We start from the raw sequence: 72,089 nt of genomic DNA on the forward strand, positions 1-72,089 counted from the left end.
AATGGGTGCATCTATTTTGTCATACCCTAGATGTCATACCAATCAATTGGTACTTGGAAACATAGGTTCGCCATGGCATTGAAGAATGGGACATCTTGCGCCAAGAGTGTATAATGACGTTCAGCTTTGAGGATGGCTTTGACTGTATTGATGCAGCACTACAGGAGGTTAAAGCAGTGATCTTTAGGATACCATAGGATCCTTTGGACCTAGTCCAACCTGATTGGACTACCCAACTGAGTCACACACTGGAATGTTATAACATGACCACTAAAGAATAATACGAGGATCCCATAAAGATTAATATTCTGGAAACTGAGGGTCACCGCGAGGTTGAAGGTCCGTAGATAGAGGAAATAACTGCACCACTAAACACTAGGCAGGTCAGCATTGGCATAGAGGCGAAACCGAAATATAAAAGGATTGGGGACTATTTGGATGATGCGACATTAGACAAGGTTGATGAGCTCCTCCGCAAATATCAGGATTTGTTCCCCACGAAGTTTTCTAATTTAAAATGGATAATAGGAGACTTGGGTGTCATGAAGATCACCCTGAAATGAGATACGAAACATGTAAAACAAAGACCTTACCACCTTAATTCGAAGTATAAGGAAAGCATCTATGCTGAGTTATATAAGATGCTCATGGCAGGAATTATTGAATGAGAGGAAGAATTTGCTTGGGTAAGCCTAATAGTGGTTCAAGAAAAGAAATAGAAAGAAGAAACAAGGATATGTGTTGATCTCTAGAAGCTGAATGACGCTTTCATGGATGATCCTTTCCCGACCCCATTCGCTGACGACGTCCTAGATAATGTAGGCAACCAAGAAGCATACTCTTTCACTGATGGGTTCTCTACGTACCATCAGATTAAAATCATGACTGAGGATAGAAGCAAGACAACCTTCATGACTAAATGGGGATGTTTTCAGTACACTGTAATGCCTTTTGGGCTGAATAATGTGCCAACAATATTTTCACGTGTAGTCATTGCGACATTCAAAGACTTCATTCATAAGTTTCTGGAGGTATACTTTGGCGATTGGACAATGTTTGGATTGGTCAAGTGCCATGTGCAAAGTCTGTGCTTAATGTTAGATACATGTCATAGATACCAGATCATGCTCAATCTAAAGAAGTGTCTATTTTGTGTCCCTTTTAGGATCCTGTTGGGTCATGTGGTATGTAGACAAGGATTGATGGTAGACCCCGCAAAGATCGCGGTGATTATTAACTTGGAGGTGCCAAGGAATGTGAAATAGTTGCGTGCAAATCTAGGGCATACCAGATACTATAGGAAGTTCATCAAGAGCTATGCCCAAATCACCGCGCCCATGGAGAAGTTATTGAGAAAGGATGCTACATTCCGTTGGAATGATGAATTCCAGAAGATCTTGGAAATGATGAAAGAGAAAATGGTCACCACGCCAATCCTAGTCTTTCCGCAATGGAAGAAGGAATTTCATGTGAACATGGACGCCTCATGTATTTCACTGGGGGTCGTGTTGACACAGGTGGGCAAGGGGGAATTGGACCATCCTATAGCATTTGCGACCAGGAAGTTGTCCAAGGCTGACAAGAACTATTCCACTACAGAGCGTGAAGGACTAGCCATGGTGTACGTGCTCCAAAAGTTCAGGCACTATTTTTTGGGTGGACATTTTAAGATGGACACAGATCATTTTGCATTGAAATACTTGGTCAATAAGCCTGTGTTGGGGGGGGGGGGGGGGGAGATCTGCAGATGGTTTTTTTTGTTCCGAGAGTATGACTTTGAAGTTATTGTGAAGCCAGGATGACTGAATGTGGGACCTTTGTTGAAAATAACAACAAGAAATGATAAAAATAGAATCCAAAAATTTCAATTTTAATTTGTCCTTGAATTAAAATTGTGAATTAAAATCGAATTTAGTCTCACCAGCTGCTTGGAAATAATTAACTAATTCATTATGGATTAATTAGTTGGATAAATTCAAGTTAGAAGTCTTTCTGAAGTCACGCAATAGTTATCCCTTAAATTAAGGATATTATCCCTTAATTAAGGAGATAAGATTGAGTTATATTTGAGTTGTAATTAGTTAACTCAATTTACTGAGTTAAGTCCAGTGAAATTAGTTCCAAACTATTTGGGAAACTAATTGTGAGTTATCATTCAGTTGATGCATGCATGCACTCAACCAGTGTACTCTATATAACTGAAGATTCCCTCATTAGAAACTCATGCATGTCTACTCTGAGAAAGAACCAGTTGAGATTAAAGACAAGGACAATGTACTATTAGTTGCATGTGTTTTCCTATAAAGAAAACTCATGCATGCAGAAGGATTAAGGTTCCTTGAGGATTGCGCAGTTCTGACAGGGTTTAGGATCACTGTGAGAGATTAGTTTTCCACTTGGTAAGAGGAAATCATCCTATAGGAACATCGCAATGAAATTGGAGCTTGGAGGGTAGAGAGGAAGGCTTGTGAGAAGCTTTGATTTCCTGTGAGCATCCAGGAGGATTGTATTGAGAGTTGGCTAGCTGTGAGAGCTAAGGCTTTGTATAATTCTAATGTATTTCCACCTTGTATGATAATAATGATAGTGGGGTTTTTAGCTGAGGCTTTACCCAAAGTATTTTTATGTGTATTGTGCATTGATTCTTCTTCTTCTAGTTATATGTGTTCATCTTGATCTAGCTCGATCTTTAAGCTTCCACAAATTGATAGTAGAAGTAGGTTATAGCATTCTGCTTTGGTTATATTGCATTATCAGGTTAATCTACAATCAGATTTTCTACACGGTCTTAGAGCGAGATTTGTAGAGAATTTGCAAGTCTTAGAGCGAGATTTGTAGAGAATTTGAAAAATTTATACATGGTATCAGAGCCTAGTTTATCTGAGCTGTGAAAAATATACTGAGAAGAGAATTCAAAGTTTGAAGTTTAGGGTTGCAGGTGCAAATCAAATTCATATCATACTTCAATTGAGATGGGACATTATGTGACTAATTTCCCATCGAAGAAGTCCATGAAGGGATCCTCGGATGGATCGGAAGGTGAGGCATTAGCCTCTCAGTTCAAAATGGACTTTAGCCTCATTACATGCATGGTGTCATTGATGATGGGCTGTGTTTGATATCTTGACAGTGGAGCCTCATTCCACATGACCGGTGATAAAATTTTATTCAGTGCCTCAGAGGACAAACACCTCAAGATGCGCATAGAGATGGGTGATGATGGAAGGTATAGTGTTTCAGGAGTGGACATGGTTTCTTTTCAGAGGGAGCATGGACCTCCTATCACCTTAACAGATGTGAAGTATGTTCCTGGACTAAAGAATAACTTGGTATCAGTCATGATGTTGGAGGACAAAGGCTACGATGTGTCTTCAGTAAGGGAAAGGTTTTCCTTAGACACATCACCACGAGACATGTGAAACAAATTGGTTCACGAGATAAGAACCTATATGCTCTTGAATTTTAAGATACATGCAAAGCCTTGAGGAGCAAGGAAAATGTTAGAGACTTGGTGGTTGAGAGGGAGAGTAAATTACCTCTCAACATGCAGCCCCAGAAGAAGTCTCAGACAATTGTGGAGGAGCCAAAATTGGAGAAGCAAAGAGGAGACCGAGTGAAGAGATCCACTCATGCAAATACCTCCATTAGGGGGGTGGGAATTTCGATCCAAGTGGGAAGAGGGATCACATGCAACCATACCTCCAGGTGTGAGGTGGACGTGAAGTGATAGTCGCAAGAAGGCTAAAATTGGGCAGGGTCCATTAAGAGGTTTTATTTCATGATCATACCTTGCTACGAGAGCCCAAAGTACATAGTAGCGGGAGGAATCAGTGGGATTGATGTAGTTAGAGATCAAAGTGATAGAGGCTAGAGTATTCAGATACTGAAGAGCACAAAGAAGGATTGGCAACAGTGCAGTAAGGCATAGTCAGCAGAAGCGCAAAGTTTTCAATTGACAAAGGCAATAGAAGTCAGTGACTTCGATGACAGATGCATCATACTGATTCAAGTTGGATATTTTTTTTTGTTTCTAGAGTTTTTGGAGCAACAACACTAGAGAGAAGTGTTGCATGCATAACATTCCAAAGGTTCATGATTTGGATCGAGTTGAATTCCTTTCTTGTTGAAAGGGAGTGTTGAAAATAGCAACAAGAAATGATAAAAATAGGATCGAGAAATTCCAATTTCAATTTGTCCTTGAATTAACGTTGTGAATTAAAATCGAATTGAGTCTCACCAACTACTTGGAAATAATTAATTAATTCATTATGGATTAATTAGTTGGAGAAATTCAAGTTAGAAGTCTTTCTGAAGTCATGCAAAATTTATCCATTAAATTAAGGAGATTATCCCTTAATTAAGGAGAAAAGATTGAGTTATATTTGAGTTGTAATTAGTTAACTCAATTTACTGAGTTAAGTCCAATTAAATTAGTTCCAAATTGTTTTAGGAACTAACTGTGAGTTATCAGTCAGTTGATGCATGCATGCACTCAACTAGTGGACTCCAGATAACTGAAGATTCCTTCATCAGAAACTCATGCATGTCTACTCTGAGAAAGACCCAGTTGAGATTAAAGACAAGGACATTATACTATCAGTTGCATGTGTTTTCCTATAAAGAAAACTCATGCATGCAAAAGGATTAAGGTTCCTTTAGGATTGCGCAGTTCTAACAAGGTGTAGGATCAGTGTGAGAGATTCATTTTCCACTTGGTAAGAGGAAATCATCCCAGAGGAACAGCGCAAGGAAATAAGAGCTTGGAGGGTAGAGAGGAAGGCTTGTGAGAAGCTTTGATTTCCTATGAGCATCTAGGAGGATTGTACTGAGCGCTGGCTAGTTGTGAGAGCTAAGGCTTTGTATAATCCTAGTGTATTTCTACCTTGTATGATAATAAAGATAGTGGGGTTTTTAGCTGAGGCTTTCCCAAAAGTATTTTCATGTGTATTGAGCATTGATTCTTCTTCTTCTGGTTATATGTGTTCAGCTTGATCTAGCTCTTACACAAATTGATAGTAGAAGTAGGTTATAGTATTCTACTTTGGTTATATTGAATTATCAGGTTAATCTACAGTCAGATTTTCTACATGGTCTTAGAGTGAGATTTGTAGAGAATTTCCAGAATTTCTACAACCTGATCATCTATCATGCATTGAAACGGGAGAGGAACCTACTAATTTGGAGGAGGGGATGCCTAACGCGCAGCTCTTTGCAGTGTGCATCGCGAAGAGTCACTTTTAGTATATCATACACTTCCTGATGATGGGAACTACTCTAGAAGGGTATACATGCTAGCAGAAGAAGGAGTTAGTGGTGTGCGTGGCAGACTTCTCCGTCATTGCAGGACACTTTTACAAAATGGGGTCAGACGAAATATTGCGATGTTATGCACCTGACTTTGAACGAAGCAGCATTCTCGTGGAGGCTCATGGAGGAGCTGGAGGAGGACATTATGTAGGGAAAGCAACATCGTAGAAGGTTCTACGTGCTGGGTTGTGGTGGCCAACCCTGCATAAGGATGTGAAAGAATATTGTAGGGCATGTGATGCATGTCAAAGGACTGGCAGGCGATCGCGCAGGGATGAACTGCCTTTGATGTCGCAGGTGATCTTACAACCATTCGAGAAATGGGTGATTGACTTTGTGGGTCCAATTCAGCCTCAAGGAAAGAAGATAGGTGCACAATATATCATCACTACAACTGAGTACTTGACTAGGTGGCTAGAGGCGCAGCCTAGGAATGACTATACAAGCGTGACATCAACAAAGTTTATTTTTGAATATGTGTTGACAAGATTTGGATGTCCAAACATCTTGATGAGCGATCGCGGTACGCACTTTCTTAACGAAACAATCAGCGTGTTGACAAAAGAATTTCAAGTGTATCATCATAAGAGTACACCTTATCACCCACAGGCCAATGGGATGGTGGAAGAATTCAATAAGATACTGGAGAGCACACTCATGAAGATCAGAAATTCTTAGAGAAATGACTGGGATATGCGCGTACCTACGGTGTTATGGGCCTATAGAACAAATTGCAAGAAGCTGACTGGGAAAACACCTTTGAGACTTGTGTATGGCATAGAAGATGTGATTCCAATGGAATATATTGTACATAGTCTATGCATATCAAAACTAACAGGGATGGTGGATTGCAGAGCCCTGGAAGAGAGGCTAGCGCAGCTAGCAGAGCTTGAGGAGGACCAATTTCTAGCCGAATTTAATCAACAAGTTCAAAAGGAGCACAAAAATACATGGCATGATCGGCACATCAAACTGCACACCTTCAAGGTAAATGATCTGGTCTTGTTATATGACAGTAAATTTGATAACTTTCTAGTGAAATTTCGAATGCACTAGCTAGGGCCATATTTCATTAAGGAGATTACCTATGGTGGAGTAGTTTAGCTAGTTAAATTGAATGGGGAACCCTTCTTAGGGAAGGTGAATGGCAGTCGATTAAAGCCATACACCAGTGATCCAGATAGGTGACTATATGAGGGAATCACAGTATTAGCTCTCCAAGTAGGAGAAAGGAGGTGCGGTACTATAAACTAAACTACCTGGGTTGGAGAGTTGCATGAAGAGAGAACTGCACGGAATGAGGGAATGTCACATAGTCCACAACAACGACAGAGGGTTGCACTGCCAGGGGAGAAACCACACAGAGCAGTGGGTAAGTGACTGTCAAAGTCATTGTTCGTGATTTAATGACGAAAGAATGGCTAAATGGAGTGGAGGGGCAGAATTTAAGTTGGAATTTATGGGCAAGATATTTGAAAATCTGTCACCAATCTCGCATTAATGAACTGATTTTGGGGGGAATGGTCAGATTTGAATTCAAAATGGCCTATAAATCACATATGGTCGCCAAGCACAAAATACTTTGCATATTGAGAAATTGTGAGTTGTGTTGTGTGCTGTGCATAAATTGCACATTTTTCGAAGAGCTACTTGATTTCCCAATGTTTTATCGATTTCCGGAAACTGTCTGCAAAATCACCTGTGATATTATTCTGAGAACAACAACCATGAACATTGAAGCAATGACAGTCAAGGGAGTTGTTCCAGAGGTCTCTACGATAGCAGAAGGAGTTGTCTCGAAGGTTACACCTACAGAGATCTCAACTGAAGTACCAAATTCGCCACAGTCGCTTAGACCAAGGCCTACCCCAACCAAGGAGGTTACCAAGAGAAAGAAGGGCAAGTAGGCCATGCCACCACAGCTCGTGTGCGCATCTCCCAGAAAATAGCCACAGAAGGATAATCCCACTGCATAGGAAAAGGGCAAGATGATTAACCTAAAGCCGAAAGAAGAAGAGATTAAGGATATCCCAATGGATGATGAGGATGTTGGGGTGGAAATGGAGGATGTTGAAATTGAGGGGTTTGAATGCATCACTATGTTTCCTGAGTATGTTCTTCCGCATAGGGGCAAGACCAAGGCACGCAAAGACATTGATGAAAGTAAGGTCACCCTACACACACCTCTCTTTCCAGGCCAAATTGTGTTTGAAGGATAGCGCTTAGGGTGTGTCCCCCTTTTGAAGTTAGAAGACTAGGATTTAGCGGACACGGAGTGGTTTCCTCATCTAGCAATGGAGCAACTCATGCACCGCTTGTTCCACAAAACCACTGGAGTAACCACGTTGGAGCCGCGGAAGTGGCTGAAAGGCATGGATAAGGCAGTACTGCTCAACCTGCTATGGGTGCCGCATTACAACCGTGCACCCATCACAATGGTGGTAATCAAGCAGCTATTGTGCTTGGTACAAAATGGTTGTTTGTCATTGGAGGAGCCAATAACCATCACTGATATGCTGATCCATAGGATCATGTGGCCCCCGTACACAGGGGAAAATTTGAAAATGGCATTTGGAGGGAAGGTTGGTGAGCATGCCCTCACAAAGACCATGATGGAAAAATTTAAGTTGGTAAAGAAGCTATGTGGTTACACCATTTCGAGCATCTGTGACCCTGCAGTCAAAGTGGAAATGCAACTCTTAGCAGGGAAGGTCATGTGGAAGTGTCGTGCAAATAAAGTGTTGGCACCAATCATAGCTTTCATAGCCCAATGCGTGGAGGGAGTTCAATTTAATTAGGTGTGCTACCTCTATGATGAGTTCCTCACGAACTGTTGCGAGGCACAAGATCTCAGCAAGACATTTCACTACGCATGGCTCTTGTTGTCCATAGTGTTGGTAGCATGGGAGCTACCTAAAGACAGTTAGTTTCCTTCGGTCATGCCAGACCTACCAGAGGCCATGAATTACGCTTCACTTTGGTCGACTAAGGATCTTTAGAGGATAAAAGACAGCAAGATACTTTGAGCCTTAATTGAGATGAACGTGCATATGTCCATCAACCACAAGCCATGGTTATCACCTACTAATTTTGACAGATTGCAGGAGTATGTGGAATTCAAGGCTGACTTCCACCACATCTCAATACAGGTACGAAAGGACCCTGAGTAGAAGTGGCATGAATTTCCCTATTTGGAAACATATGTCATGATCGGTGCAGTCCTTGACCATTGGCTAGTAGAGTGGTGCATTACCTCTGACTTGGCTGCGGGATCGATCAAGTCTGCCGCATAATGCAAGAAGGAAGAGGCCAAGCTGAAGATGGAATAGTTGGCTGCGAAGAGAAAAAAGGAGGCCGACAACAAGGCTAAGGTAGAGTGAGCTGTTGTGCAGAAGTTGGGTGGGTAGGCAGGAGAAGAGGAGTGCAGCTTTGACGAAAGTTAGAAGTCACCTTCACCAGAGATAGAGGAAGAAGAGGATGAACAGATAGAATATGGAGGAGTCGACCCAGACATGACTCTGTTCCATATCAAGCACACCAGAGGACCAGAAAAGATAGGGTCGTGGAAGAAGTCCAAGGCTAGCAAGACGTCTCTAGATCCGATCACCCTGACAGAGGGGGATCTGAATGATATAGGGGATGCAATGTGAGATGGCACCGCAGAGCTGCTGCAACAGTTTGAGTAGCAGTAGCAGCAGGCATTGGGGGTGTGGCGACCACCAGTTTGGCCTTTGGCACCTCAGAAGCCATAGGGATGTTGTGCGCACGGGACCCCCGAGCCATAGTGCTACCAGATGGAGCATTAATGATGGTGGCCAAAGCTGACAAACCCGCTGTTAGTGCCCTCAAGGGAGTGGGAATTAACTTGGATGTGCTTCCTACTGAGGCACTTCATCTTCTACAGGATTGAGTAACTGTGGAACTTCGAGCCCGCAAACAATGCGCTTTAGAAGTGATAAGCGAGAAAAAGGTCAACAACGATCAGCTGGATATGAAAAGAGACTCCATTGTTCAGATTGTGACAGACCTAGCAGATAAGAATCAATGACTAATCAAGGTTGTGGATGAGGCATGTCGAACTATCCTAGAGCTATCCATTTCGGAGGTTGAGCCAGTAGATGTGCGGGTTCGAAAATTCGCTACGGGAGTGTGTGACGCACGTGCAGAGTTAGCAAAGGTTCAGCTAGAGTTTAACCTCAAGTTGCAAAGTTACAGTTTAAGGCGCAGCCTTCTAATCCTCTAGAAGTCAGGGAGCAGTGCACGACTATCGTGATAGATGCGATTGCAGCAGTAGCAAGAGCAGTGATAGACTGTACGACCTTTTTTGAGCAGTCGCTCAAGCTACTCACCAGCCTGCAAGAAGACCCCAATGTGCAGAGGCTGGAGACAGAAGAACAGGAACTAAAACAACACTACGATGAGGTTAAAGCGACAGTGTGCATTGTCGCTATCACGCAGAGACTAGCAAAGCTACAGGAGGCCAAGGCATTGAAAGAACACTTAGACGTAGCTCAGCACAAGGAAGTTGTGTTGAAGGCTCACTTGAAGCCTTGATTGGACGAGGCCTACACAATCACGGCCACCATCGAAGGAAAGTTGGCTAGTCTGCAAGAGACTCAGCCAAAGGAATAGGTTGATAGTGCAGGGCTAGCATCATAGCAACTGGTCGAAGAGATGAAGCAAGTAGTAACACAGTGCATCGTCGAGATAGCAGTTGTCCAAGTTGAGCTGGGAGGTCTTTGCGACAAGATCTCCACACCAGCTGAGTGACTCGAGGGTGAGTCACCATGTTTGTGTTGGGGTCCTGTTGGGAACAGGTCCCCTGGGGGTCAATTTTGGGGTTACAAACCCAAGTTTTAGGGTAAAAGGCCTGAATTTTGTATAAAGAATGTAAAGTCTCTGCAATTTGTGGTCATGAAGTGTGAATATATCTAAATTCAAAATGGTTTTCCACCCTTAATCTAGATAGGTTGTGTCAGTTTTGGAGATCTGCCCTTTGTCCGGGAACCATGGGATTGTATAAAAAGGAGAGCCTTACACAGTCTAAGGCAGTTCAATAGTCATGATTCATTGATGTCATAGGTTTTTGAGAGCTAAGAGCGAGAGTCTCAGTGGAGGAATAAGCTCTGCAACTGAGTGCACAAAGGCCTAGGGTAGAAGTTCGCAGCAGAGTGAATGAACCCTTGCATTTGTGTGCGTAGGGTGGTTAGAGTCTATATTAAAAATTTGAATCATCAATAAAGAGAAGTGTTCTGAAATTACTGTGTACTTTCTATCTGTTTAGCGTTATTTTACTGTTGTTATAAATGTTGCGATTATGCTATGTTGAATGCTAAGTTTCAGATATAATGTTAAGTTAATGCGTGAAAATATATGTTTCCATATATTGCATGAATGCAAGTAGTAATGTGTTTACATGAGGATAATCTTACTTATATGGTAAAGTTGGCTAATACCTAAGACAATTTGGGAATGCAGTTAGTAACCTAGTTAGAGAGGCACATAAGTTCTTGAATCATCGTCTAGGGTTTGCGAAGGGTAATCAGGTACATTCGTGGAGGTTCGAATAGATGGAAGAGGAAGTACATCGATAATCCCTAAAGGCTTATCGATCTGCATGAATATAGAAGTGATGGTATAAAATCGACATCACGACTATTTTAGGGTGCCGAAACTTGGTTCCTACATCCCCGATATTGCTACGGGTGATACTTCAGTCCGCACTTTGTGGATTGATGCTGAAAGGGTCAGTAGTGTAGGGAGTTGCTTGGTTGCTTGACACTGAACTTGGGTCAGGGCCCATCAAGCCAACATCTCCCCAATATGAATTCCTAATTGGACCTCACGCCATTTGGAATACGACCCCCATTCGGAGTATCAGCTCGATTGCCATATTTTTTTATAGATTTGCCTGGGCTTTAAATATCGGCAAGAGAGAGAAGCATACACGTGCCTTTGCGAAAAGCAACTGCACCTAGTGAATGTTCAGTTGAAGGTTTACATAGGTTCTTATATTGCAGAGGGAGGAAAGGTGAGCTTCTATCTCACCTTATGATCATCTTATATCATTAGCCCCATTTGTGTCTTCTAGCATGATCCCTTTCTCCTTTCCCTCCCTCATCATCCTATAATGATAAGATATATTACCTGCAAATGACAACCATTCATGACAATACGACATAAGTCAAAAAAACCCTAACCTAACTGTAGGTTTTAACTTGTACATAAATTACCTACATATGAACTGTAAAACAAAGAAAATAAACAATGTGAGAGCATAACACATAAAACACATATACACAAAGATTTTCCCCTGGATCCCAAAACTAGGACTACCAACTTGATTTTTCATTATATTCCTTTCAATGTTATAATACATATTTATACATCCCGAAGCATCCAATACCATGGAACGACAACCATCGTTTCCAAAACCATGGACTGAAAACTGTCGTGTCCAAAACCATGTGCGAAAACCATGCACAAAACCATAGGTAGGTCCACCCAAAAAAATATAGGGTCCAAAAAAAAAATTTCCCGTGGTGCTACCCCGAACCCCGTAAAGGGGGGCCTAACCGTCCCCCGCAAACCCCCTGTGACCCCCCCGTTGCACAGTTGCGCAATGAAGGGGGGGACTCCACCCCCCCATAAACTATGTCGGCTAGTAGTGGAAAGAATATAACACAACCCAACATTCTCCCACTTTTTCTTTTCTTTCCACAGGGGGCCACAACAGAGCTTAGTCATTTATTTAGCCCTGAAATTCCATTGTTTCTCTAACCTAAGAGAACTTCTCAGAGCTCAGATTTTTTCAATGCATCTGTTGTATTCTTCAAAGTGTCCACCTTTACCAGCAACACCTTTTTGTCTTCTATCATATCCCTCACAAAGTGATATTAAACATCAATGTTCTTTGTCTTTGAATGATAAGTAGGGTTCTTTGCCAACAAAATTTCACTTTGGTTATCTCAGTCTATCCTTATAGCTCCCTCTACTAACCCCATACTTGAACACAATCTTTGCAACCAAATTACTTCCTTACTTGCATGAGTGGCTGCCATGTATTCTACCTCTGTAGTTTATAATTCTACTACAGATTGTTTCTTCCTCATCTAGCTCACTGAAACTCCAAATAGGTTAAACACATACCAACTTGTAGATCTTCTATGATCTAGATCTCTAGCCAAACTGCATAACCAAAACCATAGATATCAAAAACTCTGTCTAATCCTGGTCTTCCTTGGTAGCAAAAACCATAATCGCTAGTGCCACGCAAATACCTGAAAACTCTCTTCAATGATGTCCAATGCTCTTTTCCCGGTTTTGACATAAATCTACTTAATACTCCCACTGCATGTGCAATTTCTAGTCTAATACAAACCATCGCATACATCAGGCTACTGAATTCACTTGCATATGGAACATGGGACATGTCCTCTTCCTCTTCTTGTGTCTTGGGACACTGTTCAACATATAACTTTACACCAATAGGAAAAGGAACCTTCACCGGTTTACTATCCTGCATATTAAACCTCTGTAGTATTGTCTCGACATACTTCCTCTAGTCTAACCAGAGCTTCCTCTTTCCCTGATCTCTTTTAATTTCCATGTCCAAAATATAGTTTGCAGCACCAAGATCTTTCATGTCGAATTTGGAGGACAATTGAGTCTTCAAATCCTAGATAATTTCTTTGTCATTTCCAACCAGCAACATATCACCCACATACAAGACAAGATAAATAGCATAGTCACCAATTAATTTAAAATACACACAGTGATCTGCTTTGCTTCTAGTGAAGCCAAGTCCCTGTATAAATGTATCAAATTTCTGATACCACATCCTTGGTGACTGTTTTAACCCATAGAGAAACTTTTTTAACTTTCACACTAGTTCTTTCTTACCCTTCACTACAAAGCCTTCAGGTTTCTTCATGTAGATCTCTTCTTCAAGATCCCCATGAAGAAATTGTGTCTTCACATCCATCTATTCTACCTCAAAATCAAAAGCAGTAGCAATAGATAAAAGTAATCTAATAGAAGCTACCTTGGCAACAAGAGAAAACATATCACCAAAATAAATTCCTGGCACCTGGGAATAACCTTTTGCTACCAATCGAGCTTTTTATTTCTCCACCATTCCTTCTAAATTTGTCATCTTCTTGGACACCCATTTACTGCCAATGGGTTTCCTTCTAGCTGGCAACTCCACCAAATCCCAAGCCTTAGTTTTGTGCAGAGATGCCATTTCATCAACCATGGCCTCTTTCCTGAGTTTTCTATCCTCTAAATCTACTACTTCCTTCACAGTTCTAGGATCGTCATCAGTAATAGATAAATAAAAACTTGAACATAAATCAAATAGACTATACCTTTCTGGTTGCCTTCTTTCTCAAACTGATCTTCTTAAAACTGGAGTTTGTGGCTCTTAAACTTTTGATTCCTTCTCTATTGTAGAATCTGATTCTTCCTCCTTTATCTCAAACTCTATGTTCTTAGGTTCCTTTGAGGGGACTTCATGTTTAATAACATATTTCACCTCTATGAACACCACATCTTGGTTGTACACAACCCTCCTTGTTACTGGGTTCCAAAGCTTATAACCCTTTAAATTATCCTTATACCCAATAAAGATGCACTTTTCAGATTTACTATCCAACTTGGTTCTTTTCTCCTTTGGAACATGTACATATGCATCACATCCAAATACCCTCAGATGTGAAAGAGAGGGTTTCTTACCAGTCCATACCTGTTGTGGAGTCTTATCCTCCAACACTGATGAAGGTGATTTGTTGACCAGGTAACATGTTGTCTCCACTGCCTCTACCCAGAATTCATATCCTAACCCAGCACCACTGAGCATGCTTCTTGCCCTTTCCATCAAATTCTTGTTCATTCTTTCTGAAACTCCATTTTTCTCAGGTGTGTATGGAGTATTCTTCTGCCATGCTATACCACACTTCTTACAGAATTCTTCAAATTCCTTATTGCAAAAATCTCTACCGTTATCTTTCCTTACTCATACCTTCTACCATACCTTTACCATGAAGTATTCGAAGGCCCTTCTCTCCAATATGTCCAAGCCTTTGATGCCATAGCATGGTCTTCTCTCTAGAGACCACTAGATTTTCTGCTCCACTTTCAGGAACCATAGAACTGTTACACCCATCAACAACAGTGCTGCCTTGCAGCCTGTTCATAGTTCCAATCCGAACTCCCCGCATCAATACCAATGCTCCCTGAACCATCTTGCAGGTATCCTTCTCAAACATTGTTTTTACACCTGCATCATCCAGCTTGCTTACGGAAATCAGATTTCTAGCCAATGCAGGAATATGCAGAACACCCAAAAGTGTTCTAACCCTTCCACCTTGCAACTTCAACTTTACTTTTATGCGACCAACAATTCCAACCTTCCTATCATCCCCCAAGAAGACATCACCACCATCATATTTTTCATACTCGTAGAACCACTCTTTATGCGGAGTGAAGTGAAAGGATGCACCTGAGTCAATCAACAATGCCTCATGATCTACATGTGTAGTTGAAGAATCCAAGTACACATCCCCACCTTCATATGAGGTGTTTTTCGCCTCTGTAGAAGGAGCATCATCAGATCCCTTTCCTTTGTCATGAGCTTTATATTTACAGTCCCTTTTGTAGTTCCCTTACTTTCCGCATTTCCAAAAAACCAACTTTATAGGTTTTCCTGGATATTTATATCTCCCTCTAGATTTAGTTCTCCCACTCGATGACTTATTATTGTTTTTGTTCTAGGACCATCCTCGTACAGACAAGGCATCACCATTCTGGCTCTCCATATTTTTCCATCTCATCTCCTCCATCAGCAAGGATAAGACTATTTCATCAAATTGCAAGGCAGTTACATTGATACCTATTGTAATAACCAGACTATCCCATGAATTTGGTAGAGAACACAACAAACTAATGCACTTATCTTCATCTGAAATTTTGATATCAACAGATAATAACTCACTTACCACAGTATTAATTGCGTTCAAATTCTCTGTCACCGAGTCTCCATCTTTCATCCTCACGTTATATAGTTATTTTCGTAGGAACTGTTTATTCACTAGAGTCTTAGATTGGTACAAAGTCCCTAACTTGTCCCACAAAGCCTTAGCTGTAGCTTCCCTTAATACATTCAAAAATATTGAATCTCAAACACACAATCGTATTGTTCTCTTTTCCTTCTGATCCAACTTCTTCAATTCTTCATCAGACACTCCCGCTGGCTTAGTACTTGGATCTACCACGATCCAATGGTCTTTATCCACTAATAGATCCTCCATCTTGAGTTTCCACAACTCAAAACCTTGACCATTAAATTTATCAATCTCTATCTTTCCACTACTCACCATCTTCTTTCACCACTAGAATCGATCCCACAGATCTCCCATTGAGCAGGGTCTACCCCATGCCCAAGCAAAACCCCTCAGTGACAAAGGCATCCCCTTGAAGCCAAAACACCTCTGATAATAAATGTAGGTTTTAAGCCCGTACAGAAATTATTTTCATACGAATTCTAAAACACAGAAAATAAACAATGTGAGAGCATAACACATAAAACACATATACACAGAGATTTTCCCCTAGATCCCAAAACCAGGACTACTAGCTTGATTTTTCATTATATTCCTTCCAATGTTACAATACATATTTATACATGATGAAGCATCCAATCCCATGGACCGAAAACCATCGCGTCCAAAACCATTCACAAAACCATAGGTAGGTCCACCCAACCTAATATAGGGTCCAAAAAAAAAATTCCCATGGCGCTACCCTGGACCACGTAGAGGGGGGCAAACCTCCCCCCTCAAACCCCCTGTGACCCCCCCGCTACACAGTCAGTGCAATGAAACAGGGGCTCCGCCCCCCTCTAACTCCCCCGTAAACTACGTAGGCTAGTCGTGGAAATAATATAACACAACCCAACATTCTCCCACTTGTTGTTTTCTTTCCACAGGGGGCCACAATAGAGCTTACTCATTTATACAGCCCTGAAACATCCATTTTTTCTCTACACCAAGAGAAATTCTCAGAGCTCATAGATTTTGTCATTGCATCTGCAATATTCTTCAAAGTGTCCACCTTTACTAGCAACACCTTTTTGTCTTCTATCATATCCCTCACAAAGTGATACTGAACATCAATGTGCTTTGTATTTGAATGATAAGCAGGGTTCTTTGCCAACAAAATTGCACTTTGGCTGACACAGTCTATCCTTATAGATCCCTCTACTAACCCCATACTTGAACACAATCTCTGCAACCAAACTACTTCCTTGCTTGCATGAGTGGCTGTCATGTATTCTGCCTTTGTAGTTGATAAGTCCGCTTCAGATCGTTTCTTACTCATCCAACTCACTACACTTCCAAATAGGTTAAACACATACCCACTTGTAGATCTTCTTTGATCCAGATCTCTAACCCAGTCTACATCAACAAATCCACGAATATCCAAAACTTTATCCAATCCTAGTCTTCCTTGGTAGAACAAATGTTGGCTTAGTGGGGCCTGACTAGGTTCGGAAGTGATTTAGCTAAGAAAATCCTGGTACTACTGGCCCTTTCCGCAACAATCCATGGAGCACGGACTAAGGTCTCACCTGAAGTAGTATGGGAGGGTGCTAGAACCAGGTTTCTGTACCCTGGGGATGTCTAAGATGAGGTGCTTGATACGTGGTCCAACCTTCGCACTTGTTGCACTACGCGCACCTGCGGGCACCCTGAGCCCTGTGCTATTGTCTTTGCGCGGTTCCAGCCGCAGCACGACCCATGTTATTTACTCAATTCTTCCTTAATTAGTCTTTCATTAGCTAATTACTTAGATTAGATTGACATATAAGCATTCATACATGTATTCATTAATTACGCGTAGTAAATAACAGAGTAAAATTAATGTATAACATCAACATAAAGATTCCAGAATAGATGCCAAAAATAAACTTCTCTTTATTATCTTTCAATCCCAAGTACAGACCCAATTCCGCCCTATGCACTCAGCTACAGGAGTCCACGCACTAAGCTGCAGACTCTACTAGGCCTCTGCACACTCAGCTGTAGAGCCTCTTCCTACTACTATGACCCAATACACTTCAACTTTCCCCCTATGCTCTAACCATGCCTTCGCATCTATCTATCACTTGCTTGCCAAAACTACTAAGTTATGTTACCTTTACACTTAGAGCATTGCTCTATTTATATAATCCCATGGTCTGCGGACCATGGGTAGGCTGACACAACTTTACATTAAATTACATTTCTTAGGGCGGACATCCGTATAACTCGATTATACAATTCGCACTACGCGCCCGTACCTCATGGAGTTCTACACCATCTTTGACCAAAACTTGCCAAAACCTTCTGCGAGGGATCCCATGCCCAACAAGCCCCCAACACAATCATCGTGACTCATCCCAAGTCACTTTTTTGGTGCGGCGATCTTGGCACAAAGCCCCTCCAACTATGCTAGTGCTGTGCGAAGGTCCAGAGTACACTCTTCTGTCGTCTACTGAATCTGCTCCATTCCTACTTTTGAACCATCTGCATCTGACCGGTTTTGGTTTTTGTGTCTACAGTCCCGTGCCCTTGTCCAGCTCCTTGGGTCACGAACACTGTGCTTTGGTCAGTTAGTCAGATAGTTGGCCCACCTGTGTAGGGCTTCAGGCAACTACCGTTTACTTTTCCTAGGAAGGGTTCTCCATTAACTTTGACTAGTTGGACTGCACCTTTGTCTGTGACCTCTTTTACCACATATGGTCCCAACCAGTGCATTCTGAATTTTCTAGGAAATTTTTCAAACTTGTCATATAGTAGCACAAAATTGTTTACCTTGAAGGTGCGCAACTTGATATGGCGGTTGTGCCAGGCTTTTTCACGCTACTTTTGTACTTGCTGGTGAAATCTAACTAGAAATCCTTCTTCCTCGAGTTCTTCTAATTGCGTGAGCCTTTCTTCCAGAGTTTCACAGTCTATCGTGCCTGTGAGCACTGCTATTCATAGACTAGGTATGATTTACTCCATTGGCATCACTGATTTTGTACCATAGACCAACCGAAATGGTGTCTGTCCCATCAATTTCTTGCACGTTGTCCTGTATGCCCATAACACAACGGGTACACGTAGGTCCCAGTCATCCCACTGTACGTTACATATTTTGGTCAATGCAGTCTCTAGTATCTTATTGAATGCTTCTACTGTTCCATTAGCCTGTGGGTGGTATGTTGTACTTTTATGGTGACAAATCTGGAACTCTTCTATGAGCACGTTGATGGTTTCAATCAAGAAATGTGTTTCGTGATTGCTCATTAAGATTTTCAAGTAGCCAACTCATGTCAACATTTTTTCAAACAAAAACTTTGCAGTTGTGGTATTCGTGCAGTCCTCGACCGGTTATGCCTCCACCCATCGTGTCAAGTACTCCATCACGGTGATGTAGTGCGCACCCGTCTTTCCCTGAGCTTTGATTGGGCCCACAAAGTTGATTGCCCATTTCTCAAATGGTTGCAGTGTCATTTGGGAATTTAGTGGCATCTCATCCCTTCGTGATGGTTTTACCATCCTTTGACATACATCGCACGCCTTACAATGTGCTTTTGAATCCTGGTGCAGGGTCAACCACCATAACCCTATGCGAAGAATCTCTTGTCAGATTGCGCATCCTGCATAGTGTCCTCCTACAGTAACCCCATGTGCTTCTGTGATGATCTGACCTCTTTCAAATTCAAGTACATATCTATACAATATCTCATCATTGCCCATCTTGTAAAGGTGCCCCGCGATGACAAAAAAGTTCACCGCATGCACCACCAATTCTTTCTTCTGTTGGATTGAGTACTCCTTCGGCGTAGTCCCTGTTGTTAGAAAATGGATTATATCTTAGAAGTGTTCGTCCACGACACGTACTACAAAGAGTTGTGCATCAGGTAGTCCCTCCTCCAAATTTGTTGGTTCTCGCCCATCTCAATTCATGACAAGTGGTCTGGTCCTGCGTTTAAGCATCCTGGCTTGACTATGACCTAAAAAATATTATTCTTGGAACAGTAAGAGCCATCTACATATGCGGCCCCCCAATACAGGCTTTTTCACCAAGTATTTCAACGCGGTATGATCGGTATCCATCTTGAAACGTCATTGAAGTAAATAGTGTTAGTATTTTTGGAGCGTGTACAGCACTGCCAACCCATCACGTTCAGTGGTAGAGTAGTTCTTTTCTACTTTGGACAATCTTTGACTCGCAAATTTGATCGGGTGACCCACACCCTCCACACCCTCTTGTGTGAGTACGGATCCCAATGCGATACACGACGCATCAACATGTACATGAAATTCTACGTCCCATTTTGGGAAGACCAAGATTGGCACAGAGGCCAGTTTCCCCTTTAGGACATCCAAAATCTTCATGAAATCATCATTCGAGTAGTATGTCACATCTTTTTTCAATAGTTTTTCCATTGGCGCAGTTATTTGGGCATAAATCTTGATAAATTTCCTATAGTAGCCAGTGTGTCCCAAAGTAGCGCGTCACTGTTTGACACTGCGTGGTGCTTCCAATTTTAGAATAACAGCAATCTTCGTAGGGTCCACCATCAGGCCTTGTTTGCAGACCACATGGCCTTGTAGTTTGCCAAAGGGAATGAGGAAGGTGCACTTTTTAAGGTTCAACTCAATCTGGTTTCAGCGGCAAGTATCTAGCATCAATCGTAAGCTTGCTACATGGTGCTTAACTAATCCAAAGATAGTCCAATCGTCCAGATAGACCTCTAAGAACTTGTGGATGTATTCTTTGAACAATGCCACCAATATGTGTGAGAATATCGTTGGCGCGTTCTTCAGTCCAAAGGGCATAACGATGTACTAAAAGCAGTCCCATTCTATTGTGAAGGTTATGTTGCTCCTATCTTCCGATGCGATCTTGATCTGATGGTACCCTGAGAAGACATCGGCGAATGAGTAAGCTTCCTGACCGCCAACATTCTCCAATACTTCATTTGTGAATGGTGTCAGGAATGGATCGTGAACACAGGTGTCGTTGATCTTCCTGAGGTCCACGCATATTCTTATTTCGCCTTTCTATTTTTTCTCCTGCACTACCATAGGACTCACCCAATCGGATTCTTCCACTAGTTTGATAATTTTGGTTGCGAGCATTTTATCTAATTCATCGCGAACCTTTTCTTTATACTTTGGGTTCAAGCGGTAAGGCCACTGCTTAACTAGCTTCGCATCTGGTTTCAGGGTGATCTTCATCATCCCTAAGTTACCAATGATCCCTTTTAAGTCCGTGATTTTGGTCGGGAACAAGTCTTGGTATTCGCGGAGTAACTCAGTGACCTTATCTACCATAGCATCATCCCAATAGTCTCCCAGTGTCGCATACTTCAGCTCCACTTCTATGCCAATGTTTACCTGCTTTGTTTTTAGTGGTGTGACGATGTTGGGATCCTCAATTGATAGTCGTTGAACCTCGCGACAGCCTTAGGTTTTTGGAATATCAATATTTCCAGCGTCATCATCAACCTCCTCCACCTGCACATTATAACATTCTAGGGCACTGCTTAAGTAGGTTTCCCATACTCGTTGCAACATTTCCAATGGCTCATGTGGTATCTTGAAGATGGTGGCTTTACCGCTTGCAGTGCATCGTCAACAGTATCCAAAAACCGATCTTCAAATATGAATTTTAACAAAAATCCCTTGCGCAAGACATCCCATTTGCCCATACCATGTCAGAGTTCTGTCTCAGTATACCAATTCATGGATATTACATCCAAGGTATGGTAGAATAAGTGTACCCATTCAGGTTGTGGTTCTTCCCCATAGACCTTGGTCCATTTCGCAAGGTACGTCGGTGGGTCATCTCATCCATTGTATTTATCTTCTAACCGTAGTTGCGGCTTCCCAAATCATAGGTGCATCATCCTTCTACATCCATGTCAGTCCTCAAACTTTCCTTGATTTGTACCCCCCCATCGTGCAGGTGTTGCACGCAGTGCCCACTTCAACTCATCGAACCATCGTTGTTCCACTACTGCACTCTCAAATTTACTCAGGAATTCATCCACCTCTTTCAACCCATCATATGTTGGCAGCTCTCTTGCCTCTATTGTCACGCAACACTGTGATCTAACCATCATGTTGCAATTCAGCGTCGTTACTTCGTGCAACTGATTCTGCCATCGCTCTACTTCCCCGTTTGAATCCGAAGTGCAGGAGCTTTTGCGCTCCCACGAGATCCTCCCATCTATAGTTGGATTCACCCAATCCTAGTCTCACACAATTATCTTGTAAATACAATTGAGATCATCATCGCTATCATCGTCACACACTATTTCAGTGTAGTGTGCTCCTTCAGCTGGGTCCAGTGGGACTACTACACTTAATGACTTTTTCTTGAAGATCATCTTGCACTTCTTCAGGTTGATGACTCCATTCATATCGGTGGCCTAGTATATTCCTAACAATGCGGAATAGGGATTGCTATCATCGACAATCTCTATTACTTCGAAATCTGTTTGTGTGCTTGCACCATCAATATAAACTATTACCCCTTGCAACCTTCCCATGGGAAAAATATTATGTTGGTTCACCATTCGTAATTGAATAGGGGACCACTGTAATGTGGACCTTCCCATACGTTACCATGTTTGCATCGGTAATACATTCACATCCAAACCTAGATCTAGGATTACTTGATCCATTTCATATTCCCTAATCTATGCAGTCAACCTCATTTCTCATCAAGTGCACAATGCATGCTTCCCCAATTTTTGGAGGACAGATGGTTCCCCTGACCCCACGCACCTGGTGATCAGTTCTTGTAGTCCTTTAACCACCTTGTTGTCACACAGCAGTTTCATGCATGTCTCCAGAAAGGTAGTAAGCATTGAAGGATCCATTCTTGGCTCTGGTTGATCCTTACTACCTGAACTGGAGGCCTCCATGAAGCTCTTCTTAGCTTCCATGAATGTCTCCTTTGCGCGTTCTAAGTCAAACTCAGGTTCCTTTGTAGGATCCTTGGGAACCCACGTACTTTCCTCTGGCTACATTCCCTTATCCTCTCCCATGGTCACACCACTTCTAAGTATCATGTTTACATTCGGGTCCTCTTCACATGGTTCAGACCTCATCATCTGTATATTCTGAGTCGGGGGAGGTTGGAATACCCCTTTTTCACACATCTTTGTGATCAACATAGGACAGTCTATTTTTTCATGATCAAACTAAGCACAATATGTACAGGATATCCTCGTCAGGTTGGTACAGTTGTGGGCATAGTGCCCTGGTCCTCCGCAATTGTAACAAATTAATTGTCTACGGCCCCTTCTTGGTCCCATTCCTCCTCAGCCTCAACCTCACCCTTGAAATCCAATGCACGCCATCCTCACATCTGGGTCAAGGGCTCACGTTTCAGTTTGCATCCTATAGGCTGGGGTCTGATCCATCATTAGCTCGTAACTATGGCAAGTGAGCTCATTGTGGCTGTTGAGTGATAAAAGGTGTCTTTCTAACCCTTATTTATGCTACATTAATTATGAATCCATGTATGATTTTTTATCTCAAGAGTGTACTCAGTCTGAGGCGGTCACTTGATTAAAGAGTAATGTCTTCTAGTTTGTAGTACAGTGCTAAATACAAGAGTAAACAGATGCTGGTAATAGAATCTACTTGTAATTAAAAGAAATTCTCTGAAACTTAAATCATTCATTCAGTAAACTATAGCAATTTATCAGTCAAGGATGCAGTAGTGATAACTCTTTCCTCTGTCAACTGATATAAATGAAATCAACCATAAATAGGATCTCCAATCTGAGAACTTAGACAATGATAGTCAATGTTCTTTACAGTTATTGATCTTTCAATCCACTCTAGAGAAAATAACTGGAAATGGTAATTCAATTGGAAATGCTTACTAAAACACACTTGCTGCACTATCAATTAAAAGGTGAAAGCAAATCTTTGCAGAAAAGAAACAACGACTAAGTCTATTGGAAACCTGGACAGTAAATCTTAATCTAACAGAAATGAATTGAACAACAAAGCTTTACTCTAAATGAATTGAACAACAATCTAAAATATAACGGAATAGTAAAGCTAATTAAGTGGAAACACACAGCGACTGTAAACTAAATTGAATCAGTAATCTTAGCCTAGCATAATGGACATTAACCACAGGTATAAAGGAATGGCAATTGCAGTTATAATTGAACGGTAGTTAAATGAACAACAATCGCAATTGTAAGTGAACCGTAGTTAAATGAACAACAAAATTCGAATTAGACAGTGCAATACTATTTCAGAATGAACATCATGACATTTTAAGTTGTGAATAATAATCTTGCTATCCAATTACGATTTCGATATGACAAAGCAATTTAGTGAAATGTTCTAGAACAGAGGATTACCATATAAAGCGAGTTAAGGAAATGCAAAGGAAATCAAACCACACACGACTGTAATTGTAAAATAGTGATAAAAGAAGCAAGTGGATCCACTACGGCTGGGCCCTTAGCCACTAGTGAAGCACCGCTGAGTTTACTCCAGGATCAGATAATGGAACAGCAACTGAGTTATATATTAATCATATATGGCAAGGTTTACATCTATCGCTCTTCAAAGAGAGTCGACAATAAAAGTTGAGATTACAACATTAAGTTCAAAAAATTGATAATAATATCTACCCCGTGGGCTGTAGGCACTGTCCCTTTTTATAATGTCCAGGCGGAAGTATCAAGAGTACAGATAAGTCTTGAAGCAGCGATCCCTCAGGATCAAAGGATCCTGAGGGATTCGCTATATCTTTGATCTCCAGTTTATCGTTTTGTCTTCTTGCGCTGATGTCGCGTTTTCTCTTCCTTTTCCTGGACCATGCGCTCCTATCTTGATCTCCTTATCTAGATACGGCTTCATGTCGAAGGGACAACAATTGCTTTCGCTTTGTCTTTTCCTCTCGAATAGCGATTTTTTATTTCCTTCACTTTCTATATAGAAAAAGACAATAATTAGTTATTTTGTGTCAATCACAAATCTCCTTAATTATATCATAATTCTTTAACATATTACCATCTTAGAATTTAAATGAGTTATGATTCAAAGGAAAAGATAAAGAAATAAATCATAAATACATACCTTTTCCATCGCTCAACACACCCCCCCGCTTACCCTTTTTCATGCTCTCATGAAAACCATCTAATTTACATGCAAGGCAGTTAGGGAATAGGTTGGAGAGGGATTTTCATGAAGTGGTCTAAAACCATGATGTGTAGCTAAAACTTCAAAAAAGCGCCCTGTCTACCCTTCAGGCAATTCATATAGGGCCTTATACCCTGCTGCAGGATACCAAATAATTGGACTTAGAAACCTACAACCTATCCAATACGGGCCTTCTATCAAGATGAGGTTACTATAGGTAACCAGGAGACAAACAGCTAACTTAAAATTTTCGTAATTGAATGGCTCTCTGTCCTGAACATTCCGAATGGAAGTCTTCCATCGGAGTTTAGTTGCTACTATGGTAAGGTCTTTGATGGATAGGAAGTATTCTACCCCTTGCTGGACAACTGCTCTGTGAATGGGTCCTAATGTCTGGATCACACCCTTCTTTCTCATTAAGCTTCTATGCTTATCCCACAGTTGTAATGGGTCTTTCGGTTCACCCCTTATCTAAAGGTCTAGCCCATTTTCTTGTCTCTAAAAGGTGTTATAGGCCTTGATCCACTTTAACTAGTTAACAGCAAAGGAAATGAATGCTTGAAACTGGACATCACCCACAAAGGGACTTGGATTCATCTCCATTTCCTCCTCCAATATAAAGTTATTCAAATAAAACTCATAGAGAAATCGCTGAACTTTTACTCCATAGTGTTTACAGCAGTTAATGAAATCATCAACAACTTTTAATTCTATAGGCTTCCCTGCCTTGACAGCCTTAATTTTTAACTGCAAATAACTTTCTAATAAAAGCAAAGCATAATCTTTGGCAGGGGACCTATATGCTAGAACATCTGTATATAGATAATAGAGAGTATCCATTTGACTCATGACTGTGTCTAGTCTATTGGTTACCTTTTTAACTTTTTCCTCTGCCCTCCGACATCTATCGAAGGCATCGCTCTCTGATGCACTGATGTTCTTTACTTGCTACTGTAACTTTTGATATTTCTCCTGAGGAACTGTTTCTTCTGTGAGCTTTTCTATAGTCTACTGAGCATGTGTCAGATCCTCTTCGAGTTTTACTACCCCAGGGTCATTGTCCATCAAAACACTTTTAGGTTGAAGATCTATCCGGATCTTCTTATTGTGACATCTACTTTCCTTAGTCTATGTTTGTTTTTCATGAATTTTCCAGTTGGTCATGCCGCTAGAGGACAATGCATCTGTCTGGACATCATTATTATAGGCTAGTGTGTCTTCTGTTTGGGTCTCTATGTTTGTAATAGCCGCATGCTGTTCATTGCTATCTGTAATGGATATGGGCTCGGTTTGAGTCCCCTTAGCCTTTATTTTATAGGGTTTCATTTGGGTGGCTGCATCCTTTTTTCTTGGCATTCTTTTTGAGATTTTCCCCATTTTTAGGACCCTTTTCTGTTGTCTGAGTTGTTTTACTATATTTAGTAGCCTTTGTTGTTCCTTTCGTAGCATCTTGATTGCATTTGTCTTCTTCTTTTTCTTGAGAGGAACAACTGATTCTTTGAGTGTACTTGGTTGTTCAGCTAGGTTTGTTCTTCAGGGACTATGCCCCCGCCCTGGCTTGTTTCCATATTCTCTACTTGGAATACTTCTTCAGTGTTCTCATCCTCCTGATTAGATTTCTCAGGGGAGGTAGCCCTGGTTTGATCTGTTATTTCCCAGGTGGATTTTGATTCTACTTCTTCCTCATCATTCATTTCTTCGGATACACTCTTACTATGAGCAGAGTGTTCCTATGACTGCCCTACCTCAATATTGAGGTTAAAAGGGCTCTGAGGTTGAATGTACTCACCCATATTGGCCAAAATTTGAGCCAATTCATCTACCTGCGATGGATTTCATAGTGGACTTGCGTTGGAGGTTGCGGGAGGTTTTCCTTCTTCCCTTTCTCCCTCATCCAAGTGCTCAGTTTCTTCCTCCAATTCTTCTTCCACGTCTTCCCCTCCTTTGATTTGTGGGGGTTGCTCATCCTCTGAGCCATATATCTCTAAGGGTTAGCTACTGTTATCTTGGAGACTTCCCAACATTCCCCTGCTTCTCCCTAATTTGGCGGACTATCTGCATTTCTGCAGTCTAATTGATGTGCAGGTGGTTCTTTTTCTCTTCAGGGCTGGTAAGGCCAATCCCCCATCTATTGAGAATACCAATTCTTCCCAACTAATCTGCTGCTGAGCAAGACTATAATTGACTATTAGTCAAATTAAGCCATGATGACTAATACCATCTCTGTATGGCGAGATTTCCTTATGCTCCAAGAAACATCATGCAATAAAAAATTTAAGTATGCGGGCAAGTTTACAACACATTTTTGTCTTAATACTGCTAATAATTTGAGATGGTGTGGTCTTACCACATCCTTTCTCCCATCACATGTGATGTAGCTTTGCACTATTCTGGCTAATTCTGCCCAAGGTTGCAGGCAAGACTCCTTTTCCTTTGATGGTAAGGTTCTGTCCTTCGTCTCGAAAGATGGCTATAGCCTCCTGATGTCTCACATTTTTCTGGGTCCATAGTGGTCCAACAGCTAGTAGTCCTGATACTTCAGCACTTACCGCATCTATTACTGTTATTTACCTCCCCCTCACCATGGAATGATCTTCCTGCAAATTCTGCAGAAATTCGATGGCCACCATTTCATGAGACTACTGTAGTCGGTTAAGGTAGGCAATCCATCCTGCTCTCACTAGAATTTTGCGTGTAGCATCAGAGATTATTAACACCTGCAGTTCGCTGTGTATTGATCTGCCTCCCATTTTGTTCAAGCTTAGCACACTGTTAATTTTTACAGAGCAAAAACACAGAAATGACAATGGAACAACAAGCTGTGCATATTGGGAAATATCAATACCGTTAAACTTGCTATTTCCGAGTTTTGATGGAGTCGTAGTACCTCCAAATAGGGAGTTTACACGTATGCCAGTGTATTCTGGAGGTCACCCGCGCCCCCATGAAATATGATAGGTCATCCTCGACCAGCAAATGAAGGAGCAGCATGCGGGACTACAGTCGTACAGTAAAAAGAAAGGAACGACATATATATCCATGACATGATTACAAAAAGTAGTGAATTACTGAAATTGAGGCTTATGATGAAGATCGCGAATAGATATGGAAATGCTATGAAATGATGCGAAAATAAGGGAGAGGACAGCTGACGTAAGTAAAAATGCTTATGCGGTCATTATCCACTTTAACCATTATGATTGATTTTTAAACGATATTTCATGTGTAAGAGGTTTGAAAGGGTTATATAACATATCTCATTTGAAATCAAGATAAAGATATAAGAAAAGGGGTTTATAATGACTATTGATGTATGAAAAGTATGACTTAAATACCATCAGTAGAGCTCTGTTGCCCACAGGTGTTCATAACCTTGACAAAGTTGCTTTTTTCACCCTTGGAACCATAATCCTTTATGGATGCCTAGGAAAGTGCTATGTGATGTCAGAATGGAGGCCATTGTGCTGGCTTGGTAACCAGATGAATCACAATGCCATTCACCAGGAGGGAGTGAAAGGTGGGCAGGCCGGCTCGTGATGAGACCTCCTATTCCAACGACCTTTTTTTTTTTTTTTCTAATATGCCTCTTGGATCATATCCCTGGTGTGGTGGCCATAGTGGGAATTCCACTTCATTATTTCGTTATGATCATGGTACGCTGGCTCTTGATGAGACCCCCTATCCTTCATCTAGCAAATCATGTTAGTAATCATATAGATATATATTTTTCTCTTCTTTTTTTTTCTTCTCTTTTATATAGCACTTTCCTATTTATATACACAGGATGGCTCAACACTCCTTAAGAGTAGGGATGGTGGAAGAAGTCTGAACATCTCAATAGAGGAAAATATGCCCTTATTCTTATTCAATAATAATGATCAAAGAGAATTATGAAGATTAAGGAAGAACCAACATGATAAAAAATAATCAATCAAATTAGTTTTAGTGAAAATAAAGACAACAAAGTGATATAAATAGTTGTGCCCTTTCCTCTTTTTTCTTATCGATACAAAGCAATTTCTCTAAAGATAACGATTTTTCTTTGGTTTGCTGATTTCAGTATCCTCTAGTTTTTGTGTTCTTGCATAAATGTATACCTGTGCCTTAAAGGGATCATGAACAGTGAACCATCATTCACAAAAATCCTTTGAATGATGTTCTTTAAGAAACACGCACACACAAAAAAAGCACTGAAAAAGTGTTGTTCCTTAGATGGAACAGTTGTTGTTCCTTAAGAGGGATAGCAAAAAGAACATCTGCATGCAAAAACTGTGGTTCCTTTAAGAGGAACAACAAACAAAAGAAAAGGATACACTCGAAACTGTTGTTCCTTAAGAGGAACAACAAATAAAGCAAACGTGAAATAAAATACTGATCCTTTGGTGGAACAAACCAAGATCATCTGAAATCAAAACTGTTGTTCCTTCAGAAGTAACGATAGAAAGTAAAAATGCGAAGGAGGGTTGTTCCTTTAAAAGGAACAGTAAAAAAATTTGGCGAAAGTGTTGTCCCTTTAAGAGGAACAACAAAAACAACTTGGCGGAAGTGTTGTTCCTTTGAGAGGAACAACAAAAACAATCGGGCGGAAGTGTTGTTCCTTTAAGAGGAATAGCAAAAACAATTGGGTGGAAGTGTTGTTCCTTTAAGAGGAACAACAAAAATAATCGGACGAAAGTGAGGTTCCTTTAAGAGGAACAGCAAAAACAATCACACGTAAGTGTTGTTCCTTTAAAAAGGAACAACAGCTGTTCCTTTAAAAGGAACAACAAAAATAAGCACACAGAAGTGTTGTTCCTTTGAAAGGAACAACAAAAAAACAAACACGCAGAAATGTTGTTCCTTTGAAAGGAACAACAGTTGTTCCTTTAAAAGGAACAGCAAAAACAAACATGTAGAAGTGCTATTTCTTTGAAAGGAATAGAAAAAAAAAATCGTGGAAATGTTGTTCCTTCAGAGGAACAACAAAAATTGTAAAGTACACAAAAGTGTTGTTCTTTAAAGAGGAACGACTATTGTTACTTTGGAAAGGAACGGTAGCTGCTCCTTTAAAAGGAACAAAAAACAAATGTAAGCGCTCAAAATTATTGTTCCTTAAGAGGAATGGCAGGAAAAATACAAGCATGCAAGATTTTTGTTCCTTAAGAGGAACAGTAGTAACAATCTGTACACAAAAAAATAGTTTATACACGCAAAATTCAAAGAAAAAGAGTTATATACAAAATTCAAAAACAAAAGAGTTATTCAGTGAACTTCTGCTGAGGAGGGGTTATCTTCCTCAGCAAGAATCTGCATAGTGTAATCTTCCCGTAATTGCTGGTAAAAGGATTCCTGAGTGAGTGGTTTATGGTAAAGTCGCACTCGATGACCATTTGCTTTGAACGAATGTCCAGATCCATCAATGGTAGTCAACATAATGGTTCCATTGTCATGCACTTTCTATATCTCATAAGGTCCAAGCCATCGTGTCTGGAGTTTTCCTGGGAAATACTGAAACTTGGAATCGTATAGGAGTGCCCAATCTCCTTCGTGGAATATTTTCTTTTTGATCAGGGTGTCGTGCCATTTTGCTCTCTGTTGTTGAATTAATGTAGTATGTTGAAGGGCTGAGATCCTAATTCCATCTAGCTCATTGATTTGCTGTAGTCTATTAGTTTGGGCCTCATTTAAATTCAGACCAATCTCTTGTGTTGTTCTTAATGTTTGTATTTCGAACTCTATTGGAAATATGGGTTCTTTTACAAAAACTAGCTGATATGGTGAATAACTGGTGGTGTTTCTCCATGTTGTTCGGTATGCCCACAAGGCTTCGGGCAATCTTGAAGCCCAGTCGCATCTATGTGATGCAACTATTTTTGTAAGTATTGCCTCTATCACCTTATTTGTGCTCTCTACTTGGCCATTTGCCTGTGGGTGATACGGATTGGTAATTTTATGCTGAATGTGATAATTTTTTAATGTTGTAGCGATTTTATTACCTACAAACTGTGGTCCTCCATCCGTGATTATGTCCCTCAAGAGGCCATTTCGCACAAATATTTGGAACAGGAAATGAATCACAGAGCCCTCTGTAGCTCTTGGAAGTGCCTCTGCTTCAACCCATTTGGTAACATACTCTGTTGCTACTAGAATATATGTTTTATGATCTGATGATGGGTTGATCAGACCAACAAAATCGATTGCCCAATGCTCAAATGGTTCGATTAATAACTATGGGTTAAAGGCATTTTGTTGGACTATCTAGGGCGTCCTATTCTTTGGTACCTGTCACAGGCTTGAAAAAATTTCTTAGCGTCTTCAAAGATTATGGGCCAGTAATAACCTGTTTGCAAAACTTTTTGACCAGTCCTACGATCTGTGAAATATCCGCCACACGGTCCGTCATGACAAGCTTTCAGAATGTCAAATATTTTGTCTTTGCAAATGCATCTTCTGATGTGCATATCTGCCCCTATATGAAATAGGTAGCCCCCAAGCCAAGAAAATCAGGTACTACGTTGCACAGTCTCTTTTCGTTCATTGGGGGTTAGATACTTTGGTAATTTACCTACTGCTTAATAATTTGCAACATCAGCATACCAAGGTTTCTTGACAGTAACAACAAACAAATGTTCATCTAGGAATTGATCTTCGACTACTACTGTGTCACTGGCTTCGGCATTCGTGAGAGAAAATCGGCTACAGGATTCTCTTTGCGAGGTCGATCTTTTATTGTGATGTCAAATTCCTGCAATAAAATCAACCATATTGTTACTCTACTGTTTGTAACAGGTTTATTTGCTAAATATTTTATGGCAGAGTGATCTGTATATAAAACAACAGGATATCCAGTGATATAATGCCTAAATTTATTTACAACATGTATTATAGCTAAAAACTCTTTTTCGGTTACAGTGTAGTTCAATTCAGTAGGAGATAAGTTCTTACTAATATAATAGATTGCATATGGTTTTTTTTCTTCTTCTCACCCAAGGACTGCTCCAATAGCTATGTCTGAAGCATCCGATGAGATTTGAAATGGCAAATCCCAATTTGGGCCTCTGAGCACTGGGACTGTTGACACAAGCTTTTTCAGATCCTCAAAAGTGCAGTTGTATTTATCTGTCCAAATAAAATCAACATTTCTTGTCAGTGCGTATAGAGGTTCAGATATTTGAGAAAAATGCTCTATGAATCTCCTATAATAACCAGAAAATCCTAGAAAACGGTGTGCCTCTGTCTGTGTGGTAGGAGTAGGTATTAACAAAATTATTTGAATTTTGGCTGGATCTTCCTGTATTCCAGCTGCTGAGATATAATGACCTAGGATGATCCCTTCGATCATCATCATATGGCACTTTTCATGGCTCAAGCAGAGCCTGGTAGCAATACATCGTTGCAACACCTTTTCCAATGTGTCTAGTGCCGGCTCAAAATCATCTCCATATGGTGTGAAATCATCCATATATACTCCGAGCCCTTCATTTATTAAATCTGAAAAGATGCTGAGGATGGCCCTCTGAAATGTGGCAAGGGCATTGCATAGGCCAAAGGGTAGGACTTTGTAAGCAAATGTTCCCCAAGGACGGTTAAAAGTAGTTTTATCTTGGTCTTTAGAGGCAATCTGAATCTGATTGTATCCACTGAAGCCATCCAAGAAAGAAAAGAATTTATTTCCTGCTAATGTTTCTAATACATGATCAATGACTGGAAAGGGAAAGTGGTCTTTTTGGGTTGCTTTGTTTAATTCTCTATAGTCTACACCAATCCTCCACTTTCCATTCTTCTTTGGCACCACTACTAGTGGAGAGACCCACTTGCTGTCAGATATGGGGTAAATAAAGTTTACATCCAAAAGTTTTTGTAATTCATCTTTCACAATATCCTTAAGATGAGGGTTGAGTCTCCATTGGGGTTGGAAAATGGGTCTAGCATCCTTTTCTGTATAAATGTCTTATGTACACAACTGGAGATCAATTCCTTTCATGTCTGGATAGTCCCATGCAAAAGCTTCCTTGTATTTTCTTAGTAGTTGGACCAGCTTTTCTTCTTGTTTAAGAGTCAGATTTTTGTTAATGTTCAAGGTTTTTCCTGGCTCAATCTCTATATTTTTGCTATTTGAAACAGAGGTAGTAGGTATTTATTGATCATGGGTGTCTTGAAGGGGATCTTCTTCTAATTCATTGTCAAATGTTGCCTCTATCATGTGACATTGGAAATGGGATCTGGTTTCTGGTTGGTTAATGAAACTATTAATGATGTCATCCTTTGTTTGGTCTTTAAAATCGAAGGCATCTTCTATGGTTAATGGTGATCTAATGTTTTTAGTCAAGTATGATATAGGTTGTTTCTTTGTTTTGATGATTGTTAAACTTGGCTAGGCTAGAGGGTATAAGGCTAAATTCTTGATATTACTCCCTCTTGCTATGGTCATGCTGCCTTGTCGGCAGCCAATGTAAGCATCAGCAGTTGCTAGCCAAGGTCTACCTAAGATTAAAGGGTGTCCATCGAGTCGGTTTTTGGGGTTGATTATCAGAAAGTCGACAGGGTATTCCCAAGAATCTACAGATGTCATTACACCGTGTAGTGTACCTTCTGGCCTAACTACCGATCGGTCAGCCAGTTCCAATAAGGTGGTGGTTGGTTCCACTGATGTAATGCCAAGTTTTTGACAAGTGGTGGTTGTTAAAATATTAATTGCAGCCCCTAAATCAACTAGGGCATTTGAAAAGGTTTGTCCATTGATTTCCACCGTAACTATAGGATTCCCTGGGTCCTCATATTTTATGGGTGCCTCTCTTCCTGATAGTAAGTCAGATAGGGTGCTGACTACTTGGATGGTTGGGTTAGTTGTTATTCTCCTCTTTGGCTTCTTTATACACAATTCCTTGATGGTTTTTGCGTAGATTGGGATATCTTGGATTGCCTGGAGGAGTGGGATCTTTATACACAAATTTCTTAATTCCCCCAGAAGATCAAAGTCAGGATGTTCTATAGGGCGCGGTATGATTAATCGTTCTGGGAATGGGGGAGAAGACGTCATTGCTTGGTCGTAAGTTTGTTATCTGACCACATCCTCTTCTTGTAGTGGTTGTTCTACAGGTAACAGATTTTCAACTTGAGCATTTTTATCTCCCTCAGTTTCTATTATGCGCCCAGACCTTAATTGAAGGTCGTTGCACTCCCTTATGTCGGTTTCTAGTTCTGGTGTTTCAATTATTTGAACATATTGAACCGGTCTATTATTAGGGTTCGGGTTGGGTTGGGCTGGGAGTTAAGGTCTTAAGTTGTACTGGGGACTCTCTTGTAGTGTATATGGTGCTAGCAGTGTGGGTTGAAGGAGAGGGATGGTTCTAGCTGGCTGATTCATCGGTCTTTGCCAGTTTGACTACCAGGCTTGACTTTGTGAAGTGGAAGGGGACCATCGTTTTGGATATGCATTGTTTTGCCAACATGGTGGAGAGTAGGGAAAGTTTGGCCAATTATTTTGGCTTGTTTGATTTGGCCATGGTGATGAAGGAAATGGTTGTTGTGACTAGCTTGGAAAGGGTGGCTAATTTTGCCACATTGTATTATATTGCTGAGCATGATATTATGGAGGTTGGAAAGAAGAAGATGGATCGGAGGGCATACCTGGTTGTTGTGGTTGCCATTGACAGTGCTGATTGAGTAGGTACACTGGTTCTGATTCTTCTTCCGCTTCTTTGTACACTACTTTCAGACCTGGGAGTGAGGGGCAGTTCTCTGTGGAGTGGTCTTTTGTGCAAATAGCGCAGACGTGAACTGCATCTAGTGGGCACTCTTTATGGCTATGTTTCTTTCTGCATCTAGGGTAGAATATTGCTAAATTTTTCTCTGCTTCTACTTGCTTTTGTTTTGCCTGCATAATGTCGAGCTGTGTTGTCAGAGTCCCTAGAATATCGGTTTTAAAGTCTTCCAATAGATTCCCAATTTCTGCGCGGGTTACACCTCCACTAGAGATATTTTTGTCCCTTGTGATTATGTCATGTTCTGCCAGTTTTAGCCTTGTACTGCCTCTCGAACTCCTAATACATAAATCAATAATGTCAGCAAAACTTTCCTGATATATGTCACCTTTTCCCATAATGTTTAATGTTTCAACCCATTGTTCCTTCATCCCTTTAATTAATGTAGTTTTTAACACATTGTCAGGTAAGGGTAAAGATGCATAAGGAAATCCCTGAAGATTGTACTTGAAGCATTCTACATATTCCTCCAATGTTTCATTAGGTCTGGCTGTCATTTGAAATATTTCATCCTTTAATTCTCTGGACCTGCAGTAATCTTGATATTTCTTTAGAAAATTACCTTTCATTTGATCCCAGTGGTTTATAACACCTCCACCTAACCCCATAAACCATCGTAAAGCTACTCCTTTTAATGTGGAGGGAAATAATTTTAGCTTTTGGGGATCGGTGGTATAGTCATACCCCCAGCATAATACATCGAATTCAAATAGAAATGCATCTGGATCTTTCGATGTTAGGCCATGGAATGTAGGAATATGCTGGAGAGTAATGGCCTTCATAGGTGCATTAACAACAGTATCTACAATGGGATATTGCAGTGTGGAGGTTTGAGGTGTTTGCTGGTTCTGGGCCATTTGATCAAATATGTGCCAATATCCTTCTAGGATTTCTAGGGAGTTATTCCTAGGCTGACTATAAGGAGTAAGAATGGCCTTAACAACACTTCCTTGTTCTGGGATGGTGATAGTTCCTTGTTGAATTAATATCTGGGGAGATCTTAGCTCTTTAGGTTCTTCATCTTTGTTCTGGATGATTTTGATAGCACTTCCCTTATCTGGGCTACTTAGTTGCTAAACTATTCCAAGAGGAGATCTCGGTTCTTTTGCTTCCCCTGTTTCTCCTCCTCCTTCACAGAGATTAATAATGCTCCCTTCTTGTAATGATTTTGGGCTAGAATTCTCAATTTCTTGAAAATCTTGCTGCTCTGTCTAGCTGTGCACCTCAGCAAAGGCTACAAATGGTGATTCTGTGGCCCAAAGGGAGCTAGTAGGTTGTCTAGAAGCAACTTTTCTAGGACCTACTAACGGCTAAGATTCTGATTTTTTAATGATATCATCTAGAAAGGTTGATCGGCCAAGGGTAACTAGTCCCTTAGCTTTATCAGGTTTGGGTAGTCGTTTTGTATTCTTTTTAGGCTTTTTCTTCTTAGTCATGCACACAAATCAAATACTTATTTCCACCCAAAATAATAAACAAATCTGCAGGAAAGTGGGAAGGGGAGCAGGGTTGTTACATGCTCCGTACACAGGTTCTTACCTTCCGTTTTTAAAACCCAACTCTCTCCTAGTAGGCACTTATCAAATGCACACTACTCTTCTTAAAAAAAAATGGCTACACTCTCCCCGGCAACGACACCAAAATGTTGAGTGATAAAAGGTGTCTTTTTAACCCCTATTTATCCTACATTAATTATCAATCCAAGTACGATTTTTTATCTCAAGAGTGTACTCAGTCTGAGGCGGTCACTTGATTAAAGAGTAATGTCTTCTAGTTTGCAGTACAGTGCTAAATACAAGAGTAAATGGATGCTGGTAATAGAATCTACTTGTAATTAAAAGAAATGCTCTGAAACTTAAATCATTCATTCAGTAAACTACAACAATTTATCAGTCAAGGATGCAGTAGTGATAAATCTTTCCTCTGTCAACTGATATAAATGAAATCAACCATAAACAGGATCTCCAATCTGAGAACTTAGACAACGATAGTCAATGTTCTTTACAGTTATTGATCTTTCAATCCACTCTAGAGCAAATAACTGGAAATGGTAATTCAATTGGAAATGCTTACTAAAACACACTTGTTGCACTATCAATTAAAAGGTGAAAGAAAATCTTTGCAGAAAAGAAACAGTGACTAAGTCTATTGGAAACCTTGACAGTAAAGCTTAATCTAATAGAAATGAATTGAACAACAATCTAAAATAAAACGGAACAGTAAAGCTAATTAATTGGAAACACACAGCGAATGTCAACTAAATTGAATCAGTAATCTTAGCCTAGCATAATGGGCACTAACCACAGTTATAAAGGAACGGCAATTGCAGTTACAAGTGAATGGTAGTTAAATGTACAACAATCGCAATTGTAAGTGAACCGTAGTTAAATGAACAACAATCACAACTGTAAATGAACAGTAGAATCCGAATTAGACAGTGTAATATTGTTTCAAAATGAACAGCATGACATTTTAAGTTGTGAATAATAATCTTGCTATCCAATTACAATTTCAATATAACAGAGCAATTCAGTGAAATGTTCAGAAATAAAAGATTACCGTATAAAGCGAGTTAAGGAAATGCAAAGGAAATCAAACCACACACGACTGTAATTGTAAAATAGTGATACAAGAAGGAAGTGAATCCACTAGGGCCGGGCCTTAGCCACCAGTGAAGCACCGCTGAGTTTACTCCAGGATCAGAAAATGGAACAGAGACTAAGTTATATATTAATCATATACGGCAAGGTTTACAGCTATCGCTCTTCAAAGAGAGTCGATGATAAAAGTTGAGATTACAACAGTAAGTTCTACAAATTGATAATAATATCCGCCCCTGGGCTGCAAGCGTTGTCCCTTTTTATAATGGCCAGGAGGAAGTATCAAGAGTATAGATAAGTCTTGAAGCAAAAATCCCTCAGGATCAAAGGATCTTGAGGGATTCGCTATATCTTTGATCTCCAGTTTATCGTTTTGTCTTCTTGCGCTGATGTCGCGTTTTCTCTTCCTTTTCCTGGACCATGCGCTCCAATCTTGATCTCCTTGTCTGGATATGATCCAGGTGGATGTTGGTGGCCACCCACCTATCCCATTTGGACCCCCACAACTATCTCTTTCAACTTTTTCAGTTTCCTAAATTGTAGCACAATTTACTATTTTTAGCAGGTTTTCGGGTCCTGAACTTCCGGAGCCGTTTTGAGGCCCTAAACGACGTTTTTTGGGAAATATGGGGCAACATTGGTCCATGGACCATTGTTGCCTCCCAAAGTGGTAGTGCTTGGATAGATCTTTATAACAAGCTATTGTACGCGTCAAACGGAGATCATATGCCAAAGTTATGACCCCGGGAAATTGATGTACCAATTTACCCAAACGGGGCCCACAATTTGGCATTTCATCTTCTAGGGTTAGGTTTCGGGATGTGAAAGGTTTTCCATTGTTTCTCAACAATAAATAGGCCTTCGAGCCTCATTGTAACCTAGTTCAGAGGCATGTAGCCGCCACATCTCTTCTCAGAGATAAGCTACCATCGCCCTAGCTGGTTTATTTCCATTACTGTTTGTAAGCATATTTCAGTATTTTACATTAATGAAATGAAGTATTATTTCCGCTGCATATCTGTGTTTATGGTTATCTTTGTAATTTGTTGCGTTCCTGTTTAAATCCAAATCAGGATACGGCTTCCTGTCGTAGGGATAGCAGTTGCTTCTACTTTGTCTTTTCCTCCCGAATAGTGATTTTCTATTTCCTTCACTTTCTGTATAGAAAAAGACAATAATTAGTTATTTTGTATTAATCACAAATCTCCTTAATTCTATCATAATTCTTTAACATATTACCATCTTAGAATGTAAAGGAGTTATGATTCAAAGGAAAAGATAAAGAAATAAATGGTAAATGCATACCTTTTCCATCGCTCAATAGTGGCCTACCAACCTGCAGAAATTACAAAACAATTGTTGGGGTGTCTGTGTATATTTCTTCAGCAAATGACAATTGTCCGTCATGTGTTTCCCTCCTATCTGACAGATAGTGCACCATAAAGTGGGTGCCATGCTTAACCCTTCCTGTGCCTCCAATCTCAATGGCGTTGGCCCTCCTCCTTCCAAGTATTTCTCAATCACTAGACAATGATCCTTGTCATGACCCTGGCCTTTTCATTTTATGCACCATACTTCCTCGCGTGCCTCTAGCTGCGATACCATATCCTGCTTCAAGCTTTGCATTTCCAAATATAGATTATGTAGTTGCGCGTGGATAAATTGAACTCCCAACCCAGGGTCTTGTATCGAGGTCTCATGTAATCTCATCGCCATTTCCACCACTTCGGCCTGGGTAGAATGTTTCTGTTGTGACGACGCTTCCCTCAAGTGTGGTGTCAAAGATGCTACAAACCATGCATGATGTTGTGCATCTGTTAGCGTCATTTTTGCCTTGCAGATCGTACTCTTCAGCCTTTGGTCCAGATCCCATGGATTCTTGCCTAGAATCATCGCGATCTCTTTAAACCCGACGATTGACTGGATCTTTGATTTTGGCCTGCTAAATTATCTATTCAACACATTCTGGATCTCTGCTATCCCTACATTTCGGTGGTCGTTAGAGTGGTTGATGTACCACGTTAATGCACGATCCTGTAGTGCACTCACCAATGTAGCCTTCTTAATATTGTCATCTATGACACCTTGTGCTTGCCATACTGCTCTTACCAAGAACTAGAATTGGCCTGGATCCTCATTCTGTACTCCTTTGAACACTGGTAGCTCGATCGCGCTCACCATACCGAACTGTGGAGGTGGAGTGGGTGGAGATGGAGGTGGGGGAGGTGAAGTGAGTGGCAGTGTGGGTGGAAGTGGTAACCGCGGATTTCGTTGCCTTATCAAACTGACCGCACTTCTCAGAGAAAAATTCACAAGCTCGTCCTCGCTTTCCCACGAGGGTGAAATTAAGGGACTGTTTTCTAATTCTTCACTACTTCCACTTCTGTAGATCCTTCCACTCCATGTAGTCCCAAACATTAATTTATTCGCATAACCCACTTTTCACATAACAACATCTTAATCAAGGTGTTTAAAGATTTAATATACGTACCTCGTGGTCCCTTGAGGAAACATCACTTTGTCTCGTTGTCACTGACGGTCGTGTCCACCATTAACTCAGTAATAAATCCTCCTATTATTCGGTCAAGCCAGTGGCCCATAGGTCGCGCTATCTTATCCTCTAAGGCTTCTAGTCTGTGCACTAGCTCCGGTGTGCACACTATTGGTTGGTCGAGCCTACACCTTTCCTGGCCGTCGGCTAACCTCACGATCCGCTCATATAGCTCAGATGGAAAGGATGAAAAGAAAATCTCATGGATTTCTATATACACGTAGCGCTCCAACCACTTTTTCTCAAATACTTGTGGGGTTCTGTTTTCCTATGTCGCAAACTCGTGAATATTCTTTTCCAACCACTCTTCAATTTCCTTCTTTGTTGGGTTCCAGTGGCATGACATCAAACATCCCTTATGCAGATCTTGGTCCGGCAACAGAACCATTTGTTGGCTTAGTGGGGTCTGACCCACATTCAGAAGTGATTTCGGAAAGCAAATCCCGGTACTACTAGCTCTTTCGGCAACAGTCCATGGAGCGTGGACTGAGGTCTCACCCAAAGTAGTATGGGAGGGTGCTAGAACCAGGTTTCTGCACCCTAGGGATGTCTGAGATGAGGTGCTTGATACGTGATCCAACCTTCGCACTTGCTGTGCTACGTGCACCTGCGGGCACTCGGCACCTTGTGCTATTGCCTTCGCGCGGTTCCAGCCGCAGCACGACCCATGCTATTTACTCAAGTATTCCTTAATTAGTCTTTCGTTAGCTGATTACTTAGATTAGATTCACATATAAGCATTCATACACGTATTCATTAATTGCGTGCAGTAAATAACAAAGTAAAAGTAATGTATAACATCAACATAAAGATTCTAGAATAGATGCATAGAATCAACTTCTCTTTATTATCTTTCAATCCCAAGTACAGACCCGACCTCGCCATGCGCACTTAGCTGCAAGGGTTTGTGCACTTAGCTGCGGACTCTACTAGACCTCTGCGCACTCAGTTGCAGAGCTTCTTCCTACTACTACGACCCAACACACTTCAACTTTACCCCTATGCTCTAACCATGCCTTCGCATCTATCTATCACTTGCTTGCCAAAACTACTAAGTTAAGTTACCTTTACACTTAGAGCCTCACTCTATTTATACAAAACCATGGTCCGCGAACCATGGGTAGGCTGACACAACTTTACATTAAATTACAATTCTTAGGGCAGACAACCCTATGACTCGATTATACAATTTGCACTCTGCACCCATACTTTGCAGAGTTCTACACCATCTTTGACCAAAACTTAGGCTTTAAGTCCAAAAACCTACTGCGGGGGATCCCATGCCCAACAACAAACCATAATCACTAGTGCCACGAAAATACTTGAAAACCCGCTTCACTAATGTCCAATGCTCCTTTCCTGGTTTTGACATAAATCTGCTCAATACTCCCACTGCATGTGCAATGTCTGGTCTAGTACAGACCATCGCATACATCAGGCTACTAACTGCACTTGCATATGGAGCACGAGACATGTCCTCTTCCTCTTCTTGTGTCTTGGGACACTGTTCAACAGATAACTTTACACCAATAGGAATAGGAACCTTCACTGGTTTACTATCCTGCATGTTAAACCTCTACAGTATTATCTCAACATACTTCCTCCAGTTTAACCAGAGCTTCCTCTTTTCTTGATCTCTTTTAGTTTCCATGCCCAAAATATAGTTTTCAGCACCAAGATCTTTCATGTCGAATTTGGACGACAATTGGGTCTTCAAATCCTGGATAATTTCTTTGTCATTTCCAACCAGCAACATATTATCCACATACAAGACAAAATAAATAACACAGTCACCAATTAATTTAAAATACACAGAGCGATCCTCTTTGCTTCCATTGAAGCCAAGTCCATGTATAACTGTACCAATTTTTTGATACCACATCCTTGGTGATTGTTTTAACCCATACAGATACTCTTTTAACTTGCATACCAGTTCTTTCTTACTCTTCACCGCAAAGCCTTTAGGTTGCTTCATGTAGATCTCTTCTTCCAGATCCTCGTGAAGAAATTTTGTCTTCACATCCATCTGTTCTACCTCAAAATCAAAAGCAGCAGCAACAGATAAAAGTAATCTAATAGAAGCTACCTTGGCAACATGAGAAAAAATATCACCAAAGACAATTCCCGGAACCTGGGGATAACCTTTTGCTACCAACCATTGTATTTCTCCACCTTTCCTTCTAAATTTGTCTTCTTCTTGGATAGCTATTTACTGCCAATGGGCTTCCTTCCAATCAGCAACTCCACCAGATCCCAAGCATCATTTTTGTGCAAAGATGCCATTTCATCAACCATGGCCTCTTTCTAGAGTTTTCCATCCTCTGAATCTACTACTTCCTTCACAGTTCTGGGATCGTCATGAGTAATAGATAAAGCAAAATTTGAATAGAAATCAAATGGACTATACCTTTCTCGCTACCTTATTTCTTGAACTGATCTTCTTACAACCGAAGTTTGTGACTCTTCATCTTCTGATTCCTCTTTTGTTGTAGAGTGTGATTCTTCCTCCTTTAGCTTAAACTCTATCTTCTCAGGTTCCTTTGATGGGACTTCATGTTTAATAACATCTTTCACCTCTCTGAACACCATATCTCGGTTGTACACAACCTTCCTTGTTACTGGGTTCCAAAGATTATAACCCTTTAAACTGCTGCACCAGACCCCGTAGAGGGGGGATAACCACCCCCCTCAAACCCCTTGTGACCCCCTCGCTGCATAGTCGGTGCAGTGAAGGGGGGGCTCCACCCCCCCGTAAACTATGTGGGCTAGTCATGGAAAGAATATAACACAACCCAACACTAACATATTTCATGAACTCACCTGTTAGGGCTAGAATTGGTGACTCGTTGAGTGACTGGCTAAGGGATTGCGCAGTTCTAAATTCCAAGGTTTGGGAATAAAGCTTGATACTATGCAATGCATGTTTCAAGATGGCTAGGTTCAAGAGATTTCACAATTGAGGTGCTTAATAGTTCAAGGCTAGGGCTTGAGGCTTGAATATGCCCATTGTATAGTTCTCAGAGGACAGAGGCCTAGGAATTGTAGAGTTAACGAACTAAATAACTCACTATGGGGGCTCGAGCCTTGAAACTGTGCAATGCACAGTTCTAGAGGCCTAGGCAAAGGAATTGTACAATTGAGGGACTCAAGGACTCAGGTTGGAGGCGTGAGCCTTGAGTTTTCCCACTACACACTTGTAGGAGGCAAGGAGGCCAGGTGATTGTGCAATTGTGCAGTTCAGGAGCTTAAGGTTGAGGCTTTAGGACTGAGACTATGCAATGCACAATTCAGTACTGGTTGGAGGGCTTGATTTATACAAGTTCAAGATATAGGCTTGGGCACTGAGACTACACAGTGTGCAGTCCTGGGAGGTAGAAACTACGCATTGTGTAGTTTCAAGAGGAAGAGTTGCATCTTGAAGGCTGATAAAACTAAATTCATAGTTTAGGGGGCCAAATGAGGCTATGTTTCTTGGTCTGGAATTTTTTCTGAATTTGGCTACGTGTGGTATAAATGAAGCTGATGTGAATAGTGATAGGACATAAATATGATCACACACTTAAAACAATTGATGACACAACATAGATCATTCAAAACACATGATCGAAAAAAAACCCTCAACGCGACAAATTTTCGACGACAAGTGTAACACCAAAGATACACTTTGCGATGACTGTGACGATACTTATGCGACGGTGCTTAAAAATTTGGAAATCAGTGATACATGTTTACAAGGTGAGTGCAACTCATTAACACAAATATTACCCCTTGAAACACACCAAAACTGTCTTTCATGCGTTGTGCAACACTCCACATTCCCAAAGATGACATTTACTACATGAGGAGAAAAGTGCGAATGACACTTGTGATATGTGAATGACAACGAAAGTGAAACATGCTAGAGTCAAGATAACATGAAGACAACACTAATTAAAGTGAACATAAGAAAAAACAATAGTCATAAGCATGAAAAAGACACAAATATGAAAGTGCGTAAAAGGTGATAGTTGAAGAAACTCACCGAAAAAGAAGTACGATCAGAAACAAAGTGAGGAATTGCTAATGACATATGCACTGACTACCAACATGGGTTGAACATTGCACAAGCAGTGTCTTACTAGATTATTCCATGCTTTCTCAATCTTACATGAAGGAATTATTTCATGAATTCATTACAGACTAAGCATGTGTGAGTAGGTGACTTCGACAATTACGATCAAAAAGCAAGCTTGAAGACTTAACAAAGCATCAGCTAACCAAAAAGTGACTATGGAACAATCGATGAAAAGGTCCATTGTGGGCTCCAAAATTCAACTGTTGGCAAAAATTTGGAGGGTTTTTTCACAGTGACAACACATTCAATCAGTTGAAGAAGAGGATTATGCAACAAGGGCATAGATATTTCTCAAAGGATCCTCAGAATCTAGTCTCAGTGTCTACAGAGAAGGTGATAACTGCCAACACCAGAAGGAATCCAAGGCTAGCCATGGCAACAAATGTTTCATTTCCTACAACGACATAGAATAACTTTGAGTACTTATTGAATGAGAATGTCAACCTGAGAAGATAACTTGTTGCGATGAACCAACAAGCAGAACATCTTGCGGCAAAAAATCAGTGGTTTTCATGATAGGGTGTAAACATTGCAAATTGGAAATCATCCATGAAAGAAGAGTTGGGGCCCATGGAGGAAACCATGGTGTGACTATATGATGAGATGATGCTTATACAACAAATCATGGCTCCTTTCATTGGAATTCAGAAGAACGCACAGGAAGTGATGAAACTCCTAAGGATAGCAATTAGAACAGTTGATCAGATGCAAGAGTGGACTTCCAAATATCTACATGCTCCACAACATTTGGAAAAGAGGGATAAAATTATCACTGAAATAGATAGAGTTTAGTTGAGACTCCACCTACAGAACTACTTGCATCTTGGAGCATAGTCGGTTAGTAATATGGCTTCCTAAATCCAGTTGCATAATGGGTTTGAGTCTCTAACATAGAAACACAGGATGCTGGCCATTGGATCTCTTGAAGCAATAATAGTCAAATAAGTCATCTTCCAGGAGATCAAGGAATATATCAAATAAATAAAGAAAGAAATGGAACGTGAAGGTTTTGAGGTAACTAATGACATTATTTAGCAATATGCCTTTGCACTAGTTAAAGTGCACATGACGCTTGCATGGTTGTGGAATAATGTGTAGTCAAGCTCCAAGAACATACCGATGGAGGAAGTGGTGGTGAAGACACACCACAAAGGGGACTTTCCAATTTGGGTTGAAGCCATCGCAAAGGAGTTCAAAGCATGGAACACTTACATTCTGAGTGAACTCCACGAGGAAGAAAATAATTTATCCATTTGACAAGTCTTTGTCCCATTGTCATTTTTTTCTTATTAGGCCACTAAATTGTCTTATGTAATAAATGTTATGTAATTATGTCCAAGGGACACATGTGGAATATGAAAATCCACATATCTGAATTTAGTGAATCATTTATAGAATATGAATAATCATAGGAGTCAAATAGTCATGAGGAAGCTCAAAGGTCATTTTCACTTGTTATAAATACCTCCTCATAACTCAAGCAAGAGGGATTTTGGAACGCTTTGGATTCTATAGGTCTTGCCTTGGCTTCTCTTGTAATACATAGGATCTAGATCATTCTTTGGAGAAGTGTTACACTAAAATTTGTCACCATGACTATTTGCAGTTAGTATGGCTCCATCAACTGTCATACTATCCTCCTTGGCAAGTCTCATACCTCTGCTCCTCATGTCAAACTCCAAGAAAGAGAGAAAGTATTTAAAAATATATGTAACTCTGGGTACGCAGTTTCTCTTAGCCTTACCTGCGTGTACGCACCACAAGTTCACAATACCTGCGTACTTGTACGCTCTATTTGTAAAGGGGTGGGTGCGTACTCCTGTAAAGGTCAAAAGGCGCAAGTTTCACTTCAAAAAAGTTACTTGTGGTCATTTCTAGAGAATTCTAGAAGCTTGTTTGACGTGTATTGAGCGCCTCCAGATGGTTCATGTATCCCTATGAAAGAGGAACTTATCCCATCAAGAGGGGAGCTATCCCATTCAAAGAGGGGCTTATCCCATTGATGGTGGACCTGATTAACTTCCTCTAGAGCACTATAAATACAGGCATTGGGCTAGAAGGAGGGGAGGTTGAAAGCTGAATATTCCTAAGGGTAGATGCTGCTGGAATTAGGACTCCCTTATAGAGCTTGAGAGGAGAGATTCCCATCCTTTCCTAGCCTTATTTGGAAGTGGGTGAGCTGATCAAAGTAAAGGAGAACTCTTGCTGGACCCTAGGAGGGACCTGCACAACACCAAGGCTCAGGTTGTAATGGTTTCTTTTGTTTCCACTTAATACAATTAAGCTCACTTTTCTCAACAGATTGTTATACATGATTTGTTTCATATACTCCTTGGTCTGTATGATGAATATGTGTTATTTTATAAGTTATTCAGGTGCTATGTAATCTTTTGGCATGTTAGTGAATGCAGGTTTTGAAGAGAAGGAGGAGCTCATCCGGATCGGCGAGGCTGGACTACTACAAAGCGTTGGACTAAAGGTATGTTATGAACACCTGATTACTTGTATTCTAAATGCATATTTAGAGAAAGGTAGTGTTTACTTGTCTTGTTTGTCACTAGAAAGCCTTAGCTTCTAGGGAGGTCGGTTTTGGGACTCCATTGATGTGAATGATTTTTCCTTTGTGTGAAACTTTGATTTGAGAAAAGTCGTTTGTTTTCTGGTTTTTGGCTGTTTGCCTCTGTATTTGGGTGGGATAGCTTAGGGTTAAATTAGATTTCAGTTTTTCTTGGTTTTGCTAGCAGAATGCACCCTCTGAGTTAAGCACAGTGCGTACCTGTACGCACTGCAGCTTCGTGCACAGAGCGTACACGCACCTGTGCAAACAGGTTGCCTGCGTACCCTGTCAAAATTGAGAAAATTTCAATTTTTTCCTTTTTGCCTCTTAGATTTTGTTTTTAATTTTTTTTTACTGCCCAGATCCACTGGTTACCTGTCATAAATCTTCGCCTAATCTTGTTTCATCAGTGTCAAGAGTTTTAGTGAAATTCATAGAGATTTTGCCCTAGGGTTTGATTTTTGCATTGGTCCTGTAGTGACTTTGGCTTTAGAAGTTGTAAAACCTTGGATCTCCCTGGTCTTTTTAGTCTTCTTAGGAGTCGGACCTTTCATAGAATCCACCCTTGTGAGAAACCTACCTTTGTGTTGTCCCTTTGCGGAATCTCGAAAAAGTTTGTTGATTAAACTTTGAATTTTATTCTTAAGAAAAAGAACAAAAGATTTTGATTTTTGTTTTTGACTGGTTTTTGATTCTGCATTAACTAGTCCTTAGTTAAATTTTGACTGAGTAAAACATCCTGGAATCATACTTGCTAGGCTTTTGCCTCATTAGATTTACTTTTAGGTGAATTTCTCTTAGATTTGCTTTTGGGTGAAATTGAGTTGATTTGATTGCCATAGATTTTTTAACTTTGATTTTTGTTAAAGTAAGTTTTATATGCTTTGTTAATATAGGGAAAAATACAAAAAAACTCTTTTGAAGAAAAGTTTGCTTTAGTAGCATTTGAGTCTTTGAAAAGAAAAGGAATTTTCGTGAAGTAATTAGTGGTCATGTGTTGTATGCTTTGGAAAAGATAAAGAGTTTGTTTCTTTGATTTTCATTGCCAAGAAAGTTGTTTTTATATCAATTTTGCATTCTCCAACTCTCTTAGCTAGGGAATTCATTGAAAAAGAAAATTAGTATAAATCATCCTAAGTGCATCTTTTTAGTGGATTTCAGTCGAGTCTACACACCATCAGTTTCATCTCCACTACCTTTTGTCCTAAAGAAAAGCCATAAAAAATTAACGCTTAAAGTAAAATCAACTTAGTAACTTTTATTTACTAGGGCTCTGAAACACCAATATAGATCAGGCTAGTGTCTTGGAGTAGGAGAGTAATTAACTCTCCAAGACAGTAAAACCAAACAAGTAGCTCATCTTGTGGTAGGATAAATCCAACTGTTTCATTTGTACTCTGGGAAAGCTCCTCTTAAAGGAGAAGCACGAGACCGTGTCCGAACCAGTGAGGGGATCAATCCTCCTTCATTGGGAAAGACACCAGATACGCACGTACTACAAACGGTAAACCTCGGATTATTGTCGAGGAGCCTGGGGTCACTTGTCGGTAAACCTTGGATTATTGTCAAGGAGCCGGCAAGGGGATTGAGCTTGTTACTCTGCCCTTGCGTGCTATCGGGTCGTAGACTGTTCCCCCAGGTATATTTGTTGCTGTTGGTAACCTTAGTGACCATTATCTTTAGGATTCTGCCCGAGGTGACGGTGGAGGGAAGATCCCACTGTACCTGGAGCAGATGTCGGCTAGACTCACTTGGATTTTTCGGGGGGTTCACTTCACTCGAGACGGTTAAAGTGGAGGAACTTGTGCCGGTCTATTCATTAAGCAGGTTGCCAGGGTAACTGTTCCACCCACCACTTCTGTACTGAATTCGGCGATGTTGGGCTTCATCACCAACTAGTGTTTTCGGTCCGGAAGGCTACTGTTTGTGTATGGTTTGACGCCCTAGATTCTTTAGGCGTGTGATTCGAATTTGTTTGGTTCTTTAGAGACTTTAGGCGGTTTGCTTTGAGATTTTACTTTGTTTGCGTGTGCAGTAGTTAAAAGTTTTTAACTGTGGCTGAATTACCGAGACAGTCCCGTAGACTTCGGGGCCAGTCTCCTGAGATTGTTACCGTGGCCGATTTGTTGAGGAAGTCCCGTAGACTTCGGGGCGAACCTCCTGAAGACGTCCCGGGTCATTACGAAGGTTTGAAAGTCCTTGTAACTCCTAGTGGCAGTAAAGTAGGTTCACCTGAAGAAGGAGAGTCGTCGTTGGTAGTCCATCCAGATTACCAAGGTCTAGAAACAGGTTATAATCCCGAAGCTGTTGTAGTTTCCGAGCTTGCTGGTAGTTTTTCATCTACTCGTGATATAGGCGAAGAACCTGAAATATCTGAACCTGTTACTCCAACTTCTAGTGCTCGTGATTCACCTAGGGTAGAAAGAGTCATCACCGAAAATCTTCCTTCTGGTTTGATAGCTATTGAAGAACTTGCTCCAGAAGAAGAAATAGGCGTCTCTATCCTTGAAGATCAACCTACTATTGATCTAAGGGAGCGTGAATCCATTTTTTACAGTCCTCCTAGAAGTACTACTTGGTATCTTTCGTTAACTAATTATTTGGACAACTCAGGGTCAAGTTTTTCTCCACCTCGTACTCCTTATCCACCTAGAGGTATTTATACTCCTGTAAATATGTCTGGTCAGTCGTCCGTGTTCACTCAATCTCCTGAATCTTTCTTGTATGGCGGTCCTTCTGTTCCCTCTGGGTATCAGTCACTTTCTGGTACTTTTGCGGGAGCATCTCCTCAACCCATTAAACATGGGTTATTAACTGGAAACAATGGTAATAAACCGTTGGGTGTAGGAGACATTTACATGATGTCAGGTTCAATTCCCAGTTCTCAACCTCAAGGTGGCCAGTTACCGCCTGGGGGGCAGCCTCAATTAACGCCTGGGGGGCAACCTCAAGGTACACAAATTGCGTCTGGGGGGCAACCTCAAGGTACACAAATTGCATCTGGGGTGCAACCTCAAGGACAGTATGTACCAATAGTACAATACATTCCTCAAGGTCAACCCCAGCCTCAATATGTACCCCAAGGTCAACCTCAGTATCAATTTATACCTCAAGGTCAACCCCAGTATCAGTACTTACCTCAAGGGTATCTACCCCAAGGTCAGTACTTGAGTCAAGGTTATCAACCACCCCAAGGTCAATCTTATGTTCAAGGTACGGGAAATGTACCTTTCAATTATCAATCCTACCCTCAATCCGGTTATGGATATCAATATCCTCAACCTGTCATGGGTCAATACCCCGGAATGAACATAGTGTGGGATCCATCGCAAGTTCAACAGGTGTTGCAGCCAAGCGTACAGTTGTCATCTCAAGCTAGACAACCTTTAGTTTCTGGTCCACCCCAGCAACCAGTCCAGTCTAATGTTCAAACTTCTGTACCTTCGGTAGTTACTCAGTCGCCCATTGTGCCTAGTACTCCATCTCAAACGACTGCTGCAACTACCGCAACATCTGTTCCATCCACCATACTTACTTCTGGAGTATCGACAGCTCCAGTTTCTACTGTCTCTGCCACTACTCCTCAGACATCTTTACCATTGTCTGGATCCACGATTCAAACTACGGTTCAGATTCCTGTAGGACAGCCTAGTTTAAGTACGATTGTCACTAGTCAACCACAATTCACTTATCAACCATACCAGGGACAGTACCAATACGGGCCTGCTGTCCAGCAGCCAGTTTACCAGTATCAACCGTATCCTGGGTACACTTATCAACAACCTTAGCAACCCCAGTACGGTCCGGTTAATCCTGGTTTTCCAGGAGGATACAATATCCCGAATGCGATTCCTATTCCAAGTTATCCTGGATATCCTCCTCCTGGGACTGGTCTTGTGACCCAGAGTTTTAGGGATCCTAATCGGCAATTACCGTTTATCGCAACTTTGGATTTACCAGACTTGTCGCGCCTAACGAACGATCCGATCAATTATCTTCCGTTTTGGCCGCCAATGCCGAATAAGTTGCCCAGTGACATTCCCAAGTTCGAGGGTAAGTCTGGAGAGGATCCGTCAAATCATGTGATGACTTACCACCTCTGGTGTGCTTCAAATTCCATCTCGGATGATTCGATCCGCTTACGTCTTTTCCAGCGTACGCTCATTGGTCTCGCGGCCAAGTGGTACATCGAGTTACCACTGGCCTCTTTTTATAATTTTAGTCAGTTAGCTACCTCGTTCCTAACTCATTTTCAGTTGCCGGTCAGATATGATAATGGCACGGAGCTACTAAATTCATTAAAACAGTCGACGTCCACTTATATTTCCGATCATATACATGAATGGAGATGTCGAAGGCGATTAGTGAAAGTTTTTATCCCGGACCAAATCTTAGCTAAATGGTTTGTTAAATCATTATTACCGAAGATTACTGAAGATGTAGCTAAGGCCGACATAGTTACTGAGGAGCAAGTGATTGCTCAAGCGCAGTACCTTGACTTAGTTTACACTCAGTCAGGTACGTTACACGAAAAGATCCCAGATCTTCCAAAGTCAAATCAAATCGCTGCTGCTCCTTCGGGATCTCATGCTGCTGATGGCATGATTGGTACGGTGAATACTAAAAGCAAGAAGAAGTCTTTAAAGAATTATTCTCCTATTATAACCCTACCAGACTCCCTGACAGGAGAATCTTCTGCTGAAGTTTCCGCTAATATTCACGCTGTAGAGTCATCTACGGCTAAATCAAAAAACGGTGGGAAGAAGAAAGGTAAGAAGAAGAATAAAGAAGACAAGACTCCAAAGGAGAAAACAGAAAAGTCGGAAACCAATGACGAAAAGCGCAAACCTCGATATCCTTGTCTTATTTGTGAAGAGGATCATTTTACAAGAGATTGCCCTCATCGGGCCGAGGTTGTGAAAATCGTCAAGGGTTCCCCAACTCCTGCTGTTTTAAAAGATCCATTTCCAAAGCAGGAGAGTAAGATGATAGGTTCTTCCTCGAGTGCCAGTGAAGAACCCATATTGATGATGTCTCATGTAAGGATTGCGACTCGATCACAAGATTATGGTAGTAAAAGTCTTGTTGATGGATCGAAAGAAGCGGAATCTTCTCATTCAAATCCATCAACCTCAGCTCCCGGTTCCGATCCACTACAGATCGAGAAACCTAACCCTGACTTAGTAATCAAACCACCCACCAAGGGTGTACTTCGAAGGTCTGCTTTCAATCCACATGCGAGAGCGGCCCAGAATTACAACATTGTTGAGGACTTAGCTGTTTCACCCTCAGCAATGTTGGCTTTGGAAGTGCTGCAATCGTGCCCAGCACAACGTAAATTACTTTTGTCGGCTATAGGAGCTGTTGATATTTAGGACCCGAACCTAATAATCTTTGATCTAGAAAATAGTACACCGCATTTACCTCATCAGATGGCTTTCTAGATTCCAGTGATAGTCAAAAACAGGCCTATTCATCGGACTGTAATTGATGAGGGAGCTTCCACATGTATTATGTCGATACAGTGCTGGAGATCGCTTGGTTCTCCTTCACTAAATCAATCCCCGACAATTCTTAAGGCCTTTGATGGCCGTGGGTTTCATCCGTTTGGCATTCTACAGGATTTGCCTATAGGGGTTGAGGGAAAAACCGTTAGTCTAGATGTGGAGGTGGTTGATGCCCCTCTAGACTACAACCTTCTCTTGGGTCGAAGTTGGTCTTACGCTATGACAGCGGTCGTTTCATCGGTCTTCAGAGTAATAAAGTTTCCACATAATGGCAAGATCGTAACCATAGACCAGCTGGCTTACTTTTCATCCGACCCAGCCTCTTCAGAGAGTATCCAGCATGTCGGTAAAACGACTATCCCTTATAAGGATGTTGGCGTAGGATTAGTTAAAGATGCTGGTTTACTGGGAACTTTTCCTTTTCCTCCAATCAACATCATGTCTTCGTTTGCATCTATTCATATGATTACTTCAGAAACCATTGTTTATGATGATCCTTGGATCGTTCCTTCTGACTCTGAGATAGACTCATTTGGTGATGCGATGCCTTTGAGTCCATATGAAATTGCCTATGAAGCCGTGCAGTCTTTTACCGACCCGAGTTCAACCAGAATCGACCAAATGAATGTGGTCCGTGAGGAATCACTTTTCACCTCAACCTCGGAGTTAATAACGTTTCCCGAAGTTGTGTCATCTGACGAACAACTTTGTGAAGTCCTGTGCGTCGACGATTTACCATGGGAAGATCTCCATCATAGATCTTCGTTTTTACCTGAGGATGATCGTTTTGAAAACGATTTCTCATCAATCTTTACAACTGAATATGTCAAAGAAGCTCAGAGTCCAATGAAACATCATGATTCAGAGCTGAATTTGGGAAACATTTCTCGCACTATTCCCATTGACATTTCAGTCAAGCCCATAATTGTTGAGCACATTCATATAGGTGCCTCCTGTTCAGATGACAAAATTTAGACATACAAGGCCCTATTTCAAGAATTCCGCGACGTGTTTGCCTGGTCTTACGAGGAAATGCCAGGAATTGATCCCGCAATTGTTGTCCATGAGATCAAGACTTACCCCAACGCTAAACCCGTCCGGCAACGTTTGTGTCAGATTCACCCACGAAAAGTGGTTGCAATTAAAGCAGAAGTTGAGAAGCTGTTGAAAGCAGGTTTCATTTATCCGATCCCGTTAACGGATTGGGTATCGAATATTGTTCCGGTTAACAAAAAACAGGGAACAATAAGAATATGTATCGACTATAGGGATATTATTCGTGCTTGTCCCAAGGACAACTATCCAACACCCTATATCGATCAAATAATTGATGATTGTGCTGCCAGTGAAATATTTTCCTTTATGGACGGTTTTTCCGGTTACAATCAAATCAATATTCTACCTGCCGATCAACCAAAAACGGCTTTCATTTGTCCATGGGGGACATTTTCTTATTGCAAATTACCTTTTGGGCTGAAGAATTCCGGAGCCACTTTTCAAAGGGCGATGTCTTATGCATTTCATGACATCAAACACATTGTGCAACCGTATCTCGATGATTTTCCCGCTCACTCCTTACATCGAGCTGATCACCTTGTCCATTTACGAGCAATCTTCATGAGGTGTAGGCATTATCGGATTCGGTTGAACCCACACAAATGTGTCTTCTGTATAGAATTGGGACGATTGCTGGGATTTGTAGTTTCAAAAGCCGGCATCCGCGTCGATCCCTTGAAGGTAGAAGCTATCATCAAATTTCCTCCTCCTTCGAGTCTTCGCCAACTCCAAAGTTTGCAGGGGAAAGCAAACTTTTTACGCCGATTCATTCCTAACTACACCGAGATTACAAAGGGTTTTACCTGGTTGTTGAAACAGAATGCTCAATTCCCTTGGGATGAGATAGCTCAGAAATCTTTCGATGCACTCAAGCACGCGTTGACCCATGCACCATTGCTGCATCCTCCCAACTACAACCAGGATTACTTTTTGTACCTCGCCGCTGCTCATTCCACCATTGGAATGGTCTTAGTACAGGAAGACGAATTCGGAACGGAACATGTGATACATTACCTTAGTCGGACGTTAAATCCCACTGAGCTCAAATATTCACATGTGGAGAAATTGGCCTTGGCAGCCGTTCAAGCTGCCAACGTTTTCGTCACTACATTCTTCTCCGTAAAACTACAGTCATTTCGGATTGCAACCCTATGATCTACATTTTGACTAAACAATTGCTAGGGGGCAAGTACTCCAAATGGATTGTTATCCTGCAGGAGTTCGACTTGGAATTTGAAAAATCTAAGTCTAAGAAATCTTTAGTTTTAGCCGAGTTAATGTGTGATTTCCCGCCTGCTGACACGGAAACTGTGGCAGAGGAACCCATTGCAGACGAATCTTTGTTTCTCATCAGTACTTTAGATCCATGGTATGGGGATATAATCGTCTATCTCCAAACCCAATCCTTTCGGCCCGAAGTTTCAAAGTCGGAACGTTGGAAAATTCGATTCCAGTCCCAACAGTACAAAATTATTCGAGATACTCTTTATCGCCGTGGGGCGGACTTGGTTTTTCGCCGTTGCTTAACTCACGAGGAAGCTGAAAGGGTTTTGAATGACTGTCATAGCCCAAAAGATATTGCGCGCTGGCTACTTCTGGCCGTCCTTATTTAAAGACTGTATTATTGCGGTCCGGAAATGCCACAACTGTCAAGTGTTTGATCGCAAGATGTGCGCACCACCTGCTCCTCTCCACCCTATAATTGTCGTTGGTCCTTTTTCCAAATGGGGTATCGATTTTTTTACATGTAACCCTCACTCGGCCGGGGGGCATGCGTATATCATCCTTGCGGTTGACTATTTTACTAAGTGGGCCGAGGCGATGCCTACATTCGAGGCAGACGGCAAGACAGCTGCAATTTTCGTATTCAATCACATTATTGCTAGGTTTTGTGTCCCACAAGTGATAATCACTGACCATGGGTGCCATTTTCGAAATGTTATGATGACAGAACTTACAGGCCAGCTTGGTTTGCATCACGATAGCTCAACTCCTTATTATCCACAAGCGAATGGTCTGGTTGAGTCCATCAACAAAGTTTTAGTTATCATGATCCGACGAATCATTGGTATTCATCGATCGAATTGGCACAACATGTTATTTTCCGCGCTTTGGGCGTACCGAACCTCAGTGAAAACATCAACAGGGTTCACTCCTTTCCAACTAGTTTATGGTTTGGAAGTTGTGCTGCCCATTGAATGCGAAATCCCGTCACTTCAAATGGCTGTCGAATTACTTCCTGCTACTTCCGAAGAGGAGAAGCGTTTATTATACTTAGCTCAATTAGATGAGACTCGACGTGACGCTGCATTGGCAATCGAGACTCACGCAAAACGTATGAAAGCTCAGTATGATCGAAATGTGACCCCTCGAAATTTTTCGGAAGGAGACCTAGTGCTATTATATGATCAAGCTAATGATAAATTAGGTGCTGGAAAATTCGTTCCTATGTCGCATGGGCCCTACATTGTCAAGCAAAAGCTAGCAAAAGGGGCTTATGAGCTGGTAGATTTTGACGGGGACTCTTTGGGTAAACCCAGAAATGGACTTTACCAAAAGAGGTATTATGCTTAAATGATGGGTATGAAGATTTTAGTTAGGTTAGGTTTTTCTTTCTAGCTGGTGTGTTTGTTAGTATAGACAGTGTGCTTAGCTTAGAAAGTGTGTTTTTCGTCATTATTCTGGCTTATCTTGGTTTTACTCTTGATATTGCAGATGTCGACGCCTCTACAAACGTACATTGGATTCGCTGATGGTGCTTGTCGTAGTACACAGAATATCTCTTCCGCAACTTGGGTTATCTATTCGCCCTCTGACGAGTTAGTTTCTATGCATGGGGTGAGCCTCGGTCAAACAACAAACAACATTGCAGAATACAGTGCAGTGATTGAGTTATTGTCTGAATCCATTTCGTTTGGGATTCGGAGTTTGATAGTGAGGTTAGATTCTGAACTCGTTGTATTACAGCTTAATAGAGTATATGCCATTAGAAATCCACTGTTATTAAGGTTATTTTTGAGAGTGCGTCTCTTGGAACGTGAATTTGATTACATTGAATATCAGCATATTCCAAGGTCTTTAAATACATTAGCAGATGCGATTGCTTCTCGAATGTTAGACAGACATTTGCGATAATCATACATGTAAATTTAAAAACATTTCATCACACATGTTTAACAAGATAAGCCGGTAATAATGATATATATAGATAGGAGTGTGTCAAAAATACATCGTCTTCGATCATAGGTCGAAAAACACCTTATGATCGGCAAAAATGATAAGTACAAAAAACCAAAATGTCACATGTGTCTACAAAAGCGACCATCCAATCACTGGTGATGCTCTCTATACGACACCACTGCACGCGCCACCCTACACAAGAACCTCCTAAAAGGTCCTGGGACTGCGACGACATAGCGCTGAAGCCTGATAGGAATATCATCTATAGTAGTCTCTGGTATGTCTGCCGTAAGACGCTCTAGGTCTTGTTCCAACTCAGCTAAGGTCTCTGCAGCCGCGTCCTGTCGGGCGGGTGCCGGTGCAACTGGTACTCTCCTCTCGAAAGGCCGGAGATTGGCTGGACGCTGTGGGCCTACATCTGCATTTTGAAAATTGTCACTGTCAGTTTTGAGACGATATAAAAACAAAAAAATAGATAATTTAAAAACTTGTGAAAAATGAAGTACCTGTGTCATCCCACTGTTCTCCCGGTGGAAGAATCATGTCCGGATCTCCACGAAAATCAACTCCGGCATAAGGAAAATCCTGTATCGAGAAGATCTGGTTCTCCAACCAGTGAAAATACTCCGGTCTAAATCGGACAACCTCCGTGCCCTCGTCAGGATGACGGGCCATCACCGCAACCCATCGCGTCAACTTAGGCTCTCGGGGAGGCCCAACCTCAACAGTGAGCTACTGTGGGATCAACATCGGAACCCTCTCTAGGGCAAAACTCACAACTAAAGGCCCATAACCAAAAGTCTTCAGCTATCCGTTTTTGGTCCTAGTCAATTGGCCCTTTAAGTTGCCCAACACAGCATCGCACGAGTTGAAAATGGTGCCCCGATAGCAGTCAATCGCCATCCGCATCTGGGATCCAGTGGCAATGTGCAAAGCGGCAGCCCCGCAAAGTCTGGTAACTGTAAAGGCAATTACCATAAGTTCAGGTCGGGATATCTTTTTAATCTCTATCCCCTTATCCTGGTTTTGATTATTGCACCACTCTAGTCGGAGACTAGCAATGGACTGGCCACCCGGCCTAGTCCCGGACAGAGTCAATTGTTCGCCCCTCTTGGGCAAACCAGTGAGAAAGTAAATATCTGAGGGCTCTATCTCGAGCTGGTGCCCTCCAATGTAAAAGCACTGATCCTGAACGTTCCACCTTTCAACCAGCCACTCTAGAAAGCGCACCTGGGCCCTCATGCCAGGTATGGCCCAGTATTTGTAAAGACCGCATGCCTTCAAAGCATCAATGGAAGGTTGGTGATTAATGGCGGCCAAATCAACATCTTCGTGTTCTCTCTCGCGCCAATCAAGCATGGTGGGCAATCTACACACCATAAAACATCTGTTAGAGTCCATAAAATTAAAATTTTTTGGTTCATTTTGGAGAAATGGGGGTTTGAAAATCCTTTCCGCGGTGTACGCAGCCCGCCTTTAGAGACAGAGCGTGTGTACGCAGGCTCTCTTAAGGCAAGCTGCATACGCCCGACATTTTCCCAACTGAGAAAATGTCAGGGTACGCAGGTCACCAATGGAGCACCTGCGTACCCCGAAAAGCGGACCTTGAAACCCCAAGGCCTCCAAAAAATGAAACTAAAGCTTAAAAACAAATTCTAAACGGATGGAAATGCAAGGGAGGATGTTGTAGAATACCTGATGAGACGACATTCGATTCCGATGGTCGGAATCTCCGCAATGACCACCGGAAGTTTCTTGCCAAAAGCCCTTTTTCTCTCCTCAACAGTAAAATGGTAAAAATGAAATGGTAAAAGCCCTTTTTATAGGTTTTTTGAGTAAATAAATGTTAAATTTGTTTATTTTCCACCGTGAAAAGGTATTTTTCAAAGTATTTTTATCTATCTTTAAACATGTATGAGTAATGTGTTGGTTTTTGTGCAGGATAAAAGGATTTTCAGGGAAAATTGTCATTTTTCACAAACAAAAAAATCAGAGTCATCTTTTAAGCCCTTTTCTGACTCATAAAACATGAAAAGATTGCCGAGCATTTCTTTTACACTCGTTAAAACGGAATTAAAAGACGGTCCTATTACAGCCCTTTTCTGACTGAAAAAACATGAAAAGATTGCCGGATTTTTGTCGTTTCAAATTCGATATTGGAAATAAAACGACGTGTCCTTGATCGCTTTTTACTTTTCGAGTCAAAGATACTAATCATGAAATTACTCCTTGGTCGCAAGATCAAGCGGTTCTCTCAAGTATTATTTTATACTTTTTCGGGCTTGGGAGACACAAATTTATGAAAAAGTTCAACCCTGGAGTCTTCTTAAGTTTTTTCAGACTCTCTAAAATTGAAAAACGCCGAGTTTCTCCTATACTGGACTCGTTAAAATTTCACAGTAAAGGACCCATTCAATTACAAACAGGAACGGACCACTCCTTCTTAGGGTTTGAATCAAAACTAAGTTGGACTCATCCGAAGGATGAGCTTATAATCAAGCATATGTTATCCTCCTCAAGCTTGTAAAAAATAAAGAGGTACTTGCCAGAAATGGTGGGGGAAAAGAGCGAAAAATGAGCCTATTTGTTATCCTTTGTCTCAGAAGAAGCCTTATCACCACTCTTGAACACGACACTTTCCATTCACCTGGGTTGGGAAATCCTTTGCCTCACAGTTGATCAAATCACATTGAAAGTCTTCAGCCGGGTATTAACTTTGGGTCAAATGTCACCAAGCCATCTGTCGTGTCGTTATGTGTTCAAGAGGTCACTGCAAATAAACCATTCATCTGCAAAATACCCGTCATCCATCTCGACCATCCCTGAGTCAGTCCTTACAACTATGTTTCTTTAACTTGATCTATGATTTCGTGTTGTGGGCTTGCCTGCAACGGGTCGCTTTCTATTGACATTAGCACATTATCTAGAAAGATGACCTAGAAATCGTCAGTACCTTGAAATCTGCATGCATCAATGGCAGGTTTCTCGCCTTTGACGACGGTTTACATCATTGACTTTCGATCGAAGGACTCCATGAAATGTTCGACATCAACTCATTCATTCACATCTCATGGTTTGTACTGGGTACTTTGAGAACCATTGACCTCACTGGTGGTCTCTCTCACACTTGTTAATAGTTTACATCATCGACTGGTAATCAAGTGGTTTCTACCATGCTCGACATCAACTCATTTATTCGTATGGATAGAATCGTATTATTTCGGGAAGTAGAAATGAAGACCCTGGATCTAGTTTCCACCATCCAGGCTGCGAGGAGTTTTGTATTCATTATATAGTAGACTAATCATAAACAGATGGCTGCATCCATACTGTGTCTACAAAAGTCTATGATTATGATGTACTGCGAAATCATTCTTGTATCAGAGCAATAGTTAGTTTGTTAGTTAAAGTTTTTGATCTGAGTATGGGAATGCCTACCTCAGCGATGATATGATCTTATATATGTATTGTGTGTTGAATACTTGCAGGTTCTGACTGGGCTCTCCAGAAGATAATCCTTGAAATGATAAAGTACTTCACCCTTCCTAGATGATATGAAACCCTAATCTACTACAGGCTTCGCACCTTAGGGGGCAATCTGTTACACTAAAATTTGTCACCATGACTATTTACAGTTAGTATGGTTCCATCAACTGTCATACTATCCTCCTTTGCAAGTCTCATACCTCTGCTCCTCATGTCAAACTCCAAGAAAGAGAGAAAGTCTTTAAAAATCTATGTAACTCTGGGTACGCAGTTTCTCTTAGCCTTCCCTGCGTGTACGCACCACAAGTTCACAATACCTGCGTACTTGTACACTCTGTCTGTAAAGGGGTGGGTGCGTACTCCTGTAAAGGTCAAAAGGCACAAGTTTCACTTCAAAAAAGTTACTTGTGGTCATTTCTAGAGCATTCTAGAAGCTTGTTTGACGTGTATTGAGCGCCTCCAGATGGTTCATGTATCCCTATGAAAGAGGAACTTATCCCATCAAGAGGGGAGCTATCCCATTCAAAGAGGGGCTTATCCCATTGATGGTGGACCTGATTAAGTTCCTCTAGAGCACTATAAATACAGGCATTAGGCCAGAAGGAGGGGAGGTTGAAAGCTGAATATTCCTAAGGGTAGATGCTGCTGGAATTAGGACTCCCTTATAGAGCTTGAGAGGAGAGATTCCCATCCTTTCCTAGCCTTATTTGGAAGTGGGTGAGCTGATCAAAGTAAAGGAGAACTCTTGCTGGACCCTAGGAGGGACTTGCACAACACCAAGGCTCAGGTTGTAATGGTTTCTTTTGTTTCCACTTAATACAATTAAGCTCACTTTTCTCAACAGATTGTTATACATGATTTGTTTCATATACTCCTTGGTTTGTATGATGAATATGTGTTATTTTATAAGTTATTCAGGTGCTATGTAATCTTTTGGCTTGTTAGTGAATGCAGGTTTCGAAGAGAAGGAGGAGCTCATCCGGATCGGCGAGGCTGGACTACTACAAAGCGTTGGACTAAAGGTATGTTATGAACACCTGATTACTTGTATTCTAAATGCATATTTAGAGAAAGGTAGTGTTTACTTGTCTTGTTTGTCACTAGAAAGCCTTAGCTTCTAGGGAGGTCGGTTTTGCCCACAAAATTGACTCTTTCTGCATGACAAGAAGCAAGTGGTGCCTTTGTGTTCCAATATTGGATACAGTGTTTCCTCTGTGTAACAATGTTCTTGGGATCTTACACTTTTAATCAAAATCTCAATGAGCTAGCATGCTTTCATACATGTATCGTAGATATAATTGGACTAATCCAGTTATTTTTATTGTATTTGTTACTTTATTTACATAATAAGTTAATGAACTAATTTGTTGCTTAGATATTGCTATTATTGAATGAATGTTGTTATGCTTTAACAGTTGTTGTTTACTATGTGGACTAATCTATAGGTATTTAGCAAGTCTTTCTCTTTATTCTCGGGTCCCCCTTTAGGATAGCACTATTAATTTTCTAATTGGTGGCTCATTTCCCTCACCAATATTGGAAGTCCCCTCATATACCTTACACTGGATGTCTCACAAAGCTCACATTCTTGCTGCCCCAAAGTAGTGTGTGTTCTCTTATGTTGGTTGGTACCTAAGGCATATCTTTAAATCATTCCAATAGTAGCTGAACCACATGAATGGATGGGACTCCCACACCAAACAATGTGAGGTCTAATTCAGACTTGACATTGAAGAGATCCCCTTACAAAGGTGGTGGCATCCAACATTGTCAAAACCTACCAACCCAAAATTTTGGATTGAGGTAGAGAAATATCCTAAGAAATTCAAAAGAAAGTAATAAGTGGCCTATAAGGAAAGATCAACATAAGGACTAGGAGCATGGGGCATACTCATAGCTCCTATAGCCATGGAGCATATGCTAGAGCCATGAAATTGAGCATGAGTAATGTTGGAACAGACTCAAATGGGCATGGAGAAGATAGTCCAGAAGATAAATACCTAATCAAAATTGTTAGGAGCCTCAAAATAGAGGTGTCCCACAACAAATTTGATAATGAGAAGTTGATATGATAACAACAAAAGATTAATACCTAGATTCTACAAATCTTGAATAAATTGCAATAAAGAATAAATCAGGGGTTTGATTCTAGAAAAGAAGAGGAGAATAACTCAGCTATTAAAGAGAAAGATGTTTGAGATTCAAGAAACTCTAGGAGTGTTTTTGGGCAACCTCATCATGCATCTAGGAAATCCACTAAGAGAGCACATGTTTCCTTAGGATCAGAAAGTAGTTTAGGTATGTCACTAGCATGGTGTCCAAGAGGGAAATCAAAGTTGGACAATTTGCAAGGGAAAATCATAAAGATAAATCCACCTACATTTATTGGCGAGCATATGAAGGGAAAAGAGGTTGAAGCTTGGCTATTGGAAAAGAGAAAGTACCTTTAGCTACATGATTATTCTTCCAATTTAGAGGCATGAATTTCCATATATCACTTGAAAGGGAAATTAAATTTAAGGTGGGAGAAACTCAAGGAGGTAAAACATATGAATGAAAAGAATATTTCATTGAATAAATTTTAAAATCACTTCCAATTGAAGGACCTGTCTGAACATTATTACGAGAGAAAAATGCAATAGTTTTTTAACTCAAATTAGGAAGAATGGCAATGGAAGAATATGGAAGAAACTTCACTAAGTTATTGAGATATGTGCACTTTATTGTAGATGAAAAGCTAAACATACAAAAATGTGTGAGTGGATTACAACCATTCTATGGTAAAAAAATTATATTTGATGAACCAAAATCTTTGGATGAAGTTATGAGGAAGGCAAAGTACCTCAATGAGTAGGATAAAAATAAATCAGTTTTCCAAAGGACTTAGGATGATAGGAAGAGAAGCAAAACGAAAGAAATGAAGAAAGGGTTCAAACCTTCATCTTAAAAAATGTTTCTCAAGAAAAATAACAAACACAACCAGCTCATAGTGAACTAAAGGGGATCGATTTATTAAGCAAGAAACCAAAATTTCAACCCATTTAGTGTTGGGGTTATGATGGAGAACATAGGTCTACATATTTCCCACATAAAGAGGGAAATATGAGAATTTTACATCACATCCAAGGGATTGATACTATGAAGGATGTGGGTAAGCGCATGCCCAAAATTTATGTATCATTAGATAGCAAGCAATGTGAACATTAGGCACACATGTTAGAGGTCAAACGTAAGTTAAATAATCATCCCATTGTTATTTTAATTGATTATGGAGCTAGTCATAATTATCTTGATCCTAAGATGGTTGAAAGATTTAACTTGAAGAAAAAAACATGGAAGGGCTTGGTTAGTTTAATTAACCACATGAGATAAAATAAGAATAAATTAACTGGTAAAGGGATTTCCCATTAATATGAGTGGACAAGATATAAATGAAAATTTAAATGTAATACCATTGGGACCTTACGATTTCTTAATTGGAATGGATTGGGTAAAAAATAATGATGCAATACTAGACTATTACAAAAACAATTTACTTTCATTGATGATGAATGGCAACAAAGGAAAGTGCAAGGAGTACCAAAACCAATTTTTGTTAGGGAAATATCAACTATGTAGAAAAGAAGACTTCCAAAAAATGGTGCCAATTTTATGTAGCCCATATGGAGGAGATGGCTAAGGAGTAGGCACCAAGTCTTGAGGGCCACCAAATACTTAAGGAAATTAAAGATGTATTTGTTAAAATTCCAAGGTTTCCACCTATAAGAGACATTAATTTCTCTATAGATTTGGTACCTAGAGCTATCCCAGTGTCCAAAACACCATATAAAATGATCACGCTAGAAATGAAAGAGTTACAAATGAAACTAGAAGAGCTCTTAAGGAAAGGATACATATTCCTATCCTATCCTATTTACTAAAAATAATGATGGTACACTGAGACTCTACATTGAATTTTGTCAATTGAACAAGGACACAATGAATAATGAGTATCCATTTCATAGGATAAATGGTTTTTTTTACCATATCATGGGAATTAAGGTATCTTCTAAAATTAACCTAAGAATAAGATATCATTAGCTAATAATTAAGGAAGAAGACATCAATAAGACAATGTTTCGAACTCGATATGGACATTATGAGTTTGTAATTGGTACCATTTGTTCTATCTAATTCCCTAGGTGTCTTCATCTCCCTTATGAAAGGTGTTTTCCAAGATTATTTGGATAGGTTTGTGATTGTGTTTTTGGATTATATCCTCATATATTCTAAATCTAAAGAAAATCATGAACAACATTTAAGGTTGGTGCTACAGGTACTCAGGGAGCATAAGCTATATGCCAAATTTAGTAAGTGCTCATTTTATCAGAGAAATATCCATTATTTGGGTCATATTATTTCAGAAGAGGGGATAACAATAGACCCAACAAAGATTAAAGAACTTAAAGGGTGGACAACACGCAAAAATGTGATAAAGGTAAGGTCTTTCATGGTTCTAGTAAGTTATTATAGAATATTTATTGAATGGTTCTCAAGGATATTCCATCCTATTATGCCTTTGTAGTGAAAAAGTTCAAATTTTGACTAGTCTTAGAAATGTGAAGAGGTATTTGAACACTTAAAGTGACTATTGACAAATGAACCTATATTGAAGATAGTTGACCAGATGAAGACTTTCTTGTATGAACAAATGCATGTAAAGAAGGACTAGGAGGAGTCCTCATGAAGAATGGGCATGTGATATGTTATGAATCCATGAAAATCAAGAAGCACAAAAGAAATTATCCCACTCATGATTTGGAGATATAATCCATTATATATGTCTAAAAAATGTGGAGGCATTACCTCATGGGTAAGAGGTTTGAGTTAAGAACTAACCATAGTGGGTTAAAACATTTGATTGGGCAATCACATTTAAAATTTAGACAAATTAGATGGCTAGAATTTTTAGTTGATTGTGATTTTGAAATTAAGCATATAAAGGGGAACAAAAAGAAAGTGGTTGATTCACTTATTAGGAGGGTGAATGTTATGCATGCTAAAACTATAAGCACATGTATATGATTTGAAAATTAGAATTTTAGATCTGGAAATTCAAATCAGTGATACATGGAAATAAAAAGCACCTACAATAAGGTGAAAATCAGCCCAAATATAGGGATTATAAGATGAAAGAAGATGGAATTATTTTATATAAGGGCGAGATTTATGTGCCAAATTCCTAGAGGCTAAAATATTTAGTACTAAGAGAGATGCACAAAGGTCCTTATACTAGGCACCCAAGGTATCAAAAGGCAATATCAACAGTAAAAAAAAAAAATACATTTTTCCAAGCATGGAGAAATTAGTGGTTGATTATATAGGTTGTCACTTGGAGTGCCAAAAGGTTAATACTGAGCATAGATATATGATAGGGTTACTATAGAAATCCCCATTCTTAAGAGGAAATGGGAAATTGTTTCCATTGATTTCATTACAAAGATGCCCATAATAGTGAAGCAACATGATTCCATCATGGTTGGGGTGGACAAACTCACCAAGGTTTCCCACTTCATTCCAATGAAGTCAATGCATAAGGCATCTAAAGATGTTGATAATTATATGAAGAAAAATTCCAAGATGCATGGTGTTCCCAAGGAAATTATTTCAGATAGAGATCTAGGTTCATGTCCAATTTTTGGATAGGCTTATTTAAAGGATTTGGGACTTATTTAAATTTTAGGACAACATACCATTCAGAATCAGATGATTGAACAGAAAGGGTTAATTAGGTCATTGAGGACATGTTGTGGATGTATTTGACGGTTGAACCATCAAAATGGGAAGAATACTTGCACCTGGTGGAGTTTTCTTATAATAATGAGTATCGAGCGTATTTGAAGATGAGCATGTTTGAAGCCTTGTATGGTAGAAAATGTAGCACACCATTGAGCTAGGATAGTCCCATTAATAGGGCCACTGTCAGCCCAATTGCTTTAGGGAAATGGAAGAGCAAGTAGCAAAGATATACATAATTTGAAAGCTTCCCAAGATAGACAGAAAATTTATGTAGATAGGAATTGGTCAAAAAGGAACTCAAAACTACTGACCATGTCTTCTTGAGGGTGAAGGCAAAGAAAGGTCCTCTGAAGTTGGGAAGCTATGAAAAATTAATAGCGATATGTTGTGTATTGTTTGAGATTATGCAAAGTATCGGTACAGTTACATATATGATTTCATTATCAATGTCCATGCATGTACATAATATATTTCATGTTCCATTTCTTAAAAAGTATGTTCTTGATGCTAATTGTGTGATTGACTAGAACATGTTTGAAGTGGAGCTCAAGGGAGGCCTTCAATTCCATCCAATACATATTTTAGACGAGAAGGTCAAAGTGCTCTAGAATCAATTCATCACCTCGGTAAAGGTGTAGTGGATCTATTTTGGTCCTGAAGATGCTACAGGGAATCATGAGCATGTGATGAGGGAATGATACCTCATATTTTTTAATGAGATATTGTAAATATGTGTATATATACATCACACTAAGGACATTGCCTAAATAATGGGTACATTCATGTAACACCCATGCTCGATCCCGAGAACATCAATAGTATGTAAATGTGGAACTAGGTTGGTGAGCCAAAATGTACCCAAGTGATCCAGGTGGCTCCAGAAATGCTTAAAATTCAAAGATGGATTTGGAAGAGATACAAAAAAATAAAGGTCCTTGTATTGCAATGAAACTAGGATTAGTTCAAAGAACTCGTCGTCCTAATTGCAACGGCACAAATGACACTAAAATCTGATTTTGGACTAGAAAGTTATTGCAGTTTGAAGTTTGTACCCAAAAAAAATTCAAAAGTAAACTAGAGGGTGCCACATGGCACTCCCACAGGTTTCCACATGGCAGCGCAATCAGCATACTAGTTGAATCACAACATGTGATTTTCCAACACCACAAGTCGACACATGGCATTTAGGTGACATAAGTGGAATATGATGTGGACCAATGAGAGTGTGACATGGCCCAATCACATGGTACCACATGGCACCTAAAAGTAGGCCCAAGTGGCCTTGGCATGGTGCAACCTCTATTTTTGTCTTATTCTCATGGTTTTGGGTGTCGTTACAATATGGACATATGATTTCCACATATTATATGGTTTGAGAACTTTATTGAAACAAAATTGGGCTTTAAAACCATATTAAAGAAAAATTGGAGTCCACGGGTTTTGAATCCTAAAACCTCCCCAACAAAAAGTATCTTAATATGACTATGCAAAACATTATTCTAACCACACACTTTGTCTTATTCACCCTCACATTTTGTTATAAAATGTCATTCAAATGGTTCAAAGGGAACCATGGAGAATGATGGAGAATACATGAAAGATGAGGGCACAAGAAAAGCAATGAAGACTTGAATCTCAAGAAGATTCTACGAATATTATTAGAGCATATGTTAGGGAATATCTCAAAAAATATTCTCTATGAGGAATCTGTGAGGAATCTTTAAGATTCCATGGGGGAAGAATTTTGAAGGTGTCAGAAATATGTCGAGTTTATACTCATTTGAAACAATTTTTCACAAGGAACGTGATGGCATGATCAGTTTCTTCATCTGAGTAGATGAATTTCAGTTAACCCGTAGAATAGAATCTTTGAGGAATCTTTGAGATTCTTGGGGAGACCAAATTTGACCAAGTCATAAAGGAGTTGAGTTTATAGTCAAATTTCATAGTTTTTCGCCAAGAATTCAACTATGCAGTTTGTTTCTTTAGTAGAGATGTGCATTTTCAATCCGTCCCCAAAAATGGAGGTATAAGATGCATTATTGTCATGTCTTCTTTTGATTTTTTCTTAGATGATGATTTAATGTTGAGATTCATGTATGCCACATTGTGAGAGGAACTTTGTATGCCACGTTATGTGAGAGATTGTTATTTTGTCATGCTAAAGGAGAGCTTTTATAAGTGAGAGTTCTTATAGAAGAAATTGTAGTGGAGATACATGCCACTCTAGTTAAGGAAGTTCAACCCAGTATTTTACAAACAACACATCATGTACTCGTTATCATCTTGCAACATTTAATTAAGCGACCACCCCACACTTGACACTAAGGCCAAAGACGTAACTCACACTAGTTGAACTCCGTTATCAACTTGTGTGTGTTCTTTGATTTTATGGTTTCCTTTATGTTTCCTCTTATTTAAAGTATGCACATGTGGTTTTTCATATTCTTTCACATGCAACTTTTCTAACATCACATAAGTAAAATATATTGGTTAATTCCCGTAGTTGAGAGAATTTGGATCACCAAGGAGGTATGTGTTATGTTTTGGGGTTGGTATGTCTATGTACACGTTGCATATTTTAAGACTATAAGTCTTGGTAATGTAATTATTTATATGTATTAATAAGAATAAACTGGCTACAGACTAAAAAAGCATAAATGAAAATGGGAGACCAAGACTCCATGGAAGGGTGAATTAAAAGGGCTTATATGATTTACTAGTCACATAATGTACCCATGCAGATAACCAAAGCCAATTAAGGGCTTGGGTCAATACCAAGTGAAATAAATGAGGGCATACATATAAAAATAAGTGTGTTATATCTACGAAGGCATCGGTGCAATTGATTCTTGTGCAAGGGGGAGTAGGGATGACTCCCATTAATGATTTTAGAAATACGGCCATGCAAGCATGAAGATGATTGTGGGAATCAAGGTATAAAAGGCCTTTAAAGGTAGTAGAACTCTTGAAATCCACATGATTATTGGTTGGAGGCTTCTAGGCTTGTTACCTTGGCTATGTGAGGCTTGGAAGGGTACTTCGAATTCCAATGAGGATAGTGGAACTCCTGGAAGCCACAAGACTATTGGTTGGATGTTGTCGGACTTGGTACCTCGGCCAATAATTTTTGGTATTGGATATGTACAAGGTTTTTGGTAACCTAATGTTAATTCCCCATGGATTGAAAGTGCCAGATTGGGGGTGACTCTCTGTTGAAAGAAATAAATAACAAAGACTATGGCTAGGTGGAATGTCACAAGCTTGTAATTCTTGGCTTCTGTTGGGTTGACCTAGGTTCAATTATTTACTGCACACCAAAAAATCCCTTAATCACTAACCCTTTTCGTAATTAACTGCAATCAATTCAGAGTCTCACCCAAAGTGACTATGGGAGGTTGCAGATCCAGGTTTTTGCAGCCTTGAGGGATAATGTGATGTGGTAATTATGTATTTTCTTATGCTTTAACACTTATAAATTACTTTGCATTCATGAACTACTTCGCACTTATATATTACTTTGCAAAATTACATTCATCACTTAAACATATCATAAATATACATAAACTTCAAAGCACTGAAATAAAGTGCAGATAATAAGAAAAACACATGAAGACATAGATTTTACCATGGTTCATCCCAATGTGGGGCTATGTCCACAAGAACTATTTCTTATAAAAGAGAATTCGGTACAACGAACAGTTCTTTCCCTGTCCACATAGCTGCAGGTTTTCTACGCACTAAGATGCAGACCCAGGCCTTCGTGCACTCAATGGAGGAGACTCACCCCTTTCTCCAAAGTACAAATCACAAAGATACAACCATAAACACAGACTTGGATCAATGTTTCCTTCCTTCTTTATTATTCATCCCTATATATACTATTACATTGGTGGATTACATCGCTACATTACTATGGACCCAATACCATGGTTTCAAAAATACAAGGGATTATGGTCCAAAACCATTCAACTTTTACAATATTATTTGCTTTTACAAAAAGGGAGGGACTTCGCCATGAAGACCCTATACTGCATGGTGAATTTGCTATGCGGTCCTCATTGTGTTACGCTGCTCTGCTGTGTGGTCCACTTCATACTCCATGGCATACTTTCTATTGCACACTCCACAAAACTCAGAATTCTTTCCCAGAATCTGGCTAAGTTGGGTTGCGCCCAATAACAACAAGTTTCACTGTTTTTAAATATAATTCTTATTTTATGTGTTTATTTCTACTACAAATGTTAGTGAGGTGTTAATTAAATGTAATTGCATGTTAATTAAATGAGGAAATTATGTAAAAAAAACACGTATGTGCATATATCATACATTTTGGAGTGCATTGCCTTATGTACAATACCAAGAGAGATGTGCCCAGGAAGGAAAAACGTTTCTGGTCACAGGTTGCTTGGAGTTTTTGGCACAAATTTTGGGCTTCAAGAGAGGCAACAATGAGCCAAAATTGGCCAGGGTATGTGTTGGCTTGAAGGGGCCTGACCTAGGTTCAACGTTAGTTAGCCAAACAAATCCCTACACTACTGGCCCTTTCGACATCAGCCCGCGGAGTGCGGACTGAAGTCTCACTCGAAGCAGTATGGGGGGATGTTGGAACCAAGTTTCTGCACCCTTGAGATGGTTGTGATGTCGGTTTATTCTAACTATACCTACCTTCATGCAGGGTGCTTCACACTTCGGTCTATTGTTTAGTAACTTCGCGATCTGTTACAATCAGCTTTCGTGTAGCCCTAACCAGAGGCTGAAGTCCTTTTGCACTGATATGGTAGCGAACTGCACTATTTCTCAAACTAGACTAAGTATCTTACTTGTCTTACTGAAAAATCTTGATTATATTTGCGTAAACAAATGTTCCTACTTATGTTCACTTAACCAATATAGTTATACACATTCACGCATCATATAAGCATTATAAGTGAAATTCATAGCCAATATAACAGATGCATAAACAGGAAATAAAGACACAGAAATGATAGAAACTTCTCTTTATTAATACTTCCAAATGATTATAGACTAGACTCGCCCTGCGCACTCAGCTGCAGGGGTCCACGCACTCAGCTGTAGAGCCTCTACCTACGCTATGACCCAAACTTAGACTTACACTTCAGAACTATCTCACATACATCTTCATTGACTTTCCATATTGTATTAGATTATATCCCTTTGACTACTTAGAGCTTTGCTCTATTTATACAATCCAATGGTCCGCAGACCATGGGTAGGTCTTCTATAGCCAACATTACATTATCAAAATAAGGGCAGACACCCTATGACTCTTTAACAACTACGTGCTTCGTGCCCACAAAATGCATAGTCTTTACATTGGAATTAAAAAATAGGACCAAAATCTAGACTTTAAGCTCCAAAACTACCCTTGGGGGATCCCACGCCCAACAGGTCCCCAACAAAAACATCATGACTCACCCTCGAGTCACTTTGTAGGTGTGGGGATCTTAGATTGAAGACCTCCCAAATCTTCTTGGATCGCTGCAACTTCGGCAGCGCATTGAGTGGTTGCCTGTTGAACTTCCTCCACGAGTTATTCGGTGGCTGCTGCTATTGAACTGCTCCCCTGAATCCTCTACTGAGTTGCTTGCATTTGTACGAGCTTTGCTTCAATGGAGGTTGTAATTGTATATGCCTCATCGATCCATGGTTATATGTGTGCTTTTAAGATTGCTTCCTTATGCCAAGTGGCATTCACCTGCTCCTTGAGTGCCTTTTCCGCTACATCTGAACCCGAGCCATCTCTTCTCTAGCGTCACGCACCCCTATAGCCAATTTACGAACATGCACCTCCACTGGCTCCTCTGCTTGAATTGCCAACTCCGGGACCATTTGGCAGGCTTACTCGATGACCTGCATTATCCATTTGTTTTTCTCTACTGCTTCGTTGTGCTGCAAGCTCAACTGATCAATGTTGATGTGCTGCTCACTAATCACCTATATAGGGCGACTCTCCCTGGCTCGAAGTTCTGCAGTGACTCCATCCCACAAGAGATAGAGCACCTCCTGAGGGAGCGCGACCATATTTAATCCGATGCCTTTCAAACTACTAACCGTGGCCCTATCAACCTCCTTCTCTGTAGTGAGTGCCCCATTTGGTAGCACTATCATGTTGGTCACCCTGGTGCCCAACATTTCCTTGGCAGCTGAAGTGCCAATCGCTAGGATAGTGGACACTGTGTCAGCTTGTGGAGTCTGCACATGCAACTCCTATATTTTTGTCTGAAGAGCCCCCAATACCAACTATTGTTGTTCCTCAAACTGCTGGAGGGCCTCCGTAGAGACATCCCTCACCGTTTCGCCAATATCATGTAAATCCCCCTCAGTGAGGGTGTTTGGGTCGAAATAATTCTTTAAGGCTTTTGTCTTCTTTCGCGTCATGGTCTTCTCTCACGGTCACATATTATTGAGCTATGTGGACATTGCTTGCATGTCTGCACCACCTTATTTTGTGTCGGTCTTCGATTTGGACAAAGCTGACTTATGTCCTTCGCACTCTTCTTCTGTTTTTTCTGCAACTATTCCGCCAACTTTGCAGTGTCGCGCGCTTCCTGGGCCTTAGCCACTGCTTCTTCCTTTCTGCAGTTTTCCGCCAGCTGTGCCATCCAAATTTTGTTTCTTCTTTCTTGTGCTACGTAGCGGACTTCTCCATTTCCACTGCAGAGCCAGCTGGAGCGTGCCACTACAGTGGCCAAGACTCAAGGACTGCGAATATCATATCATCAGTCACCAAATACGATAAATCATGCCACATATTCGTAGGGTCTTTCCATGCCCTGATGAAGACATGGTGGAAGTCTGCTTTGAACTTTGCAAAGCTCTAAAAACTTTTGTAGACTATGGGTGATAATCGCAGCTTGCGATTGATCCCCATCCTGATATTCATCTCCATGAGCACCCAAAATATCTTGCTCTTTCTAATCTGCTACGTGTCCATGGTCACCCATAGTGAAGCATACTTCACTACCTCTGGAA

The sequence above is a fragment of the Pinus tabuliformis genome, chromosome 5_1 (assembly GCF_031772625.1).
Source record: "Pinus tabuliformis cultivar Carrire ecotype Pingquan chromosome 5_1, CPIR1, whole genome shotgun sequence".
NCBI classification, from domain to species: domain Eukaryota; kingdom Viridiplantae; phylum Streptophyta; class Pinopsida; order Pinales; family Pinaceae; genus Pinus; species Pinus tabuliformis.